The sequence below is a fragment of the Miscanthus floridulus genome, chromosome 1 (assembly GCF_019320115.1).
Source record: "Miscanthus floridulus cultivar M001 chromosome 1, ASM1932011v1, whole genome shotgun sequence".
Classification (NCBI taxonomy): Eukaryota; Viridiplantae; Streptophyta; class Magnoliopsida; order Poales; family Poaceae; genus Miscanthus; species Miscanthus floridulus.
In genome coordinates this window covers 43,162,706-43,232,838 of record NC_089580.1, presented here as the reverse complement: position 1 = coordinate 43,232,838, position 70,133 = coordinate 43,162,706, and the positions used below count along the sequence as shown (strand labels likewise).

Sequence of the window (70,133 nt, the reverse complement as noted above, 5' to 3'; positions counted from 1 at the left end):
CCCCGGACGACACCACTACTCCACTGCCACCGGGTTATCGCCAAGCATTGCGATGGCGAGCCCATCTTCCTTCAAGGCAGCCGATGATTTGCACCCTTCACCCCTCTCTTTCTCTCGTTCTATCTACTGTTATTGCACTAGTAGATGTTCTAGGACTCACGGTTTTATTCAATAGCAAGTAGACATGCTAGTTCTATGCCTAGAGATCATGTTTTAAGTTTTACAATTCTGGCTAAGCGGGCGAACCGGTGAAGTAATTGGGTCGTAATCGAATTAGCGAGTATGTCTTTTGTTATCCATGGCTGTAGTCGGTTGGGATGGCTGGGAATCGGGGGATATAAGCCCTTGTAACCGTTCGTTGTAAATCATCGAACAACAGAACTTTGTATTCCAAACTCTGAAACTTTGTTCTCTGAACCCTGTCTCCTGCTGTTCGTCTGAATCCTTTCCATTTCTTGCTGAATCCCTGCCTAAATTCCAATTCCACTCTAGTTATCCGTTGTGTTCTGATCTGGAACATAACACGATGCTGGGCGCGAGAGATGTCCTGGTGTCCACAACAATCCTCATGCTTTGTGTGGGTGTTGTGCAGCATGGCCACAGACAGTAGGCCTAGGCGGCCGGGCTTGGAACCAGTAGGAGGTGTGACAAGGCTGGCTGGTAGCGCGAGCTCGAGGGTCTAGTGGGGAATAAGGATGGAGTAGGGGATGACAAGGACTCACATGTCAGCGAGTGGAGGGAGACAGAGCAATAGGAGTATTCTGGTCCATACGAAAATACGGCGATTTGCGGGTGGGTCCAAATAGCCCGCGGGCATAAAAAAGTGGTATATATTCAAGTTCTTGATGAATTGTAATGGCACCTTCATTATTTAGGCGAGAAGTAGTGGTGTTTCTCAGGATCATCATATATAATAGCATGGTTCTAATTAGATAGATGGTAATCGGTCCAAAAGTCAAAATAGTCGCGGGAACCTAATCGAGGACTCCTAAGTCAAATTAAACAAATGAAAATTTTAATGAACATAAGCAAGTAATTATGCTATATTTATGTAATTCTTTAGATTTAGGGGCTCAATTGGACAAACAAAAGCTCAAAACAATTTTTTCAACATTTTTCCTATGGAAGACATATATATAGATTTTTTATCACAAGCCCAAACCCCAAATTCTTGCACTAAAAGTAAAATTCAGAGGAAGAAACAGACACACCATTAGTCAAAATAAAAAAAATTAACAATTTTGTATGAAAGGCATAACTAAAGAATCTGGGAAACTACTCCAAATCAAGATTCAACTGAAAATAGCTGAGTTTCGTAATCGAAGTATTTGAAATTTTTCAATGGAAAGCAAATATTCAAAATTTAGAGAACCGGTCCATGGAAGACATCCGCAAATTTGCCTTTGGACTTGTTACCCTAAGGAAAAACCATATCCTCAAAAATAAATAAATGCATAATAACAATGTATAAATCATAATCAAACAAAAAAAATTCCATGGAAAAACAAAGTAAATCCAGAATAAAAAAAATCAGCATTTATGCGTGGCTATATACATATCATCCGTGCCTACTTTAATTTCTCTCTTTTATTTTGAAGTCATTCACATCTGGCAAGCTAAGAGTCTGTTTGGCATAGCATTATTTGGCTCTGGCTTCTTTCTACAGCAAAGCAGAGCCGAACAAAGCCGGCCACCACCGTAGCACCAACGGAGTAAATTTAGCCGGTCAAAGTTTGAAACCGTTTGGGTTGACCATTTGCCGTGGACATCGTCCGTACGCTCGGCCTTGCATGCATGCAGCAGCTGCTGCAAACCTCCCTGGCCTCATGCTACAAGAGAACACCTCCAATGGAATTAATGGTCCAGCCCTCCATGAGACAAGGATTTCGCGTTTCCTGTATGCCATTGCCATCGCTCGCGCGGATCGTCAACATGGCTGCCACCCTTCGCGTCCTCATCGTCGTCCTCGCCGTCGTCTCGGTCTCCCTCCGGCGCGCCGCCGCCGCCACGGTCACCGTGGATGAGGCGTGCAAGCAGCACACCAAGTACCCGGAGCTGTGCGTGAAGTCCCTGTCGTCTGCGAAGCCGGAGGCGAAGGCGGCGGCCGAGCAGGGCGGCCTGGCAGGGCTGGCGGAGCTGTCGCTGTCGCAGGCGGCGCAGGTGGGCGCGGAGACGGTGGCGTTCGTCAAGGGCCTGGAGAACACGCCGGGGGGCATGCCGCCGGTGTGCCTGAACGAGTGCGTGGCCAAGTTCCAGGGGGCGCTGGCCGATCTGCAGCGGTCCAAGGTGGCGGTGGAGGAGGCTAAGGACGTGGGCGCCGTGAACACGTGGCTCTCGGCGGCGAAGATCGACGGCGACACGTGCATGAACGACTGCCAGAAGGTGGAGGGCGGTGGCGAGATGCAGATCGTCGACAAGATCGGTGACCTCGGCAAGATGTGCTCCATCGCCATGTCCCTCACCGATGCTTCTCGTAATCGCCCCGCGGCAGCCTGAGAAGACGTATATATGCGTGCAGCGTGCTGCATCGGATCGGCGCACGTTTAACCTGTTATTATACCGTTGTTGCATTTCTTGTACAACATAGTACTCTTTCCCCTATATCATTGAAACAAATGTCATTGTAACGGATTGGAGTGGCTAGCATCGAATGTATGCATTAATATGTATAGCAAGGTTACACTCCCTCAGTCTAGAGTGACAATATGTTGTTAAGGAATAAGGATGGAGGGGGATTTTTCTATTTTGTCAGAGCAAAATTCCACTGTGGCTATACAAATATAATGTTCACATATAAAGGACAACTTTGTTTGGTAGAGCTCCTAGAGCAACTTCCAGGTTAAATCTAGGAGGAAGTGATTCTATATTGATTCTGTCAAGTGATTCCCATAAATAAACTAAATTGTGAGAGCTGAAAAAAGTAGTTTCTCTTTATTTACTTCACGGACAGAGTCATTATATGTATAGAGTTTAGCCTATTAAACCACTTCTCTCGTAGAATCAGTTTCCACAAATAATTAATTTGGAGTAGGGGAGCTCTACCAAAAAGGCATGTATGGTTGCTTGCATGAGGGCCCACCACCATATGGGTGCTCCCAAGTCGAGGTTCTTCATCCGGTTCGTTTGGCTTATAAGCCATACTTTTTCAGTCAACGAACAATATTTTTGTCTCACAACAAATCAGCTAACAGTACTTTCAGCCATGACTTATCAGCCAAGCGAACAGTGCATTTGTTGAAATGAAACTTAGACTGACAGAATCTTAACTTAGCCTAAATATGATCACTAACTCAAATTTATGCGAAATGTATCTTAGTGACTAACCAGAGCATGTGGACGCCATCTGTATCGTTGGAGATGCGATGGAGGTCGTAGATGTAGCAGATGATTTGAGTTCACCGCCTGAGGACTTGAACGCCCTCTGTCGGTGAAGAACGTGAGGAGCCGGGTAGCGGCTGCCTTCTGGACCGAGATGGACCTGAACGGGATAGATGTGGGTGACGGCCTTCCTAAACCCTCTAGCGCCTATATGAAGTTGGCTGTCGTTCGTCGGGTATATGTTATCAGGCCTTTTGTCGAGTCTTTGCCTGTGCGGTCATCCATGCTGTAAAGCGTTGTACAGGCACCTTGTTCGCTTGATCGTTTCTGTGGCTTATAAGCCGGCTGATGTTGTTTTGTTGTAAGAGAAAAACACTGTATCATGGCTGATAAGCATGGCTGATACAATCAAGCGAACATGGTGTTGGTTTTGAGATCTGAAACTATTCACAGCGTGGGTCCAATTTAAATGAAAATCGGTTTCTGGATATTTATGTAATGCAGAGTGCTTGTAACATGTTGAAAAACCCAGATATTATCAAATATAATTCTTGTTTTCCTCCAAGAAAAAGAGTACTAGCAAAATTACACTGTCGGTCTCACACACGCCGCCCGCCCGTGCATGGAGGCAAGGCAACCGATGGAGCCGGCCGATGCCGATGCATTTTCAGATGCAGTTAGCTCGCAAAACGCTCCCGGCCGCAGGTGCGTAGGAGACGGTGGCGCGGCCTCCTCGGCGACTCCATCCATGGAACCACCGCGCATATATACGTGTGCCCGCATGCCAGCCGTGCATTCTAGCTACTAGCTATTTCTTCTCGCCGCCCACCGGCCCGGTCGCCCCGAGAAGCAAGCGTCTCCGATCCGATCCATCGAGCGAGCATATACACGGCGATGGAGGCGAGGTCGGCCATGAGCTGGTACTGCGGCTCCCTCCTGGCCGTGGTCATCGCGCTGTTCCTCTCCGTGTCCCTCGGCGTGCGCGCCGCCGGCGTCGGCGTCAGTGGCGGCGTGGACCTCAAGGCGTCGTGCGCGGCGACGCCGCACCCGGACGTGTGCCTGCGCGCGCTCCAGGCCGACCACAGCATCAAGGCCTCGGCGGCCAGCCCACTGGACCTGGCGGCGGCGGCGCTCCGCGCGGCGTCGACCGCTGGCGGCGCGGTGGGCGACTACGCGCGGCACGAGTTGGACGTGGTCAAGGACAACCTCATGTGGCAGTGCCTGAACGAGTGCGCCGAGGACATCGAGGAGGCGCTGGACCACCTGGACGACACCGAGGGCGGCCTCGACGACGGCAAGATCCGCGACGTGAAGCAGTTCCTGGACACGGCGGAGGAGGACACGTGGTCCTGCGACGAGTCCTGCAAGCACGCCCCAAACACGCCCATCAAGGCCGCCCTGGTAGCCAAGAACAGGGACTTCGAGGCGGTCATGCGCGTCGCGAATGCGCTCATCAAGCGCGCCACCGGCGGCGGCGACGCGCCGGCGCCCGCGCCGCCCGCGCTAAGATTCATCAATTGATTTTTATTATAGTGATTATTAATCCCGTTGATTAATCCGCGCGCGCCATACACATCGATACCGTATTTGTAGTAGTATGTATATCCTTGCTGGTACCTTTCTTTATACTTAGCGTGCCCGTGCTAACGCCACGACAACATTCGGGGTGCAATTTAAAACCACCAAAAGATATCACAAACTGGTACTCTCTAGTTACGTTCCAATGTTTTCCTGTCTAAATAATTACATTGCAACTCCAATAATTACCATACAACCACATATATAATTGAAAATATATATACTAACCTCTAAAATTATTTTTGACTAAATTGATCTGTAGTTTCTTGAAAGACTAAAATGGCAACCACCATATACCCCTATAGCCGTCATCACCTCATGGAGCCTCCATTTTGCATGTGCTGAGGTGAACTGCAACGTGCAGTCGACCACTCAGGGTCAATGCTCATTTGAAACCGGCTAAACCATACTCACAACCTGATCAACATTTGTAACTGTACAATGTTTTATACAAAATACTCACAACCACTCTGGATCACTTATGTATGTACACAGCTAAGATGTTTGTCATGTACATGTACAACCCATAACTCATGTCTTGCTTGCACAACGATAAAGTTCTTTTGAATAATGTTTTATATATAGGAAGTCATGGAACGAAACAACCACCATGCCCGGTGACCTTAAAAAAAAACAACCATCACGAGCACTTTGATCTTCTTGTTGCGCTTTGATCTTTGATCTTCCTTCTCCTCTTATCTAGTAACTTCCGTGCTTGTTGGACTGAAAAGACATAGAAATAAAGCTACTTACATTAGTGCAAACCCTAGAAAATAGAAAAATAGTCCAGCCATACACAAGCACAGTTAAAAAGAAATCACTCCATAATTTAGGATAAAAAAGCACATCAATCCATGATGGCAACAAATGACATGGATGACAACATGTCAGTTAGAAAGAGAGATATGGCTCATTCAAAGCTGCTGTGCTACACCTACAATTTCAAGCCATGATGGCAATGCAATATACATGTTTCCTCTAGGCTATTCTTGCCCAAAGCTCTTGTTATATATCGAACTTTTCCATTTTTATTGCTCTATTATCTTTTTTTTTTCTCAAGCGAATTGAGAAGCTCAATTTCATGGACTCAAAAACTAATTGAGAATTTTTTTTCACTCAGAGCATCCACTCATAATATAGGCTATACCTACAGATATAATAAACTGTGTCAAAAGTACCAACAGTACCGCTTGAATCATGGACAGTTGGGGTCAAAGAAGGCCGTGCCAATTAAAAGAAGCAATTTTCAGCCACAATTAATATAGTTATGGTAAACACAATCACTTAGAAGGGCAGGCTTGGTGCAGTGGTGAGAGCCGTCTCACTAAGTCACCACATTGTGGGTTCGAAGCAGCTTCTCCGCAGATTTTATGGGGGAAGGCTTGCCTCGATTTTTTCTTTCCCTAGACTCCACTCATGTGGGGCCGCACTCTTGTAGGAGCCTCCGACACTGGGTTTGCCCTTTTTTTATGTTAAAACACAATAACTAATAATCATTTTAACAAGACAAAAAACCACCACTGCAAATATTTCTGACTCAAATTGATGTTATGTTTCTAGGTCTATGTAACACTAAGTTCCTAGTTAAGAACCAGCTAGACAATTACTAAAGTTTTGACAACTGCATATACATTTTTTTTGTCTAATCCCTTGCTTGAATGCAAGTATGTACAAGGAACTGCACAGCAAAAAGGCCTTTCACCACAGCAACGCATTTGCATTTGTTACCGGTAATCTTCTCCCAGCACAACCACTTGAGTGAGGAAATACAATGTACTATAAATCCTCCATACTCATCTTGAATTGTCAATACATTTCTTGACGAACAGTACAAATAATCTCATTTTACTACAAGATTAGAAGGTACCAGCACGAAGAACCTCCCATCTGAACCCCACTATCATCTGGACTATTACAAAACAAGATAGAATTTATAAAAAAAATAAAATGAACAATCAGATTCATTAAGATTCACGTCTTATTTGGTATATATCAATCAATGCAAAAGACAGTCTTAAACGTACTTACGGAGCAAAACACTTGCTCGCCGTCCCGGAAAAGGTAACCCAAGTCATCTTTGTTTACCCAATCTGTACCCCTCTATAACACGCCAACATTTTCTTGAACGCCATGATCTTGCAGTCCATGAGCAGGTTGTGCGGTCCATGACCATCTCTACCCCTCTATAATACAGGCACATGATAATCTATTTGATAAAAAAATGTTCAATCTATTGGGAGTTTTTCCTTGCCATAGCAAGAGATACATGCATCAGTTTACATTACCTGATGATCATCCTTGCACAAGAAGGTTCCAGGTTCCAGCAGTGAACCAAGGTGGAGTGAATATACCAAGACTATTTGCTCGGGGCTTCACATGAAACAAAGAAAGAAAACCATTTTATTGACACGATTTATTGTGAATTTCTGGACTGAAAATTAGAAATACCACCAGTGAGAATAGTGGGTTTTAAAATTTGATAGGAATCAAAGAAAATTTCAGTAGTACCACCTAATTAACTGGCGGTGTATTAGTATAACTCAAATTGCATTGTGTCCACTAATTAGATGCAAGTCAATGGTTCAATGAGCTCGAGCAGGAAGCTGTGGTATGCTCACATCTTGTCCTTTACGAGGGTCACAACTCACAAATATATCTTTTTCTTAGAGAGGTTCTCAGAAGACTCGTCAAAACTAAAAAAAAATATGAGAAACTGGTGCCCGAATTAGTTGCCATCATCTCGCTGGCATTATTGATTGGGGAAAAGGACTATAATAAGCGTGTGTGTTTGGTTATATATGAATAATAATAAAATAGAGAAAATATATGCAGAGTAGAGCCATTGACTACTGACCCGGACCAATGGAAGAGACAAGTAGAGCCTACTGTTGCTCAAGACTCAGCCCCGTTTAGATCCAAAATTTTTTGGATTTTGACTACTGTAGCACTTCGTTTGTATTTGGCAATTAGTATCTAATTATGGACTAATTAGGTTCAAAAGTTTCGTCTCGCGATTTCTCACCCAATTGTGCAATTAGTTTTTTTTCGTCTACATTTAGTACTCCATGCATGTGCCACAAGATTCGATGTGACGGGTACTGCGCAAAATTTTTTGGAATCTAAACAGGCCCTCAAGTGGTGGGAGGAGGCCAAACGTTGGTTGGCCGGGCTCCACACCAGTTACCAATGCAATGCAATGCAACCGCCGGCGAGCACATGCATGCCCTTGCGCTGCAGAATGCAGAAGAGTCTCCCAACGCGTCCAACGACCTCGAACTGTCGTCGCCGCTGCCAAGTCGGTCAACGAACCAGCCGGGCCGGCGGGGCCAGGTCGTCGCGTGTCGCGAACGCCTTAGGATTGGACCGAGTCATGATCCACCATGCCAGTTGCTCCTATGTAAAGAGCACCCACTGGCCTCTCGGCTCGCTCATTCACGGCAAATTAAGCGAACGCCGAGGCAGACGCAACCGGCAGCAGCTTGCATTGGCACGGACGACCGATCGAGAGCCGAGGCGCACTGCTGTGCAACAAGTGAAGAAGGGAAGAAGCAAGCAAGAATGTATCCGGCCAAGCCCACCGCCGCCGCCGCTAGCGAGCCGGCGGCTGGGATGGCGCCGCCGGTGACCGGCATCCCCATCAGCAGCCCCATCCACGGCGCCGGCGCCGGCACGGTCGCGGCCAGCCAGTGGTCCTCCGGCCTCTGCGCCTGCTGCGACGACTGCGGCCTCTGTAAGCATCCCGTCCCATCCACCACGGCCCTAGCTAGCAAGCACCTAGCAGCTAGCTTCTCTCTCCTCTTCTCTTCTCTTCCTGCTTACCTAGCTAACCGTTGTCTGCATGCACGCAACGCAAACGAACAGGCTGCCTGACGTGCTGGTGCCCGTGCATCACGTTCGGGCGGATCGCGGAGATCGTGGACCGCGGCGCGACGTCGTGCGGCGCCGCGGGGGCCATCTACACGGTGCTGGCCTGCTTCACGGGCTGCCAGTGGATCTACTCCTGCACGTACCGCTCCAAGATGCGCGCGCAGCTCGGCCTCCCCGACGTCGGCTGCTGCGACTGCTGCGTCCACTTCTGGTGCGAGCCATGCGCGCTCTGCCAGCAGTACAGGGAGCTCAAGGCCCGCGGCTTCGACCCTGAGCTCGGCTGGGACATCAACGCACAGAAGGCGGCGGCCAACACCGCCGCCGGCATGTACCCGCCGGCGGCGCAGGGGATGGGCCGCTAAGCTAGCTAGCTAGCCAGCTGCCTCATCGCGCGACGATCCGCCCGGCCTGCCAGCCGCCGGCCGGCCCAGCTCCATCGGTAAACTCTGTCGTCAGTCAGATCAGATCATCGGTAGTAATGCCAGGACTGGTACACCAAGATTGTCTATGTGTTCCAAGAGTACGGACTGTACGTTTGAATCTTTCTTGTCCACTTAATATATCCGGGCGGAAATCTTTTTCCTTGAATCTGTTTTTTTTTTTTTGCTTTTCTTTTCTTTTCCTTTCTTCTTAGCACAAACGACCATGCATGGAAGTTAATAAACTAAATGTATGTATTGTTTACTAGCAAACATGCTCGTTGTCAACTTGCAACGTAACGTACGACTTGCTGTGTGACTTATGGCTCGAAAATTTATGCAATGACCGTGTCATCTTTGTTAGTTCTAATACGTCTTAAAATCAGACCGCGTACCATGGATAGGCTTGCGTTGTTTGAAACATGGTCTCGTGTTGGAATTGGTTTATACTGGCATTTGAATTGGAAACGTGTGGACCGCAAGAGCGTGAGACCGCAAGAGCGTGAGATGCGGATAGTGCATTGGGATGGGCTGACAGACGAAAATGAAGAGGAAGAGTATTCTCTCCTTTTAATATTACTAGCAAAAGTGCTCGTGTGTCGCAATGGAGTCGTTATCGTTTCTAACTTAATTTTGACCGGCTCACTGTCTGCACTCGTAGATGGTGGCCTTGAGCTCGTAGTGTAGTTGGCTTTCGAGGAGCCGGAGGCGCATCGAAGATGCAACCGAGGTAAATGGGACGCGGATCCCATTTGGTGGCTGCAAGTCCCCCCTCACTTATCAAGGCTAGGGCCAGGGGACTTGTCTGCTGCCATTCTTCGATCAAATAGTGCTAGAAGGAGATAGCTAAGGTGCCAATTTTTCGGAGATCAGACACAAAGACCGTGGGAGAGGAGGCCAATGGGTGCACATAGTCGTTAGGAATAGACCCGCAAAGCCCTCAATTAACGGTTTGTTTAGTCCACCAGATCGAACCGCTGGTATAGTATGGTTAATAGAGTCAAAATTTCATAGTTGACACAAAGGTGTGGTGGAAAAAGATTTCTTAACCCACATGTTGTGAGTTTGATTCCTCTCTGTACGCTTTTTTTCTTATGTTCTATTTCATCCAATTTATCTTTCATGTGCACCACCTCACTATTTTATTTCCACCAATTTATTCTTCGTGTGCACAATCTCCTCACTGTTCTATTTCCACCAATTTATTCTTCGTGTGCACAATCTCCTCACTATTCTATTTCCTCTAATTTATCCTTCATGTGCACAACCTCCTCACCATTCTATTTCCTCCAATTTATCGTTCATGTGCACAACCTACACGGGCCAGACTTGAATTATGAGCAGGGGCGTGTGAATCGCGGTCGTAGCGAGGTGTGCCGCCGGGAGTCCATGTGCGTGGGCAGCGCGAGCTGTGTGGGTGATGCCCTGCCCCGAAGTGTGGGCGGCATGAGTCGCGTTGGTGAAGCCCCGCCCAGACCTCCTGCTTCGTGCGTGCGCCCCAGTGTAGTCACGCTCACCGCCAGGAAGAAGTCGCGCACGGGCAGGGGGAAATGGCGGTGCAAGCGGGGAGAAGGCGAGCCCGTGGGGAAGAAACGAACGTAAATCATCCTTTTGGGGGCTTGGCCTAGAGCACCAGGAATGGGTGTCGGAGGGAGAATTTGGGTGCTCGAGTAGGGACCCTGCTGGAGCTGTGTTTTTAGCATGGAGACCCATATATAGCTATGCGGCTCAAGTAGGGACCCTGCTGGAGTTTCTTTGAGGGAGATGTAGAAGGATGGGCTAGACTCTCGAACTCTGCTGAGTGGGTGCGGAAGCGAGCCTGTAGCGAGTGACGACCAGGAGGTAAGCTAGTGGTTGGGCCGTTCTGACGAGGGGTGTGGACAATTCTGACAAGGGGGTGCAGAAGCGAGCATGTAGCGTGAGCCTCTAGCGAGTGACAACCAAGAACTGAGCAAGTGGTTGTGCCGTTGGGAACAAGGGTTGGACTGCGCTGGATAAAAATTATTAGGTGGAGAAAAATTTGATCTTTTTAATATTACAACAAATATGTCAGTGCGTTTGCTACGGATTTATGAAAAACAATGACGATAATAGTACATATCTATTTATGTTTTATTATTTTTATATAAAATTTAAAAGCTATATTTATCTATGATCACCGTGATATCCATAATATAAGCTAATGTTAGCAATATTATATATCGAATTAAAATACAACCTTAGTATATTTTTTTCTTCTGTTGTAAAGACAAAAATATTTACTCAGCATAGATATATATATCATAACTTCAATTTTTAATACTATCCAATTGTTTGATTAGTTAGAGCATTGATTGATCTATTTTTAATAAAAATAAGTTTTATTTTTAATCGTAACTACATCAACAAATTACCAATGGAAAGAGTAGGTTGCAGTTATTATTTGTTTCATATATTTATGAGAAATATAGAAGAAAAAATACAATCGCAAAAACAAAAACAAAAGATAGGACATGACAAAATGGAAAAAGGAAAAAAAGGGCACGTTATGAAACTGGACTCCGTGACAATCGCATAGAAAAAAAAAGAAATCTACAGAAAAAAAGAAGCCGGGCATGCTGTGCTAAAGGGAAAAAGTAACAATCGCATAGGAAAAAAGGAAATAGTCTTGGACTCCGTGACGGTGATGGACTCCAATTTTCAGACACGGACGAAAAAAAATCGAAAAAAAGGAACAGCGTAGGGGGGAAATATCGGAAGAAAAGGAATAGCATATAGGGAAAATAATAGGGATAAAAAAGTAATTGTCGGTGCAGAAAGTGACCAACTAGTGAATATTTGTAGTTTTGCTGTACGTTGTGATCGGAGGTGGCCTAGCACTCAATGACACAGGATTTATACTAGTTCGGGCAACGTGCCCTACGTCCAGTCGGGGTCGGTCGGTGACTTTATTCCTGAGCCCAGGTGCTCGAAGTCTGTAGTGGGGTTACAAACGAGAAGAAGAAAGAAGTGGTGTTCAAGAGGCCCGGTCGGGTCCGACCGGAAGGGCCGAGGGCGACCGGAACACCACAATGAGCTAGGAGTCCAAGCGTGTGCTTGAGGGGTTGTGAGTTATCGATCTAGTGAGTCTGAACTTGAAGAAGTCGACCTCTCTAGTTGGAGGGAGCGCATCCCCTTTTATAGATAAAGTGGATGGCTTTACAGGCGAGAGGGAGAGAGTACGGACATTTCTAAGCCTTGTTGCCCACGCTGATGAAGATTGGATCATGGTTGGCGCCCCTCAACACTGTCGATGTCGCTGTAGAATGTCAGATGCGCACGGGAGGTCGAGCTATCTTCTTAAGGAAGGATGGACGCCGGTACCTGCAAATACTTTTTGATGCCTAGTGGCATGTGAGGAGCCGTGCTATGTTCACCCGGTATGGCAAATCCTGGAGCCCATACTGCGATCGATGTCCAGAGACACGCGGGGGGCTTACCGTATGGGAGTTTTAGCGGCTCCTATAATACTTTGTGTCAGGGTGGCTGCAGAGCACTGTTTCGTGCAGGGTATGGTCCCTGGTACAGTGGTTTTGACTTGTGAGCCATGCCTTGCCTTTCTCCGCACGTCCTATGGTTCCTTTCGAACGGGGTGCCCCCGGTCGGATGGCTCCAGTCGGCTCCGAGTGCGTCGGTCAGAGAAGAGTGGTGAGCAGGGTTTCCACGAGCCCCGGTCGTGGGGTCGGAGTTGCGGGGTCGGAGTCACGGGGTCGGGGTAGAAAGCAGTGTTTTGGGCCAGGCCTTCCGATTAGAGAGACCGCTCGGAGACGGCTGGTGCCTAAAGCGAGTGCTCCAGTCGGAGGGGTGGGCCAAAGAAGTTGACGAGCGGGTGCTTGTTCTTTTCGGGTAAACCTTCCGGTCGGCGATCGGACTGCCCTCCCGGCCCGTTGTGTTTTAGGTTCTTGGGCTGGCCCATGAACTACATGTTGTTTTCCTGGGATGAGCCCGGGCGTGGAAGTCGGTCCCCGAGGGACCTCAGGTTTATGAACCCAACAAGAGCCCTCGAGCCCCCGGGCGATTTGAGCCGAATCGTCCGGATGATTTTTTGTCTTGCCGGCGGGTGCGCGTAAGCGCACCCGCGGGTGTAGCCCCCGAGCCCCTGGGTGGTTCGGGCAGAACCATCTGGGGGTGTTGTCTTAGCGGGCGTGCGTGTTTTTAGTTTTTGGAACAGAATTTTGTTCAACCACGGCGTCGTTGTGCAGCCGAGGCGTTTTTAGGAGCGGGGATTGGATCGAGATAGAATTTACTGATCACGGCGTCGGTGTGCGCCGGGGATCAGGAGAGGATGCTTAGTTCTTCAGTTAGTTTTTATGTGAGTTCGGAGTTGTGTTCCCTGGCCAGGGTTTCTTGGAGTGCAGTCTGTAGTGAAGCCGTTATGCGAGTTCAGAGTCGTGGTCCCAGGCCGTTGCCGGATGTCGTAGATCCTGTCGATGCGAGTTTGGAGTCGTGGTCCCAGGGTTTTTGTCAGAAGTGAAGCTGTTATGCGAGTTCGGAATCGCGGTCCCAGGGCATAGCCGGATGCGAGTTCAGGGTCGCGGTCCCAGGGTTTTTGTCGGATGTGAAGCTGCTACGCGAGTTCGGAGTCGCGGTCCTAGGCCGTAGCCGGATGTCATAGATCCTGTCGACGCGAGTTCAGAGTCGCGGTCCCAAGGTTTTTGGCATTTGAGCCCCCGAGCCTTGCCGGGCCTTCGTGGGGGTTGATGTGAGTTGTTTTGCGCTACCCCATCCGGTTCCTCACAACCGAAGGGGATGAGTTTTGTCACTTGTCCCGATCGCTCGGGCTCGAAGACTAGCTCGGTGAGCTCGCTAACGGGTGTGATCGAGCGGAATCCGGGTCCATCGTTCATGATGGGGTAGGCATAGCCCTCTTGTGGCATTACACTACTCCTTTACCTGCAACCCAGCAGATGCCTAGGTCGTTCCGGAGACCGACCCAGGTGGCCTAATGGCATCCCCTCGATGGAGATTCTGTGGGCTTGGCGAGAGGTTCAGGATCGAACGGGATGGTTGAGATGACCCAGTTTGCCAGACCGAGCGAAGGCCGCACGGTGCCCATCTATGGTTTTCTCCCCTGACTCTATTGTTTGCTCATGTCGAATGAGGCAACCGCCGCTTCGTGGCACAACACGGAGCGTTCTGGTGCATTTCGTTGCACGTGCGATGCTTAGTTCCTGAGCCCTCGGGTGGTTCATGCCCTAACTGTCCGGGGGGTTTAGGCGTATGAGATGAATGCACGTATGGATGTATGAATGATTGTAATGAAATAGAGGGGGGTTGATAGTACTTACCTTGACGATTGGAGTGACGGGGTTCGGAGAGCCTCAGTCGGAAAAAATCCGACTGGGACCTTGACGACCGGAGTGACGGGGTTCGGAGAGCTTCAGTCGAAAATGTCCGACCAGGACCCACGCTCGTCGTCCGCGACAGAGTCGGCGTGGCCTACATGAGGCGCCCCTTCGCTTCCTTACCTATCATCCAGTGTCTGCCCTTACCTGTCATTCAGGTTCCTTTAGGTCTGGCCTAGGGAAGTGGGGAGCCACCCGCGTGCGGTGGTGCTTCGGTTCCTGTGCCTGTCATGTGGTAGTGGTTGATCATGCGGTAGTGGTGGGCCACGACCAGGCCACGTCCCGTCCGATCAGGAGCCGTTCCATCGAGCGGGGCACGTCTCATCGGTTCAGGGCACGTCTTATCTGCATTAAATAGAAGAAAGAGAAAATCTCGCCCCATCGTTCTGGCTTCCCGATCGACGCATCCCTCCGTAACCGCTGCTCCCTTTTCCTTAAGTAGGAGAGGGGAGAGGGTTTTTGTTCCACTCTTTTGCCTGTTCTTCGTCTGCCGCCGCCTTCTCTCCTCCTCTTTGCCGTGAGCGTTCCTGAGAGTCGCGGAGGTTTCTAGGAAAGAAGGGGAGAGAGCGAGGGAGAAGAGAGGAACTCATTGACATGTCGGACTGGAGGTCATCCATCGTGAGGGCGTCGGTGCTGGAGGCGTTCATCGCAAAGGGATTACTGCCGCCGCAGGAGGTGGCGCACTGGAGGGTCCCCAGGAAGGAGGAGGAGTTCCCGCAACCTTGTCCTGATGAGGTGGTTTCTTTCCTTACCTTCCATGAGCATGGATTAGGATACCCCGCACACTGGTTCCTGCGCGGGCTCCTCAACGAGTGGTGTCTAGAACTGCAGCACCTCAATCCGACGGGGGTGCTACACATTGCTGGTTTTGTGACTGTCTGCGAGGCTTTCCTAGGGACGGAGCCGCACGTGGATCTCTTCCGGCTCTTCTTCTCTAGGAGAGCTATGGCGGACTCGAGTTTGGCCGAGATCGCACCGGTCGGAGGCTTCGCCCTGCAGAGGAAGCCACATGTGGGAGGCTCGTATCCCACGTGTTCCTCGTGTGACTCCAACCGGGGATGGCATGGGAAGTGGTTCTACATCAGGAATCCAGCGGGGGCGCCGTTTCCAACATTTACCGGCGGGAGGCCGGTGAAGCAGAAGAGTTGGTCATGGGGCTGTGCCCACACGGAGAAGCACAAGGTGGAGGCCATTGAGGAGGAGCTCCGGAAGCTCATAAGGGGTGGCCTCGACGGGGTGCGGGTGTTCCACACCCTTTACCGCCACCGAGTCGCGCCGTTGGCGGAGAGGACGCACCCGATGTGGATGCACGGTGTCCGGTCGGACCTAGACCACGCGTCGTCGGAGGAGCTGTCGGACGATGAGATCTAGAGTCGTGTCGGCCGAGTGCTGCAGCTGAGGCCCAGAGAGACGGTGGTGGGAAAACCCATACCGTTTAATGCCTCGATCGTGCCCACGCTGGTATGCTCCCTTATTTTGTTCGTGCTTTTTTCTCTGCCCCCTTCTTTTTTGATTTCAGTTCATTTGTTCCATAGGGGCTTAGGAGGTACAAGTCCCGGTCGCACCTTCCCAAGGGACCGGCAGGCCGAGCCTGGCAGGTCGCCCAGAAGGAGGCGGCAGACGCCCGGAAGAAGAAGAAAACCAGGGACGTTCGACGAAAGAAAGAGAAGAAGATGGAGGTCGCCCAGCGCGTGAGGGCCGGGGAACGTAGGAGCGATGTCGAGTCGAAACTCACGTCGAATGATCCTACGAAATTTGGACGACATGGTCTTCTCCGACGAGGAGGAGAGTTGGGAGGTCATTGCGACCTCGGCGGTATGTCGCGACCCTACGGCGACGTCCACTGGTGTGGAGCAGGAGGCCACGCGACGTGCGGAGGTTCCTACATTGAGGAAGCGTGCTGCGAGTGCGGATGTCGTCGGCGAACGGGCGGCGAAGCGGACGTGGTCACCGCGCCCCTTGGCGGCGTTGCTAGCTCTGTCGTCGCCTGTGGCGGACGTGGCTAGACGAGCCGGGCGGTCCGAGGAGCGGACCGGCGCCTGTGCGGCGACGGGGCCAGTGCCAACGCCGGACTTGTGGCCGGAGGAGGCCCCACCTGCCGTGGGTGCGGTCGAGCAGTTTGGGCGCTCTAAGAGGTAGACTGGTGCCTGGTCAACGCGCGACTCGTAGTCGGGGGACGCCCCGCCCGCTGCTCCGGTCGGGGAGCCCCAAGCCGGAGGTCGTAGCGACCCGCAGGCTGGGCAGGAGCCGGTTGGGATGACTCTGACCCCGTCTGAAGTGAGGGGGTGCGGGTCGCAGTTCAGGAGCGGTCCTCGTCCTATGGGCCCATCGTCATCAGAGCCTGCCTTTAGAGTAGTGCCGCTCGCCACCCGGTATGTTTCCTTTTGTTGCCTCTTTGACTTTTGGTGGTTGAGTCTTTTTGGAGTGTGGCTTACCCGTGATTTTTGTCAGCGGCCGGGGGATGCCGGGGTTGAGCATCGCCCCGACCCCCATGCGGGAGCTTTGGAGACCCACTCTATAGCGTGTTGCGGTGAGCGAAGGGGGCAGTAGGGTGGCGGCAGTGAAGCCTTCCCTCCTGGGGGTGGTGCCCCCTGGGGCGGCTGCTGTTAACGTGACAGCGGCGGCGACATTGTTGGTGGCGATCCCAGTGCCGATGGCGGAGGTGGCATCGGTGGTAACTCTTGTGGCCCCTCCTCCGCCGGTCATGGTGGAGGAGACCAGGGGGGGTGAGCTTCCCACCTTGTCGGGTGGAGGGCTGCACGACCCATCCTTGCCGTCGGAGCCGAAGGCACCGGAGGAAAGCGTGGCTGGGATGGAGTTGGGACGCCCGGCGGCGTCTCATGCGAACGTGGTGGTGAAGATTGTGGTAGAACCACCTAATTTAATGTCTCACAGGAGTGCTTGTCTTCCATTAGACACTAAGCACTCGAGGGAGAACACTAAATTACTCGGTTCCGTCGGGCACACCCCAGGGGAGAACCCGAAAATCCACATTTTTGCCATCAGGATCACAAATGAGAGAATAAAACTTACATCATCATTAACCATTTCTTACATCACTTTTAATACAACATCAGAGTATAATATTATTTATTATAACAACGGAATGTAATCATATTATCAGAGTTATGAGCAATTTAATTGAACAACGGAATATAAACATGTGATCAGAATTACAGCGAAAATAAATATCTAATCATGACATGATGAAGTATTGTTATATAAACTACGACAACAGATTATGAAACTTTCCTTATAAAAACATTTGGTGAGAGCTATAAATAACAACTACGATCGCAGCGTAAAGGAATCATCGCTGAGCTCACCAGGAGGAATCCACACACAAGAGTCAGTTTTAGCATCCACCTGTCACCTACAACAGGGGGAAATAAAACCCTGAGTACTCAATTGTACTCAGCAAGACTTACCCGATAGGAGAAAAGAAAAGACTCCAAGGATATGCAAGGCTATCTGGCTTGTGGGTTTATTGCATTAGCAGGAAGCATTACTAAGCGTGCGTCCTTATATTCAATTTTTATTAATAGCCGCATTGGTTCATTAACTAACCATTCTATGTAAGCACCTGTGCTACTTTCAAGCAGGTGGTAAGCAAACATATTTCCTTTTTCCATCTTGCATCTTTCAGTTCTTACTACGATGCTAAATCGTAGACAAGCCATACCGGATTTCCCAGCAATTCGCGAATCAATGCCCCCAGCTGGGTACCCCGAAAACACACGCCCCGCTTGTACCCCAGGCACAAGCAAGACTAACCCATCACTCTCCTGTCCCGGGTGTCCAGGTCCTCGTCCAAACTGGGACTCCAAGCCCCCGCCCCTGAGTCCCGGACTCAGTGCGGTGCAAGGACCTCCTCCACCAAAATAAAACCCTAACAGTCGGTCCGAAAAGAGCTAGATCCGCGACAAGAGAGCAATAAGTCTTCCAAGCGTCCATACACAAGTATGTGCTCGGGATAATAAGTATGTGACCTGCCTAGAGCCTTATGCAACGATCGGTCCTTAACCGACCAGACAGGGAAAGCAGTGTAACCAAGCCATGCTCCGCATCCGCGGCGATACAACCTCTTACACCCACCAATACCCAAACCATATCCCTACCCGGTCACTATTTTTCCTTTCCACCATTTATATTTTTCAAGTGATAATAATATAGTAACATATTTACTATATCTCGCGAGTGACAGGCAATCACTCGACTTCTACCGGTGTCCTGTAGCATAGCAATCTACACGATCATGTCATGCTAGTAAGACTCATTGGATAAAGATATATATGCAAGTGGGTTTCATTCAACTCCTTAAAACTTAATGCATAAATATAATTTAAACTATAGAAAAGTAGGGGTTATGCACCGGGGCTTGCCTTGGTAAAATATAACCAAAAGTTAGCATTCCATCTTCGTGATATGATCACCATAGCATCATCTTTCAGCTACTCCAGTTGATCCCACGATCCACCGTCGTTCCTATTATGATATGTATTGATGCAAATGCATAGATGTAAATAATGAACGACAGCCGAAATTCTTAGAAATCCAATCACGCTTCCAAAAGTACCATTTCTCCAGCAACTCCTGATGACTCCGCGATCCATCGACGTCCCTCCGTCGGCGTCGAACTCGCGGTACTCGGCAAACAGACACAGATAAATATTCACATAAATTCAACTGCGTTCCAAAAATTATGAAACTTTATGGATAGGTGGGGTTCGATTTTAGATGAATTTAGGAAGAAGAAGTGATGGAATCGGAGTTAGCATAGTGGAGATATTAATTGTGCAAGGTGGCCGCTAATTAATCACGAGGAGAGAAAATGAAACGTGATTAGTGGCCATGAGCTGCCGCTGGTTATTAGAAAGGGAAAAGGAATAAAGAAATGGGTGGAGTGGATTAATGGCTCATGACTCTTGACTTTACGTGTATAGGAGCTGAGTTGGTTCTCGGCTTTGCTACTAGCACATGGCATAGGACAAGCTGCTGTTGTGGACTTAAACAAAGAGCAGAGCGGGTATACGGCTAGGATTCTTCGAGAGAGACATAGAGAGCACCGGGCGTTTGTGCTTCTCAGCTCGTCCACCATGGACAGCTGTTGGACTTTCGCCTGATGGCGATTCTGGCCACGACTTCCAAATCTAAGGGCATGGGGAGGTAGAAGGGAGGTAGGGGATGTATGGGGACTATCTACCTTGGTCTATTGCAGCTCGAGGAAGGAGATCAACAGAGCGCAGCCTTCCTAGGCAAGAACAGAGAAACTCGATTTAGAGAGTAAGATGGTGAGCGGCGGAGTGGGATGGCTCGGTAGGCTTGGCGTGTCCTTTATAGGCAGGAGATGCGGGGCTGGAGGTGGAGCTGGCATTTGGCTAGCTGGTCATGTGAATTGGATTTCACGTGATGAACTTGAAGTGGGTCTTGGTCATGAGTGAATTCATTCAAATGATGGACTTTGAGTGGTCTTTGGACTTAACGAGCACATCAGGATTAGAGTGTGCTTTGGGCTAAACGTGCTTGGTGGTGGGGTGCTGATTCATTCATGCAGGTCAAGGAATTAATGGGGGAGGAGATCACAGGTCAAGGAAACATTAGAGAATGAGAAGATCAATTGCAGATTAGCTACCTCAGCTGATTATTGCAGCTCGGGAGAAATCGATAGACGCAACTTTCACGGGCAAGAACAGAGAAACTTGATTTGAGAGAAGCAAGTGAGCAGCGGAGCGAAACGGCTCGGCGTATCCTTTTAAAGGCAGGAGACGCGGGGATGGAATTAAGCAAGAGAAGGATAAGGAGGACGACGAGAAGGTTAGGCATGGCTACTGTGAATGAACTGGAGAAGCGTAGGCGTGACAGCGACGCGTCGTAAGGTTAGTGGCTAATTAGCTTGCTTAAAGGTAATAAAGTGCTGCCGTGCACGACGTGATGCTCGGGTGAACAGTGTTTTCTGCGATAAACAGTGTTTTCCACGGTGCTACAGTACTCTCTGTGGTGCTACAGCGATTCTGCACTGCTGCAGTACTCCGTGTGGAAAGGGTGCCTGAGAAGTGGAGTGCCCGAAGGGCAAGTCTTGACTACAGAGGTGACCATGACCAAAGTCTGAGCCATCATTATATTATGACCGGCCGGGTATATCTTTTGAACACAACAGTGTGGTCGTGGTTGGCAGGCCAGCTTAGTCTAATCACTGTCATCAGCTTCTAGTCCTTTGTATGCTTCGAAAGTTAGATTTTTCTATTGGCTGCACCTGGTTCTGGTTGTGGTGACTCAGTGGTTGTACAGCCGGAATCAATTCCAGGAAGATGTTGACTGCTTGTAGTCAGAGTACATGGGAATGATCCAGATTGTTATTAGTCGTGCATTACTTACGAGCATCCTGACTGTTAGTGGTAGACTTGTGAATCGTGATATTTACAGTCGGCGCGAGGCAAACAGAGGGATGGCGAGCTAGGGAGGGAGAGCAAAGCTGTGGCGTTGGTGCACACATGGTAGTTCGGCTCAGCAAATGTAGACAGAAGTAATCAAGTCAGAGACAGAAGCAAAGCAAAAGCTGGGGAGCATGGATGCGGATGGATGAGGAGACTTTGCAATGCAGAGAATTGCAGGGCCACGATGAGAACGAGACAGTAATCAAAAGTAATGCCAGGCGAGTACGTTGCACGTCGGAAAAATAAACGAAGCTGCTGCGCTCTCTTTCTCGTCAGTTCGTGCTTAACAAAATAAACCCGTGAGTTTATATATATGTATCGTTCTATTTATTAATGGATTTTATTTTATTTATAAAAGTTGATTTTCATGCTTAATCTAACAGGACAAACCGTCCGCTAGCATCGTCGTTCGACATTCCCAGTTATTTCTACGCACTGCGTAATTTAACTTGAGCGTTTATTTGAGTCCACGAAACTAAGTCACACAGGATTCGCTTATGGCCTCAAGTACGTTTAAATTAAAAACCCGACAAAACTCGATTCGGAAATTTTTCTTAGGCCTAAATCGTGGTGCTAAACAAGTTGGTAACACCAAGGGTGTTACAAAGATCCCGTCTGACGACGAGGCGGATATCATGGCGGAACCGTCGGTGTCGCCGCGGGAGCTGGCGGTGTCGCCGTGGAAGCTGGCGGTGGTCCGGTTGGAGGCTGGGCCCTCCGGCAGTTCATCGGAGGGTGACCTGGAGTGGCCCTTCCCCGAGGACCCATCGAAGGCGTGGTTTGTCCTCCGGGATTCCTGGGAGCGTCAGCTCTGGGACATTTTTGGGGGGCAAGGGCATGCCGCGGTGTCCGAGCTCACCAAGCTATCCGCAAAGCTTGAGAACGCCCGGAAGTAAGCTCAGTTTGCTTGGCAGCTGGTCGAGGTCGACCTGTAGCTCGCCACGGAGGTGAGTTTCTGGTACTTACCCTTGCCCTTTGAATCTTTCGTTGGTTGTTTTAGCATGCCTGTTTTCCATAGGAAATAAGGAAGGTGTCTCCCACAAGTCTCACTTCCTTCGGGCAGAACACGCCCGGATGGCCGAGCTTGAGCGCCAGATGGAGTCTGCCTGCCGCGAGTCCTAGGTCTAGGCGGCCGCGGCGCGGGCGGAGAGGCAGCGTGCGGCGGAGCGGGCAACTGCTGCCGAGCAAGGGCTCAAGGCGGCAAAGGTCTGTCAGGAGGAGACTGAGGCGGGGCTGCGGACATCCCTGGCGAACACCGAGGCAGTGCTTCAAGAGGCCTTGGCAGCCCTTGAGCCAGAGCGGGCCGCCCTGGAGTCAACGCAGAAGGCCCTGGAGGCGGAGCAGAGGGCCCGGTCGGAAGCGGATCGGGAGGTGCTCGCGCTCTGGGACCAGGTGATGGGGATGGAGGACACGAGTGCCCGGCTGCGTGAGCAGGTGGCTCGGTATGCAGAGGATCTCTCCACCCTTGATGCCTCTCGCATCAGTGCATACCTTTTTGTTTTCTCGTGGTGTTGATTTTTTCCCCCAGCCTATTTCTGAGCTTGTCGCCCTTCTTGCAGAGCTGGGTGAAAAGGTGAAGGCACTGGAGCGAGACCTGAGGACGACCAAGGCGAACTTTAGTCAGAATGTCGGGGAGCTGGCCAAGTCCCATGAAGAGCGACGTGCTCTCGAAGGGGAGCTCGGCTAGATCCGCAACGCTGCCTAGCTCATCGTCTCGGAAGTCTTTGGGTCGACGCCAAGTACCAGCGCGCCCGCGGTTCAGCTAGCGGAGGTCCCGGACGCGGTCAAGGACCTTGTCAGGAGCGGGCTATTTTATGGAGCGTCGGGGGTGCTGACCTCGGTGGCGATGTACCACCCGAATCTAGACTTCGCCACTATCTGCGGCGGGTATGCTGAAGGCCTAAGCATGGAGGACATCCAGTCAATCAGGGTGAGCCTGCTGCCGCACGCGCGGTCGGTGTCAGAGCAAGTCTCCGCCGAGTGGGTGATGGATGTTCGCCGTCAAGACATGGCCCGAAGCATGCGTGGAGAGGATGCCTCCGAGCTTGCAGATAGCACGGAGCCTGGTTCGGGGGGAAACGTTGCCTCGGCCCTGATCGAGCCAAACGTCGTGCTGCCGGGGAGCGAACAGCCTGCGCCTTCATCGGTCGCGCCGTCAACAGATGTCGCCGGGTCGGTTTAATACCTTGATAAATATAAGTAGTTAGTAAATATAAGAAGTTTAAGTTCGTGGGGGGGACCCCTATGTAAAACATTCGTGTGTGTTTTAATGACTGCAATCGATTTTTGTTTTTGTGATGGAGTTGCTCCGTTCGGGGAAGCTTGTTCCCTTTCGTTCCTTAGTTCTCCCTTAGCATAATTTTGTTTTAAATTTCTTTCTCTCTCGTACCTGCCCGTTTGTTCTGTAGGCTGCAACTTTGTGAGCCCGGGGCATGGCCCGCGAGGCTCGGCCGGTCGTAGCCATAGGAAAAGGCAGGGTGCGATCAGTTGGAATGTTCTAAAGCAAAGTTACATAAGGTAAATCAAAGAAACGAACTGCCCTTTTGTTCGGGTAGGAAGGAGTTTCTCCATACAAAAGTAAAAGAGTACTTAAGGTAAAAACAAAAACAGAGGGGTAGTAGAGCCCCCTGTGGAGCCCCCGAGCGCCCTGAGCCGAAAAGTGTTTGGGTCGAGGTGCTCTTATAGGAGCGTTCGCTAAGTAAAGACTGAAACTTAGGAAAATAAGAAAAGACATAGTTGTTCCAAGGTCCTCGGAGAGAGCGTCATCATCGTTGTCCTTTAGTCGGTAGGCTTCCGGTCGGATCACTTCAGTCGTCTGGATCCCTGCCCGCTGCGCCCCCTTCTTCGGTTGCAGCCTCTTCGCCTTTTTCTTTCCATGGCATGCCAGCCTACCTCAGCAGGCGCTTGAGGAGCTGACAGTCCTTGTAGAGATGGTTGATGGGATAGTTGTGGTTGGTGCACGGGCTCTCTATGAGCTCGTGAAAGTGGCCCGGAGGGTCTTGCTGGGGCTGAGTGCCCGCGTAATCTGCCGTGGCGACCAACGCGGAGTTGGCCTATCGACGGCGATTCTTTCTGTTCTTTTATTCCCTCTGCATGGAGGGGCCCTCGTCTTGATCTTGGTGTTTGGCCTTACCTTTGTCGCGGCCTCCGTTGAAGCGCGGTGGGACCGGCGCTTGCTGGAGGTGTTGGACAAAGGTCCATGGTCCCAGGCGGTCAGGGCTGGGACTCCGGTCGACGCTGCGCGTGTCTCGATTTGGCCCGAGCCATGCGTAGACAGGCGGTCGGCACAGGGCGGTCGTCAAGTCAAGGTGAGGTGCCATTGCGGCTTCCTAGGCCGCACTCTGTGGTTGTTGCGGTGATAAGGTGTAGTGCCCCATCTGTTGCGTCCCTGTTCCTCGAACGAGGAGCGAGGTCATGGGTCGGCGTCGCGATACGGAGCACTCCGCTTGTTGATTGGCGGCGGTTTCTAGCAGTGCCCGGAGGTTCTGGTGGATCGCCTGTTCACGAGGGTCGTTTGGCTCGGACAAGCTGTGCAGGAGCATTGCCGCGGTGGCAATGTTCTGACTGGCCCGAGCGAACTATGGGGGGTCGGTCCCCCTAACCGGGGTGTTGCACTAGACCTGACGGGTGCGACCTTGAGCGTCGTTCCTCGGTCCACGCGCACGGGGCGTAGTGTAGCACGCCGAGCGCGATGGCGCAGTAGGTGGCTGATGCAGCCACTGTCGTCGTAGATCCTCCCCGTGCTCTCATGTGAGCTCGGGGGCCTCCGTATGAGGGCCCGGAGGGGCGTGAGTCCGTGAGGACTCCGTTGCCCCTGGCGGCTGTTCCGGAGCGCCCGTCATGGCGTACTCCCAGGACGGACGATGGCTGGGTGCCATGTCACCGATGTTGGAGTCGTCACTCCCGACGCCGTCATCCATAATGTCGAGGAAACAGGTGGGAGCATAGCTCGCCATTCCCATGAACTCAGACATGAGAGGGGGTGGTGCCATAATCTTTTGGAGCCCCCGGGCGTACGCATCCGTGGAAGACACGAGGCCATAGGGGAACCGCCATATGGCTGCTGCGACGGGGACAACGGTAACCCACTGGGTATTTGGCGGAAGATAGAGTGTAGTAAGTAAATAACAGCATGTATATTACTCACAGCGGGGTTTGAGCAGAGAGTTTGCTCGGAATGAAGCGCAGATGCCGCGTCGTCGAAGTTGCGCGTCCCGGAGTCGATGGAGGACGTCCCTCCGACGGGTGCCGGGTCATGAGCCTCCTCGCGGAGGTGGAGTACGCCGAGCTGGTCAGCGACAAAGCCTAGGCTTCCGAAGAGGAAGGCCTAGGATGGCTCGAAGACGGGTGGAACCCACGCTCCGGCGGGCGAGAGCGTGGGAAACTCCAACGAGCCAAAGTGAATCGTATCGCCTGAGCCCGTCACAGCGAGGTTAGCGGAAAGGTGGGCCATCCGATAACCAAAAAGTGTTGAACGTACAGCGTCTTCCCCACGGACAGCGCCAACTGTCGGTGCAAAAAGTGACCAACTAGTTAATATTTGTAGTTTTGCTGTATGTTGTGATCGGAGGTGGCCTAGCACTCAATGACACATGATTTATACTGGTTCGGGCAACATGCCCTACGTCCAGTCGGGGTCGGTCGGTGACTTTATTCCTGAGCCAATGTGCTCGAAGTCTGTAGTGGGGTTACAAACGAGAAGGAGAAAGGAGGGGTGTTCAAGAGGCCCGGTCGGGTCTGACCGGAAGGGCCGAGGGCAACCGGAACACCACTATGAGCTAGAAGTCCAAGCATGTGCTTGAGGGGTTGTGAGCTATCGATCTAGTGAGTCTGAGCTTGAAGAAGTCGACCTCTCTGGTTGGAGGGAGCGCATCCCCTTTTATAGATAAAGGGGATGGCTTTACAGGCGAGAGGGAGAGAGTACGGACGTTTCTAAGCCTTGTTGCCCATGCTGATGAAGATTGGATCATGGTTGGCGCCCCCCAACACTGTCGATGTCGCTGTAGAATGTCAGATGCGCACGGGGGGTCGAGCTATCTTCTTCAGGAAGGATGGACACCGGTACTTGCAAATACTTTTTGATGCCTAGTGGCATGTGAGGAGCCACGCTATGTTCACCCGGTACGGCAAATCCTGGAGCCCATACTGCGATCGATGTCCAGAGACATGCGGGGGGCTTACCGTATGGGAGTTTTAGCGGCCCCTACAATACTTTGTGTCAGGGTAGCTGCAGAGCACTGTTTCCTGCAGGGTATGGTCCCTGGTACAGTGGTTTTGACTTGTGAGCCATGCCTTGCCTTTCTCCGCACGTCCTCTGGTTCCTTCCGAACGGGGTGCCCCCGGTCGGATGGCTCCAGTCGGCTCTGAGTGCGCCAGTCGGAGAAGAGCGGTGAGCAGGGTTCCCACGAGCCCCGGTCGTGGGGTCGGAGTTGCGGGGTCGGAGTAGGAAGCAGTTTTTTTGGGCCAGGCCTTCCGATTGGAGAGACCGCTCGGAGACGGCTGGTGCCTAAAGCGAGTGCTCCGGTCGGAGGGGTGGGCTGAAGAAGTTGACGAGCGGGTGCTTGTTCTTTTTGGGTAAACCTTCCGGTCGGCGACCGGACTGCCCTCCCGGCCCGTTGTGTTTTAGGTTCTTGGGCTGGCCCATGAACTACATGTTGTTTTCCTAGGTTGAGCCCGAGCGTGGAAGCCGGTCCCCGAAGGACCCGGGTTTATGAACCCGACAGTAATAGTGATGGACTCCACCACAGACTCCTTTGATTTGGGACTGACAAAACATGCAGAAGAAAAAGAAAGAAAAAAGATACAAACGGAAAAGAAAACATAAACAAAAAACTAAAAGATACAGTAACACGGACAATCGAAATTAAAACTAAAACGCAAAGGAAACATTTAAAATAGCACAGAGAAAAACCTACAAATGCAGATTTAAACTTTTATTATCTTTTTCTATTTGGCTTAAGACTCCTATTCAAGTTATTTAGGATGAGAGAAAAATTATTTGGCTGCTTATGAGTTCAGTTCACATACACGACCCAATACGTTTTGAAATCGGACTCTCTCTTTCTCTCTCTCTCTATTCGGATGGAAGAAACTATTCGTTGCCCGGTAGTTAGAGGAAGATGGACAAAAAAAATAGACGGACAAAAAAATGGCTGAAATTTTGCTTTTTTATTATTATATAGGTATAGAGTGTAGATATAGATATAAAATATCGTTTTTCTTGGGTCCATGGTTTCGAATAAAAAGAATGTCTGTTCTTAAGTGGATCTCAAGTCAAACGAAGTGCTGCTGAAGGGCTAATCTCCCTGCTGTGAGCGGAAAGAAAATAAAGAATAAAAGATTATTGTGCGCGCACAAGGACAACTGCACTCCTGTCATATGATTATACTTAGGCCATATTTGGCTCTCATGGTATGAAGTCCAGTTATTAAATTTTAACTTTTGAGACTCTAAACAGGTGATTTAAAGTGTTATCTAAAGTTTAGCTAACCTCACAAAAAACCATTAGTTTATTAGATCACACAAGTTTGCTAAAGTGGTCTAAAGTTTAGTAGATCATTGGATCCAATAAAACCTTAATATTAGATAGTTAGCTTACACCCTAATTGGACCATGCAAATAGCCTTACTGCAGCATCTACGCTACGCCCTAAGTTGGGCAGCCGCCATGGATATAGCTGCAAAATATAGACCGTTTTAGTTTTATTCCAAGTCAAAATCCTCTAATTTTGAACGAGCTTGTATATACAAATATATTAACATTTACAACACTCATAAATGTATTCTCAAAATATATTTCATGGTGAATTTAATAAAATTAACGTGGTGTTGTATATGTTGATGCATTTTTTTCTACAAACTTGGTATATTACGGAAGTTTGACTAACAAAACTAAAACAACCTAGTATATATATTTGAGCTGATAACAATTATGGACCGATCTTCTGGTGCTCGGCTAGAGCCTCCAAACTCCATGAACTTGTTCTCATGTTGTCGCCTGCTGGAGCTTAAAGCTCGGTGGCATTTGGTCATTTCAGCAATTTTTGTGGCGAGTCTGTAACTTAGTTTCTGAGGGATGGTGTGTGTGAGTTGGATCTCTTTGATCCGTGTAATTTAATATTTTTTCTACCTCAATAAAATGACGCGTAGTTCTCGTGCGCTGTTCGAGAAAAAAACAATTATGGACCGGTCCTGATCAGCAGAGAATCCATTTCTTAATTAAAGCCCCCCAAAGTACAGATACTTAACTGAAACAACCACCTAGCTTGCGATTAGTATACAACTCAAATTGCATTGTGTCAACTGATAAGAAGCAAGTCTATTGTTCCATGCATGAATTTGAGCAGGTAGCTACCGTAGCGTTGAATGTTCACGTCTTCAGCCTGTTCGTTGGTCGGTTTCTGGACTGATAAATCCGATTGGTACTGATTTGTTGTGAGAAGAAAACACTGTATTATGATTGATAAGCCTGGCTGAAACCAATAAGCGAACCGGCTGCTTCTCCTTTCTAATAAGCTGGAAGTCTATGGTTGGAGAAGAATATGAGCAACTTATGCCTCAATTATTGCCGCCATCGCTTGCATTGCAAAAGGCAGACAGCAATATAATACGTGTGTGTCTTTGGTCCCGAAAATAAAGAAAACGGCTTTATAAAGTACTCCATAAATAAAAAGAAGAAAAAAGATTTTTAGAGCCATTGACTGATATATTGACTTGGGCAAAATATAATGGAAGAGATATAATACTCGTAGCTGGCAAAACAAATGGAAGAAATATATATAGCTGAACAAACCCGGCCCACACACGCAAGTTGGCGCACAACTGCAGGGAAGGGAAAGGGATGGACCCACACCCACCAGCTGATGGAGGCGACGCGAGAGGTGACAGCGGGCCGCATACGTTAAACTCTGAACAAGTCCTTGCATAACAACCTGATGATATTATAGGCGTTGAGGTAATTAAGGTTCCATTTGTGCCCAAAACAATGCCCTGATGAATCATTCAAACCACCGTTGCATGACGACTGCACCTTTCTTTTTTCTCTGATGAGAGTGCACAAGCACATATCCTTCTCTCCAACGCTTGGGAAAGTTACTAGCATGTTTGGTTTACAGCTTGAGTGCGTCGGGGTCGACTCCACTCCGCATGGGGTGGTCCGCTGCTTTTTTCTGCCGGACCACTCGGCTCCTGAGCTTGGCCTGCGAAATCAGATACGGAGCATCGGTCCGTGACGAACGGAACCATTCCACACCGCAGTCCAAACGAACTCGCAGGCTCGGTTTTAGGTTCGGATGGTTCCAGGACCATCCCGCGACGCTATCAAACACAACCGCAGCGAGCCACACAGAGCTATAACAGTTAACAGCTAGTAGAGGAGCCAAGAAACCGAGGAGTCGATAGATCGATAGCACTGTCGATCGTGTCGTGCGAGCGCAGCGATCGGAGAAGCCAGCTCGACGACATGTATCCGTCCAAGCCTAGCGAGCTGGCCGGGGCGGCGCCGGTGACCGGCATCCCCGTCGGCGGCCCCGCCGCCGCCTCCCAGTGGTCCTCCGGCCTCTTCGACTGCTTCGATGGCTGCGGCCTCCGTAAGCATCATCATCATCAACCGCATATGCATGCACGCACCATCACGTTTAGCCGCGCGCCATGGCACAGGCCGACAGGCGCACAGCAGCTAGCTAGCTAGCTAACCGTTGTTCGTTCGTTGTCGTTGACGTGCATGACACTTGACAGGCTGCCTGACGTGCTGGTGCCCGTGCATCACGCAGTGGCCGTAGTAAATTTTCACCACCGTAGACCCAGTAAAAAAAAACTGCGACCCCGGCAGCCTGCTAGTCCAGCGTGGTAGCTCCGTCTGGCCCATCGACCGAGTCTACACGCACATGCAAACACGCACATGCAACAATTATGCAAGGAGCTTGCAAGTGCAGGCTAGTAAGCCCACCCTGAAGGCCTATTTTCCACTTCCACTAGTAGAGAAACGACATTTAATCCCGTTTTGAAATTTGGCTTTAGTCCCGGTATTTTTCGCGCCCGGGACTAGAGAGACCTTTAGTCCCGGTTTGTAGCTCCAATCGGGACTAAAGGTCCCTGTCCAACGGCTACTGCGGCAGGCTTTTGCTACCAACCGGGATTAAAGGTTAACTTTTACTCCCGGTTGGTCCCTCCGACCGGGAGTAAAAGTCTACTCCTGGCTGGAGGCTCCGTCCGGAACTAAAAAGGGACCTTTAGTCCCGGTTTCTGTCTCCGACCGGGACTAAAGGTCCCTCAACTCGGTTAAATAGTGGACGGGCCACTCACATCCATCTCGGCCTGACAAAAACAGCGCAGCGCATCCCTCAATCCCCCCATCTCCTCTCCCTCAATCGCGCAGCGCATCTCTCATCTTCCTCCCTCCCTCCCTCACTCCTCTCCCTCCAGAGCGAGCAGCGGCCCCCCCTCCCTCTCCTCCGGCGCGGCGGCGGTGGTGGCACGCCAGGTGCGGGGCGACCCCCAGCCCCCTCCTCCCTCTCCAGCGGATCTGGGCGCCGTGCGGCCCTAGGCCCCCTCCTCCCTTTCTACCGATGCGGCGGCAGAGGCACGCCGGGCGCGGGGCAAACCCCGGCCCCTTCCTCCCTCTCCACCGGATCTGGGCTACCTCACGGCGTCCCTCTCTCCCACGGCTCCTCAACAGCGCGTGGCTCCACCTAGGAGGGCGAGATCCAGTGGAGGACGGAGCCATCGGCGCAGGAGCTACGGACCTGCGAGCTGCGGGGATGCCGGATCCGGTGGCCGTGAGGCCAAATCCGGTGGCGGGGAGGCCGGATCCGGTGGTCGTAAGGCCTGATCTGGTGGCGGGGAGACCGGACCCGGCGGCGAGCGACTGCAGCGGCGGTGCCCCGTGGATGGACTCGCTGGGAAATAGGTTTCTATATTCACTGTCTAGATTGGCACAATGTTCCCTAAATCTTATCCGAACTCTCAACGGTGAGACTTGATAGTACAATAGCTGTGTTTGGTTGGTGTGTTCTAGTTATGCTTGTCAGAAACTGCTTAGTCGTTGTATAACTCAAATATTTTGTGCCAATTTTTGAATCACTCCATCTGATTTGTCACTTTCGGTTCTTTCCACAATTGTCATGTGCATTCACAGCAAGGTCTGAGAATTGACCCATCTGATGGTGGTAGTGGCTTTTCACTTTGCCTGAAACAATTTGATCTATCTGAAGATTGCAGATACAAAGGAGTGAAATCAGATAGGTTGATGCCATATCATGCAGCATCGTTGAGAGTTCGCAAGTTTCACGGCGTATTCGAAAACCAAAACGAATTGATATCAATTAAAATAGAAACAAAAAAAAAAGAAAAAAAAACTTTAGTCCCGGTTGGTAATACCAACCGGGACTAAAGATTAGTCCCGGTTGGTATTACCAACCGGGACTAAAGGTTGGGACTAAAGGAGGGGTCCTTTAGTCCCGGATTCGTGCTCCCGGTTCCAAAACCGGAACTAAAGGGGTTTCCCAACCGGGAGCAAAAAGCCTTGCTGCACCAGTGTTCATGAACCCTATTCCGAGTTTACGGCATCAACCCAAAAGTCAAAACGTCGCCTCTGAGTCTCCGATGGTAACTCACACTTTCCCATCTCAAATCCACCTGCATTTGGTGGCCGCGACGATCGACAGGTCGCGACTCGCTAGGGTCGGCGCCCGGTTGATGCCGGTGATACCGCGATATGCTCTCTGATCCTTACTCTCAAGCACCTAGAGGAGGTACATCAAATAACTTGATTCTACAATTGATAACTATAATGATCTATTCTCTTGATTTATCACATTGATGTCTCTTGTCTGCACTTTATTGATTTATCAGGTCTAAATTGTAAGGTCTTTGGGTAATTGGGTTTTCTTTTATCTTTCAGTTATATAATCTAAAGTTCTAAAATATTAATTCAGAGATATAGGATTCTATTGTTTGTGTTGTAGCAAAGAAACGTGTTTTTTCATTCTACATTCTATCAAGATGCACATTTGGAACGATTCTTGAAAAGAAAATTACCCCCACCCAATAATAACTAAAAAATGATGGAGATATTTCAAGAGCAAGAAGAGATGGCACCGCATCAAATACAAATCGTACTTTCTAGCCACAATTCCAATCGATGATTGAGATTATTTTGCTATAATGCTATTTTACATTTGTTGATATTATGTATGGTATTGTATTATCGCAACCTTAATGTTAGCACTATGGGTTTGTGCTGACCCCGGCGATGATTAATCCTGGCTTAACTGATTTCCAAACTAACTAACTTTGCTCCAGTTATATTGGCCTAGCTGCAAAGTCATATACTCTGCTGCTATAAACAAGGCGGCCGGATTCAACATTCAACTCTGCTGGTGGCAACATGGATAATTGTCAACGGGAGCTGATTGCTATATACAACAGCACATGGTGTGGTGATATATAGTGATAGTACTAGTCTTGAAGAATCGTCAATAATCTAGTACCATGCTCTGTACGGCAAAAAAGCATAATGTATTTATGGATTATTAAACACACAATCTTTGATGATATAACCACTAATTTGACACGCACGACTTCCGAAGAGATAATTCATTTCCTGAATCCTGACCTCAGATAATTTAAGTCACAAGTATAAATGGTCGCATGTAAAGTGCATTTGCAGAGAGCAAATATGTAATGTTTCATTTCAACTATCATTTTTAAATGTCATTTTCTGCACTTACTAGTCTCACTACTTTTGTATTTGCATTTAATTAATCAGCAAATAAGGTGATGTAGAAATCAATTAAAACATGCTATAGATCATGACTAGTGAAAATGGTAACAATAACATATACATACTCTATCCTGTTTGGCACGGCTCCAACAGCAACTTGTGTGGAGGAGCTGAAAGAACTCTACCAAACACTTTACGAAAAGCCATTTTCTGATAAACAATAGAGAAGCTATAACCGTTTTTTGATCAAGAACCAGATCCCTAAAAAGTGGGTCCTCCTCAAGAAGCACTTGAGGAAAAAACCTGCCAAATGGCTCTCATGATCCGGTGCCTCACACACAACATGAACAGAACCAAATAACGTTCTGCTGCAGCTGATATTTACATTTGATATAAAGTATTTTTTTTTGGCTAAGAGCTGGTGCCAACAATGATGATTTTCAACGGGAGCCAGTGCACTAACTATGATACACAGCTACCGATACTAGTAATAATCCTCTACTTGACAAGTCAAAACACTAATATATGAAATGCACACACAATCTTTCATGATGTCGATCACTGCTCATTGGACAGACATACCCGAAGTGGAAAGCCACTGGGTTCCTAATCTCGCCTAAGCATTGAATTAGTACGTTTTAAAGGGAAGGTAGAAGTGACGTTTGATGCCAGCTATCAACTTTGACGATAGCATTTTTCACTATTCATACACGACCTTTGTATTGCATCCTTCTTCCTAATTCTCATATAATCCTCTTTTTTGTCATCACACGTTGCTGCTCCACCTCTTCCAACAAAACTTTTATCTAATGCCAAGCGTCAGCACAAAACTCTAACCCAACTTGAGGCTGCGGTCATAATAAGCTATGATTTATTTTGGGTTTGTTTGCAGTGTCGGACCTAGGATTTTACCACAGAGTATGCCGCAAAAAATCTTATGTAATTCGGTAAACCATTTACAATTCGGTAAAACCATATTCTAATTCGGTAAAACCAGATACATGAAATAACATGATAAGCCTTAAATTCAAAGATTAAGCTAAAAATGATGACAAATCTCAATATAAATTGTTCAATTGAAATACAAATAGTTCGAAATATAGCCATAGAAGAGACTTACGATATTACATGTGTATACGCCGATACATGATCTGCAATTTCTTCCTCTCGATTCTTCTCTTCCACAATAGTTTCAACTGGAGGTGGGGTAGGGTTCAAAGCAACAGCAGCCGCCTTCTTTGCAGCATATTCCTGAAAAATAGATACAATGTCTCCGCTTCTCTTCATAATTCAACGATTCTGAAAAAACACATTAACAATTAGCAAAACTCACATGCCATGATAGAATCATGTTTTGAACTTTCGGTTAGCTAGTGATGGACTAATGACCGGATGCCAATTATTGGTCTGTTGCGCGCTGTTGAATGAACTCACGAACTAGAATAAAAAAAATCACTCATACATAAATAATTAAAACTATTTAAGTACACAAGCAAGAAGGAGAATAGAAGATTAATCTAAAACCTGTCGAAGCTGCTGTGCAGACGTGCAGTATCTCGCCGAGACGACAAGTTGTAGGCCCTCGGGCTTCGCCGCGCCTCCGAGTCGACTCTCCGCTCCTGGCTTCTGGCGACCGGCGTCGGCGTGGGCGCGTGGCGGCGTTCCGTGACCCGCGCAGATGCGACTGCGACTTGCCGCTTGCGAGTTGTGAACTTGCGATGACCAGTCAATATGTGGGACTAGTGGGGTATGGCGGACAGGTGGAGTTACTGCGCCGTCTGCTCGTGTTCGCGTGCGCAAAAAAGCCGAACGGCTGGGCTGGGCGGCGTCGGGCGTGTGTACCAGGAAAGTTTTTTCTTTTTTTCAAAAAAAATTATACTATGGTTCACTTACACCGGGACCTCAGCCGCCCCTGTTTGTTTGGTTTTTAGCCCAAGCCAACCATCTAATTTTACCTAGGGTTCAGATGGCTGCCTGGTTGGAAGTTGCCTGGCAGGCTTCCAACAATAATACAAAAAGCATTTGTAGAGGCGGTTTGGCCAGCCGCCCTTACCGAACCGTCTCTACAAATCATGCATTTGTAGGGGCGGTTCCCAGGCCGCCTCTACAAACGATTTGTAGGGGCGGCTCGTATTACCAGCTGCCCCTACAAATTGATTTGTAGGGGCGGCTGTAGTACCAGCCGAAATACCTGTTTGTAGGGGCGGTTTAATCTAGAACCGCTCCTACAGTACGTTTTTTCGCAAAAAAAAATTCAAATTTACAATTCAAAATGGCGTAACGCCCCGCGACCAATGTTCCGAACCGTGTTCGCGTTGCAGAACACCCCGCGACCAACGTTCCGAACTGCGTTCGCGTTGCCGAACGCCCCGCGACAAATAGGTATTTGTAGGGGCGACTACAAGCACAAGAGTATTATATAAACTACAATTATAAGTCTAATTCACAAGAATATATACAATCCATCATTAAATATACAAATTCCATACACATTGTTATCAACGTCCTAGAGCTAGCCTTTCAGTCTCACGAAGGTGTTGGTACTGAGGATTTATACCTAACTCAGACTCTCGGTCATGGTAGGCGCCTTTGACGTGTACAATCTGGTCCAATATGAAGTTGCAAAGGTCACCGACGAGCTCTAAGAGTTGGTCATCCTTGTATGGGTCTCTTTTCATTCCTTTCTCTTCTCTCCACTACAAGAGAACAAGTTTCGATTTAGTATTTCATACCATGTACGAAGTTTTTATACTACGGGTGAAGAGGTTCAAACTTACCCTTAAGGGGTGTTTCCTGTAGGCACCGGTATTACTCATCATAAAACATATATAGTATCCACAATGTACACTCCCAGGCTTCTGCTTGGGGCACTGTTTGTTTTGCATATGAAAATATTAAGTAATGCTTTTGATAGCCATGTAACGGAGTACTGAAGAAGTAAGTTACACTTACCGCACATAGTGTTTTTATAGCCAGCTTTTCCTTCCTTGCTGGATCATGCCTTCCGTAATGACTAGTGACATAGAACCTAAATGCCCTGAATTATTTTAGCAAATATAACTTGTTAGTATTTAAAAGTGAACGTTACAAGTACGTATACAAACATATAAGCTAATGAGGATTGTCGATATGTATACGTCTTGAGAATTGATATGAAGTCTTTGTATGTCACCGGGTCCCTATCTATTGAATCAAAGACCCATGCCATGCTCCTCCCGACATCGACGGCTATACAAATCTAGTGGTTGCTGCATGGATCTAATCATAGAACTAGATAAGCTCTTTTGCATCGAATAAAATATATCGAACAAAGCTTTAAGTAAAGAGTTGAACTTACTCGAAGTTGTATGGTAGCCATGTAGTAGAGTGTTGTTGGAGAGTTTTGAAAGCCAGGGCAATGTATGCCGCAACCTTAAGGGACTCTTCCCTTAGTTTCGTCGTATGGATGCGCTCTTTCTCCTGAAGAGTCTTTGCAGCAGCTAGCTCTTTGGCATCCAATGTCCACTGTTTAGGGTAATTAAAATTTGTTTGGGCTATAGCTTGAGGGTCTAGATACCCGGCTTTCACACTTGGCATTTGTTTGACAATGTGCACTTGCATTCTACAAATCACGGTGTGGGTTAGTTACAACAAAATTCAAAGATTACATTCATATCATATCGGGAGGACAAGGACTTACAGGTACCACGTGTGAATTAGATTCGTCTCCATTTCTCCCAGGTGAAAGCATATGTGCATGTCATTGAAGTCAAAGACAATTTTTCCGGCTGGGCTTCCAAATGTGCCGGTGGGGAAGCATGCTTGTATGAAATCTATGCTCGTTGGGAGAACACGCAAGTACCAATCATGGAACCTTCTCATTCCAAGTGGTAGACGCTAGATGTCCCGGTTTGGTAGGAAGGGCTTGCCTCTTTCATATGTTTTCGGGCAATCCTTTGACCATTTGATGGCATCAATATTTGGATACTGCTTTGCAATTTGGTGGAGTTTGCTAGTAACGGCCTCCTCAGAACCCCGTGATAGGACTTTTTTAACTTGGTTCTCAGGCTTGAACTGGTCATGGGAATACCACTTGGACACCGACGAGACATCTTTCATCGGAACATAAACTGGCCTTATGTTAATTGGAATCTTCTTTCGAAGTTCCCATTCAGGCACGTCATCATCTTCTTGTGCATCACCTTCTTCAAGAGGTATGATCTTGTTTCCCTCCCTAATTTACCCTAGTACATTTAAAACTTGGGTCTAATTTGCTTCATAAGTAGCTCAAGCATCATAGAAGAGAGAGAAAAATAAAACTCTAATTACTCACTAACCAACCATTAAAACTTCAAAAAAAAGTGTGGAATATCATTTTCTTACCTTTTGCAACCTCTCCACCAAAGGATTTGAGACCAAAACCTTCTCCCCTTTAGTAGAGCAATTTTTGGGAGGTGCCCAAGGCCTGCTCACCTTTCTTTCACGGGTTGGAGTGAGTGACCCGAGAAGAAAGAATATGCTGCAGCTGTTTTACATGTGAGTCATTTGTAGGGGCGGCTGGTGATTGAGCCGCCCCTACAAATTGGAGCTATTTATACGGGGGCATTTGTAGGGGCGGCTCAATCACCCGCCGCCGCTACAAATAGCAACGCCGGGGGCGGCTGGTGAGTGAGCCGCCCCTACAAGATTTGTAGGGGCGGCTCGTATCACCAGCCGTCCCTGCTGTTCTATTTGTAGGGACGGCTGATGTCTGGGTATCCAAGCACGCCATTGTAGGGGCGGCTCCATCACCAGCCGCCCCTACAAAAAATTCAAACCGTTACTAAAAATCGTTTTTACGTAGTGCAACCAAACAACCTATTTGGTTCCCTCCTAAGCGGAGCTGTCTGGCCCAGGTAACGCTCCTAGACGTCTGATTTCGGTCGCCTATGGCAGGATCACGTGCCTGACAGCTGCTTGGGAGGCCGCGAACCAGGCCCCAAATCTTCCTTTCCCGGTCGCATATTAAAATTTCACTAGTTATCGCCACTATATAACCCATTTTATGTGGCTAGCGTAACTGAGCCACTAGTATAGTGGTATGTATAAATGCATTTACATTGACAGTTGATATAAGGATACCGCAGGTGAAGATGTGTTTGTACCGGCGTTTCTTAAAAACAACACAAGTAAAAACTCACCACATACTGTTAGTCTTTCACGCTAGCAGTTTAAACTATTGCCAATCTACTGCTACTAGAAACTGTTTCTGGTGCCAACCTGAAGCTGCGGCGATAAGCAATGATTGTTTTGTGCTTTATATAGGAAGTGTTCCTTCGTCGGTCACAAAGATGGTAGCAAGAGATAGAGAGAGAAAGAGAGATGTTATTTTGCCCTGGGAAGAGGAACACACGTGCAGAGCAGAAAACGGAGAGAATGCGTCGTTGTAATGTCCTCGTCGGGGTCCAGCTCTCCTGCCGATGGAAAAAATAGAAACACGAGGGGATGTCGCGCGCGCGATCATCGCCGGGAAAACCTCGCGACCACACGCCGGCCGGCCGCGGCGACGAACACCAGCAACCACTCGATCGATCCTTGGACCATCCCGAGACGTATATTTTACGTGCAGGTCGACGAGAGTCTCCGGTTGCCTCCGTTCACCCTGCGCTGCTGCTGCCGTGCCAAGTTGCCGGCCAGCGAAACCGGCCGCTCCTCTAGCTTTGGCTGGGGATCGGCGCGCGCGCGGGCCGCCATTGGATCGGATTAGGCCGATCGACCCGCCGCCACAGCTTGCCTGCGGCCGGCCCAGGCTCGCCCATTCCCGGCGAGGCTAGCTAACGCAATCGCAACCAGGCCAGCTGGTTATTGGAGATGTATCCGGATGCTGCGCCCGACGAGGCGGCGCCCGGGGTGGTGGTGGCGCCGGTGGCCGGCTTATTCCCCGGCGCCGGAGCGTCCAGGGAGTGGTCATCGGGCCTCTTCGACTGCTTCCACGACTTCGACACCTGTAAGCACCGACGCCCGGCCGGCCTCCTCCTCGATCTCCTCTCCGATGCTCCTCAGCTCGATCTTGTTCTTGTGCTCGGTAGCTAGAGCTATAGCTAAATTTGACCTACATGGACACCCAAACCCAAAATAGGTAGTAAGAGACTCAAAATCGGCCTCCAGAGTACCTATACGGGTGACCTCCATTTTGGGTTGCCTGAGACGCACAACCCAAATATGAGCATACTCTCTCCTGAAAACCCATTTGCAGAAATAATTCTCTTTCGGGTCCTATTGTTGGAGAAGATACCGAATAGATATTGAACCCTTTGCCTGTAGCGCCACCCAAGCGTCGAATAGCTCTTGTATTTTGGGTGTTGTTAGAGCATCTCCAAGAGTTTGTCAAATTTTACTTGGCAAATCTTGTGATTTGTCAACTCCCAAAATTATATGCCAAGTAAAAAAACAATCCATCACCAAGAGTTTGACATTTTTGACTTGGTAAAATAAAAAAACCCGTTAACAAAACGAAGAGCCCCGCTAAGCGAACGAAGAGCCCCGCTAAGAAACGAAGAGCCCCGGATGCCAAGCCGTATACGCGCGCTTATATTTGCGCGCGCGGAGGGAAGATTTGCCAAGTTGCTATTGATGCCAAGTTGTTTTGCCAAACTGTTGGAGGCTATTTTTTCTTGTTTTGCCAAAATTATATGGATGCCAAGTTAAGATAGCAAACTCTTGGAGATGCTCTAGTCAAGCTCACCGTCATGTCATGCTCTGCTCATGCATACATGCAGGCTGCATGACGTTTTGGTGCCCGTGCATCACGTTCGGGCGGACGGCGGAGATCGTGGACCACGGCACGACGTCGTGCGGGACGAGCGGGGCGCTGTTCGCGCTCATCGAGTACCTGTCGGCGTCGTGGTGCACGTGGGCCTACTCCTGCACGTACCGCGGCAGGATGCGCGCGCAGCACGGCCTCCCCGAGGCGCCCTGCGCCGACTTCCTCGTCCACCTCTGCTGCCTGCCCTGCGCGCTCTGCCAGGAGTACAGGGAGCTCAAGGCGCGCGGCTACGAACCCATCCTTGGCTGGGAATTCAATGCCCAGAGGGCCGCCGCCGGCGTCGCCATGTCCGCGCCGGCCGCGCAGGGGATGGGACGCTGATCGATCGATCGATCCATCCATCGTGGGTCGGCTTCGGGTCCATTTGGTTTGTCGATTGATGACAGAAGAGACAGCAGAGTACATACAAGATATATATATTCAGTTGTTTAGCGTCAGGTCGGAGGTGCTACTTACTGTTGATCGTCCGACAACACAACACCATTATTGTAGCCGGGTCTCTTTAATTAGCACTTCTCGTTTCTGTCGTGTCGCCCTGACCCTGTAAATCAGAAGATACATCGTTCTAGTTATGCTGCATACATCATTTGTACGTATTCTCTCTTGACGTGTCTAAATATCTCTATATATTCACTTGATCACTATTTGTGAACTGAGCAGCTCATTTAGGTTGCTTTACTTCCAGTGAAACTTGTCTACCTAAAGTCCTTGACTTTACATGGATTCTCGCATTTTCCTCTTTTTTGTACCGTGATTCGAAAAAATGTTCATTACTTTTTTTCTTATTTGGAGACAGTTATAATATTTTTTTCTGATAAGCATGATATTATGAAAGTACACTGCACCATGGAAACAGAGCACCACCTCCTGGTGGCTTGCAGGTACTCAAGACGCATTTGGTTGATGGTTGCGGAATGGAGTACTTGGCCGCAAGTACGCCCAAACGCTAGCTTGGTCTCCCTTCGACACCGTGCTTGAACGGTGGATATCGCTGACAGAAACCTCTGGGATCCCTAAGAAAGGAATTCGTTCTCGAATCCTGCTTGTTGTGTCGGAATTGTGGAATGAGAGGAATGCAAGAGTATTTAGGCACATGAAAGCTTCCACCATGAAAAAAAACACACAGCTCCTCCAATCACTCACACAGTTCATAATCCGGTGCCTCATAAATACAGTAATATGAAGAGAACCAGATAACATTCTGCAGCTAATTTTTCAGATTTAATATAAAAAATATTATTTCTGCTAAGTCAGAGCTGGTGCCAACATGGATGATTTTCAACGGAGCCAGTGCATTAATTATGACAACACAGCTACTGATAAGTGATACTAGTATTAAGCCTCTGGATTACTTGACAAGTCAAAACACTCGTAATATATCAAATGAACACATAATCTATCATGATGTCACTGCTTATTGGACAGACATACCCGACGTTCAAAGCCATTTGGTTCCTAATCTCTTCTAAGCAATGAATAAGTACATTTTAATAGGTAGAAGTAACGTCTGATCCAGCTATCAACTTTGACGATACCATTTTTCACTATTCATACACGACCTTTGTATTGTTCTTTATCAAGGCCCATATAACAAACCCTAACACCTTCACTTCCACAGCCCCAGCTGCCACTTCACTCTTCTCTATTCCTCTTCCTTCTCCATAGATGCCGCGCACCTCTCCCCACCGATGCTATCAGCTGCCCACCTCTCTCCCCACGGTGAGCGGATATGGGCGCACTCCTAGTCGCGTTAGCAACCGCTGACTGCCCACCTCTTTCTCTCCCCACGCGGCGGGCAGATCCAGCTGGGTCCCTGCTCCTCCTCACGGATCTAGCCGAGCCCTTGCTCATGGTCCATGGAAGCAAAAGTACGCTCCCTCAATCTCTCTCCTCTCCTCTTCGATCTCTCTCTCCTAATCATCCTCTATTTGTCAGGTGAAGGGTCCGGTGCCATGTCGTTTGGCAGGTGAAGGTTTGGACGTGAGTCTAGTGCGAGATGTGACGGTGGCCTTCTCGAGGAAGGAGGACAATGCGGGCATGTGAGGAAGGACGTGCCGTTGTCGGTGGAGAAAGAGGTGGATGGGGTGGTGAAAGGATCAAGATGCCCAAGAGGGGATGAATTGGGCTTAACTAAAAATTCTTGCAATAATTAAGTCCTACACTTAACCCATTTCACCCCTAATGCCTAAATGTGTTCCCTATTGTTCTACTGCACAAAAGTTTTGCACCCTAGGTTCTAATCCTCCTCTAGCATGGCAATTCTAAGAATGTAAAGACATGAATTGAAATGCTCAAAAGTAAATGCTCAAAGTAAAGAGAGAGAAATGAATGCAGCGATGTTTTTCCGAGGTATAGGAGAGTCGCCACTCCCCACTAGTCTTTGTTGGAGCACCCACGCAAGGGTGTAGTTCCCCACTTGATCCGTGCAAGGATCAAGTGCTCTCTACGGGCTGATTCTTCAACACTCTATCGCGGTAAATCACCCACAACCACTCACAAGACGACTTGGGTCATCCACAATCACCACCGGATGATCACCAAGCTTCCAATCACCACCGAGCCGTCTAGGTGATGGCGATCACCAAGAGTAACAAGCACAAACTCTCACTTGATCATGACATGCCTAATGAGAAAGGTAGATGCACACTTACTGCTCCCTATGGACTAATGAGGTCCTTAATCTTGATTATCAAATCTCAATCACCCCACTAGGCTCTTGCACTCTCTTGAACTTCAAAGGTGTTTCTCAGCTGAATAAATGAGCAAGAGGGACACCCTCCTTCCAAACATACTCGTTGGGGTCCAACTCAGCACATTTCGAAGTGACCGGACTCACCTATCAAGGTGCTCGGACATGTCCGGTCAGTAGCCAACGGCTACATGATGCCAGCACTAATAGGTGACCATTACATTGACCGGACCCTGATCAGAGTCTGGTCCACCCTGACCAGACGCTGTCCGGTCAATAAAAGAGCTCTCTGAACCTCTCTGTTCCCTGATCGGACTCTGCCATGAGCGCATCCGGTCCTCCTGATCACCGAGCCCTGCCTGGTACAGTGATACTGTTGCGTCCGGTCACACTACAGCGGCAACGTTCGGTCGCTTCAAACCCCGTTGCGCAGTCTTCTAACACTGATCGGAACTCTGCTTCACAAGCGTCCATTCCTTGCAATGCCAGCGTGCAGTCCTCCTGTCACATCTCAAATCACTTCCAATTCGAAGTCCTTTGTGATGAGATTGACTTCAAATGATCTTTGGGCTAAACATAAACTACCTAGTGCTAAGTTTGACAAGTCTGCACCACACCTAAACCATTAGACTCACCTAGGTCAAGCTACTAGTTCATACCCTCCTTAATAGTACGGCTAAATGAAAAACAAAGTCCTAAACTACTCTGAGTCAACGTCAAATGACACTTAGAACTAGTCCATCCTGAACATGTCGTCCATCCTTTAAAAACCGAAACGATTTCCTATCGATAGGGGCATGAAAACCATTGATTACCCAAACAATCGTCATTATCGTGACCTAACTCAAATTGTTTCTGCAAAACACACGTTAGTCACAATAATCTTATGTCATCATTAATCATCGAAACCCACTAGGGGCCTAGATGCTTGAGGCAGCACCATCGTTCTCACTAGCAATGGCGGACGGTCCATGGCGTGGCCCGCCCAAAGCTGCTTTTTTATTTTTATTTTTTTATGATTTCCAGAGGCATCTATTGCTTTTCATTGATATTAACGTGAAAATCCAATTTGACCGTCTCTGTTAACATGTAGTGGTATAAATGGGAGTTGCTACATCTCAGGTGTCTGATTTTTTAGGAATTTTTATGCAACAAGTTACAACAGAAAACTAGCACAATTAAAAGGACAAGAGACAATGAACCACTTTTTCTATAGCTAAACAATGACAAAATTGCATGTTGGTCGAACTAACAAAAAAATCAGGCACATACTAAGATATATGAGGAGTGATAAAAAAAATTCAGACATATGAGATATAGGAGAAGTGATAAAAAAAATAGCACGAGGGAATGTCGCGCGCGCGGCCACCGCCGAGAAAACCTCATGACCACATGCCCGCCGGCCGCGGCGACGAACACCAGCAACCGCTCGATCCTTGGACGACGATCCCGTGACGTATATTTACGTGCATGCAGACGAGAGTCTCCGGTTGCCTCCGATCACCTGCGCTGCTGCTGCCGTGCGTGCCAAGTCGCCGGCCGGTCAGCGAAACCAGCCGCTCCTTGGCTGGGATCTCGGCGCGCGCGGGGGGCCATTGGATTGGATTAGGTCGATCGACCCGCCGCCGCAGCTTGCCGGTGGCCGGCGCAGCAGGCTCGCTCATTCCGTACGTCACTATTCGTTCCCGGCGAGGCTAAAACGCGAGCGCAACCAGAACCGTACCAGCTGGTTATAGGAGATGTATCCGGCTAAGCCCTACGAGGCGGCCGGGGTGGCGTCGGCGCCAGTGGTCGGCTTCCCCGTCGCCGGAGCGGCCAGGCAGCGGTGGTCGTCGGGCCTCTTCGACTGCTTGGACGACTGCCACATCTGTAAGCCTAGCTAGCACCCTACCCTCGATGCTCATCAGCTCGATCTTGTGCTAGGTACGTAGCTAAGCTCAGCAGCACGCACGCAGGCTGCCTGACGTACTGGTGCCCGTGCATCACGTTCGGGCGGATCGCGGAGATGGTGGACCGCGGCGCGACGTCGTGCGGGACGAGCGGGGCGCTGTACGCGGTCATCGCCTGCCTCACGGCGTCGCAGTGCACGTGGGTCTACTCGTGCACGTACCGCGCCATGATGCGCGCGCAGTTCGGCCTCCCCGAGGCGCCCTGCGCCGACTGCCTCGTCCACCTCTGCTGCGAGCCCTGCGCGCTCTGCCAGCAGTACAGGGAGCTCATGGCGCGCGGCCTCGACCCCGTCCACGGCTGGGACTTGAACGCCGCCATGTACCCGCCGCCCACGCAGGGGATGCGACGACGCTGATCGCTCCATTGGTTCCATTCCATTTCACTTCATTTGTTTGCTGATGACAGATCGAGACAGAGTACAAGGTATAGTATCATCAGTTAGCATCGTCGGAGATAGATGGTACTGTTGATCGTCTACACAGTGCACCGCCATTGTCGCCGGGTCTCCTTATTAGCACATCTCGTTTCTGTAAATCAGAAGCTAACCAAATGTAATCTGTCATTTGGTCTACATATAAATATATACAAGAGGCTAGGCTAGCCTTGTGTTTTTGCCCACCTCAATCCTGGTATTTTTCTCATCAAGTTGTGACGTTCTGTGCTGTATTGCTCTTGCTGTAGTGGCCAGCTTTGATCCGGGCTTCCCTCTCCACAACCTCCGTGTTGTTTTTTCTTTAACTATTTTCGCTGTTCTTCTATTAATATAATCACAACAAAGCTCTTGCCATCATGTTTTCGAGAAAACAAGCCATCTGTATATACCACATTTTGCGAGTACATGCATTCTGCTGGTCACAACATGGATATATAGGAGCCACTGCATTATGACAACACATGCTACCAAAGGCTAGTGTTAGTCCTCTGCTTGACAAGTCAAATATATTCGTAATATACTCGTATCAAATACACATACAATCTTTGATGGCATCAGTACTTATCAGACAGACATACAATACACGACTTTAGAGTCATCGGATTCCTAATGCTCCCTAAGTAACTTATAAGTACCTTTAAAAAATGAGCTTTGTTACGGTGCTCGGGAGTTCAAAATTTATTTACCGCAGCTATTAATTTAGAAAATTAATTAATTATGCTTAAGGGTAGTTTAGTACATTTTCTCTCCTGTACACAATCTCTAACTCCCTAACCCAATTCCACAACGGAAATCGCTGCTGACTGCATCGCGGGATCGCCGCGCCGAACGGCCAGGGCTCGCCGCACCGACCGCGCTACTCGCTGTGTGTCTGTGTCCATGAGGCTGTTGTCTGTGTCCCAATGCACCGGTGCCTGAGGACCAAGGATCGAGCTGATGAGATTCTTCGTCGCAGCACGAGCCCAGCTGTTGATTCGTCTATCGTCTCGACCGGCAGCATGAGCTTGGTGGCCATTCGCGACTCCGGCTCTGGGTCGCCGTCGTCGTCCTGGGTAGCAGCATGCCTGGTTTCTTGCGTCCCCGGCGTCGTGGAGGAAGAGAGCAGTGTCGTTGGTTGGCAATATCAACGGCAATAACTTGGTGGCCTCCTTGCCGGTGCAGTCCACCTCCTACTCCTCCAGGGCCTTCGATGGCGCGGCCTTTCTCCCTTCTCGGCCTGCGCGACGTCGGAGAGTTCCGCACGCCGAGCTTCCGTGGTTCTATTCAGCCGCTTGCCTCCACACATCGTTTGTTTTTCTCTTTGAATCACTAAATGCCATTAGATTCGATTTCAACGTCTGATAATTCACGAAAGTCACTGTGTGAAGTTACCGAATCTGCGTTCGAGTGAGATGAGAAGTAGCTACGGAGACGTCAAAATTTTGTTATACCCTCTAAATAAATTTTATAAGAAATCAGTTCTGGGTCCACGTATTTTTTTTCCGACCCACAACTTAGTTCCTTCTATTTGGTTTCTCCTATTTTTAAATCATCAAATCTAGCTAAACGGAGGGCTCCCATTATTTTCAAGCGCTGTAAAATCTCACTTAAAAAATAAGGAAGTTTGATCTTTGATGATTATCATTTTTCATTCACTAGTCCTCATCCATACAAACTCTGTCTAACGTCAAGCTTCACCCCAATGGCCCAATCCCAAATATATATATATATATATATATATATATATATATATATATATATATATATATATATATATATATCTTGTAAAGTCAATCCTCACTACAAATTCTATCTTGACATGCAAGCCATCAACATTATCTCCTACTAACTATCCACATCATCCTTCACTGATAGCCATGTCACCCCACTAAATTCCAACTACTTAATGGAAGCTATCAACCTCATCTCCACTAAGCGCAATTACTACTTTCAATATATAACAAATATAGAAGGCATCCATATATTGCAATTTGTTTTGTCGTTCCATCATCTTATAATTTTATCTTATTTTATTAGTTTTTATTGAATTCTTTCATTGCCTTACCTAATTTTGTAAGAACATGTAGTACATACAACATTTTTCTTTAAAAAAATTCTCCAACAATGCACGATATCCTTCCGGTTCATTTTCATAGAAAGGCGCAAGGAACCGGTTGAACCCCGTTTGGAATGCCCTCTCCCTTCTATTTTCTATATTTTTCTATAAAAGTGAACTAATTTCTATAAAATTTATATATAATCCCTGCATCGAAAGGGGCTAAGCGCAATATTTTCCTTGTGCCTTTTTCTATACTCCCTCCGTCCCAAATTAACTGTCGTTTTAAGTTTTTGTGCCGTAAGTTCAACTACATTTATAGAAAATACGTACAACATTTGTATCTCCAAAAAAATATTATGAAAATAGATTCAACGATCTATCTAATGATATTAATTGTGCACTATAAATATTAATATTTTTATATAAAATTAGTTAAAGTCATTTCTCTAGAAGCGAGAACGACAGTTATTTTTGGACGGGAGAGTAGTCAACGGGAAGAGAAGCCGACGGCCGATTGGACTTCATTAGGCTTTTGGCAAGCTAAACGGGCAGGAGTATAGAAGGCTAGACGTGTTTATTACATGTATACGTACATTTCAGCAAGGTATGGAAAATAGAATAGCTTCAGTCAGAGGCGGAACTTTTTTCTTGAGCAAAAGTCTTACCCCCCTCTGTCTAGAAAAAAAACGTAATTCTAGTTTTGAACCTAGACACGCGTCGTATATATGTTCAAAGCTAGAATTATGGTTTTTTTGGACGGAAGGAGTAGGCAGAACTGGGGGTGGGGCCGTGGGGGCACCTCAAAAGACCCCATTTTTTTTTTGAACCCCTGCTCAGCGTCAGCGGCCCAGCCCAGCACAGAAGAGAAGAGGAACGGTCGCGGATCGCATCGTGGAGAGGAAATGTCGTAGACTCCCTCGCCGCCCCGCGTGAGCGTGACTCGCGTCGCATCTGCGGCCTTAGGCTTCTCCAGTTCTCTGTGCCGGAGGGCAGAGGCGATGGCCAGTCGAGAGCTTGAGGCGTCGCGCCGTCCCGTCAGGCTGTCACCGTGTCGTGGCTCACGTGCCGAACTGCCGAACTTGCTGGTCACTGTAATGCTGTAGGACGATCAACAATAGGAGCAAGCCTGCAGGTGTAAACGATTCCTAATTTTTTAACTGCTAACTTTCTATGATCGTCATGCAAAATTTTAATTCGGTTTGTATGTTAATTCAGGTAGGAAATAACGGTTTCTATATTGAGAAGGAAGTTGCAGTACGATTCACAGCAGATGTCATTATCGATTATTTTTGTGCTATGAAGTGCGCAAAGTGAGTGTCAAATGAAAAAAAGAGAGTAGTTTCTCTTGTCCTCTTTTCTAAAAGAGTTACTTTTGTGTTGTCACAGCAAAAAAAAAAGATATGATTACATGAATATTTATATCATACTAGGATCATCTCGTGCGTTGCAACAGGCAAATAATAATTCTACGGTATTTCAAGTAGGAACTTTGAAAAAAAAATCCACAATAATTCAAGTTTAAACGTGTGTTGGAAGTAAAATTTTAAGCGTCAAACATCAGCAAGACAAAATAATCACGAGAACATGGGAAAACATTACAGTGCTTTTGTGCAAACATTGCTTGTCAGATAAATACTGCTTCCTCCATTTCAAATTATAAAACATTTTTGCTTTTCTAGATACCTAGCTTTTGTTATGCCCTTAGATATACATTATGTCTAGACATATATAGTAAAATTGATGTATCTAGAAGAGCCAAAACGTCTTATAATTTGGCATGAAGGGAGTATATCGCAATCGTCATCTTGGTTTATTTCACCATGAAAGAAGACAACATTTGCTCTCTTCACTTTAACGAATCAAGTGATCGAACAAGTATCTAGTGTTAGCATCAGACTATCAACCACATCAATTATCTATTATGATATGGTACTATAGACTAACAAAATTAAGCCATGAGCAATCAAAAATGGAAGGAGACTTGGTAGCAGTTCGTTGGTTGGTTTCTGGGTTGGTTTGGGCTGGCTGATGCTGGTTTATTGTGAGAGAAAAACACTGTTGGCTGGCTGGTTTGGGCTGACTGAAACCAACAAGCGAACAGGGTGACTGAGGTAGTCAACGTCAGCCAAGGAGTCCTCCTGTAGCATGTGCCACGTGCGCTCGTCTGCAGTGCCCTGGAAGTGTAGTTAATTTCCATTGCAGTTGCAGAGAGTAAAGCAGTGCCCGCGCGTCTGGAACTTCTGGAGCCACTTGGTGATGCAAACCTGAAGTCCTGAAACCTCCATGTTATGCATCTTGAGATAGCAAGATAGTATACGACATCAGAGAGGATGGGATGCAAAAGTCAGGTCGACAATCGAGATCCAGGTTGCAGAAACGCCAGCCGAGAACAAAAAAAAGTAACGGGAATGTGGGACATTTCAGCATGCAAAGGACTTGCCGCAAGAATTGTCGCCCCGTGAGCCAGATAGACGCACTCTTTTATGAATCTCTTATATTTTACGGTTATATGTATATATGTATGTACGTACGTGCATAATAAATGTTGTGTTACAAAATGCCTTCCACTTGCTCAAAACGATATGTGTTATGGTGGGAAAGGTATACCACCGTCGAAACAAGACGAGTGGCTAAGGTAGTGGGTGGGGGCTTGCACCAGAAGTGCGGCAACCAGGGCCAGGCGTGGGAGCCGGGCTGGGCTCCAGCCGGTTCAGTAGGAGATTAGTTATTAGGAGAGCTATTTTAGTTGGAGTTTGTTAAGTCAAAGTTTGTTAGCCCTTAGATTTAGGAGAGGTTTGTTATTGAGTTGATATAAGTGTCAAACAATCAAAAGAATAAAGAGGAGCCTGAGATAGAGTTTATCTCACCTTGGGCCCTCGGGTGTTACTGTTCATGGTCTCCTGTTGTCACAGAGCTTCCAGCCAGCGCACCGAGCACGGCGCCGCCAGTTCATCGCCAGGGTTTCAAGCCCAGGCCTCTCATCTCCCACTCCTACGCCCTCAGGTCCATAAGCTCCAACAACCTGGTATTAGCCATGTCTGGTCCCGAGTCGTCCGCCGCCGCCATCGCTCCAACCACCGCCGCTGCCACTGCCGCCGCCACCACCTCCGCATTCCCTGTGCTCACCACCTCTGCGCCAATTGTTGCCACCACCGCGTCGCTGCTCAGTCCAGCCATCCGCGACCCCAGCATCTCCCACCGAGGCATTCAACGCCTTGACGACGGCCATCTACGCGATGCAACGCCAGATGGGGGACATCTCCTTGCGTCTCGCTGCGGTGGAGCGCCAGCCCTCGTCTTCGGGGCAACCGTTCTTCCAGTACGGGCTGCCGGGTTACGGCGGCATTCCGGCGTTGCCTGCGTCGGGCCCGGCCATCTTGGAGTTCCCGTTCTCCGCACCATCTTTCCAGGCCGCACCACCAGTGCCGACCACGGGAGTCACCATCACCGGTGCCCTGTCTCTGCCGCCGCAGCCGCCATCCACGGGTGTTCCCATCACCCAGATTGCCTTTTCCACACTCGCCGTCGCCCGTGCCTTCCCTGTCGTCCATCATGCAAGGGGCAGGGGTCGCTGCGCCGCCACCTTCGGCCGCGATGCACACGCCGCCGCCACTGCCTCATCTACCGCCGGAGCCGGAGGGCCCTGCTGTTCCCCGTTACCATAAGCTGTCCTTTCCCCACCTATGAAGGCAAGGAGGATCCGCTCGGCTGGCTGCTCAAGTGTGAGCAGTTTTTCCATGGCCAGCAGACTCGTCACGCGGATTGGGTCTGGCTCGCGTCCTACCACCTCACCGGCACAGCCCAGATGTGGTACACAATTCTGGAACGCGACGCCGGCCGGCCCGAATGGGAAGAGTTCAAGCGACTGTGCCATCAACGCTTCGGACCCCCGCTCAGTACCAATCACTTGGCAGACCTGGCACGCCTACCATTCACATCATCGGTTGATGCGTACCTGGATGCAGTTTCAGACGCGTATGGCGCACGCCGGTCGCCTCTCGCCGTACCAGCAAGCTCAGCTGTTCACCGGGGGCCTTCGGACCACATCCGCGTCGACGTCGAGCTACACGACCCGCAAGATCTCCAGCGGGCCATGCGGCTGGCACGCGCGTACGAGCGGCGGAATACGCCTGCACCTGCTCGCCCTGCCAGCGCCGTCGGGCCGCCCGCCTCGCCGCAATGCGGGGACTGCACCAGCACTCACCGAGCCGGCGGGTTCCCAGGGGAGTTCAGCGTCAGCTTCAGCTACGCCGGCAGTCACTACAAGGCCATTCAAGCGGCTGTCACCTGAGGAGATGGCTGAACGCCGCAAACAGGGGCTCTGCTACAACTGCGATGAGCAGTACGTTCGCGGCCACAAGTGCGCTCGGCTCTTTTATCTGGAGGCATTCAGACTACATTGTCGAGGAACCAGATGACGCCGATGAGGAGCCAGCGGCACCTGCAGCAGCGAACCAGCCGCCCTTCAACCCCGATGCCCCCATGATCTCGCTCAACGCCATTACTGGCATTCAGACTGAGGACACCATGCAGCTCTACATACAGATTGGCAATGAGTCAGTTTGTGGCGCTCTTGGATTTGGGGTCCACGCATAATTTTGTGCGCGGCGACGTCGCCCGACGCGTTGGCCTTCAGTTCCATCCCTACCCAGGCGTCGGGGTCATCGTCGCCAACGGTGACCGCGTGACCTGCCGTGGCCTCGCGAAGGACGTCACCATTCGCATTGCCGACGAACAGTTCTCCATCGACTGCTACTCGATCCCGATTGACGGCTACGACATGGTCCTCGGCGTCACTTTTCTAAGGACGTTGGGGCCCATCCTCTGGGACTTCGACTGATTCGTGTATGGCGTTCTCACGTGAAGGCCGCCGCGTGTTCTGGCGCGGCATCGGCTCGACACGGCGTGGTGTACAATCAACTCAGCGCCTCCATGCACTTCGCCAAGATGGCCCGGCTCTGATGGAGCGCTTACTGTAGTCTTTCGAGGACCTCTTCGCTGAGCCCCAGGGCTTGCCACCGGTCCGTTCATGTGATCACCGAATACACCTACAGCCCAACACGGTGCCGGTAGCAGTCCACCCCTACTGATATCCACAGCTCCAGAAAGAAGAGCTCGAGTCCCAGTGTGCTGCTATGCTGTCCCAGGGCATAATCCGCCAAGTACGTCGACATTTTCAGCGCCGGTGCTGCTGGTCAAGAAGCCGGACTCCTCCTGGCGCTTTTGTGTGGATTATCGCGCCCTCAACGACCGCACAGTCAAGGACAAGTTCCCCATTCCAGTGGTTGAGGAGCTCCTGGATGAACTCAAAGGCGCCAAATTTTTCACCAAATTGGATCTCCGTTCGGGCTACCATCAAGTCCAGGATGCACGCTGATGACATTGAGAAGACGGCCTTCCGCACACATCATGGGCACTTCGAGTTTTTGGTCATGCCGTTCGGCCTGACCAACGCGCCGGCGACATTCCAGAGCCTCATGAACACGGTCCTTCGGCCGTACCTACGTAAGTTCGTATTGGTTTTCTTCGATGACATTCTAATCTACAGCACTTCGTGGACGTCGCACCTCCAGCATGTCAAGGCTCGTCCTCACTAGTGTTGCGGGAACAGCAGTTGCGCATCAAGCACAGCAAGTGTTCGTTCGCCGCGTCCTCCGTCGCGTACCTAGGCCACATCATTTCGCTGATGGTGTGGCCATGGACCAATCCAAGGTGGAGGCAGTGACGTCGTGGCCTCAGCCGCGCTCAGCGCAGGGGTCTCCGTGGTTTCCTCGGCTTGGCGGGCTACTACCGCCGCTTCATCAAGGATTTTGGCGCCATCGCTGCGCCTCTCACGCAAGCTCCTGCGCAAGGACGCTTTTCTGTGGTCTGAGGCGGCAGCAGCGGCATTCACGGCGTTGAAACAAGCGCTGGCTTGCGGCTCCGGTTCTCCAATTGCCGGACTTCGAGTTACCCTTCACGATGGACTGCGATGCGTCTGGGTCGGGTTTTGGCGCTGTGCTGCACCAGGGCACGGGCGCTATCGCATTCTTCAGCAGGCCGTTCTCGCCAAGGCACATGAAGCTCGCTGCGTATGAGCGGGAACTCATTGGATTGGTACAAGCTGTTCGGCACTGGAGGCCATATCTTTGGGGGCGTCGCTTCGTCGTGCGCACAGATCACTATGCGCTCAAGTTCCTCCTCGACCAGCGCCTCTCCACACTGCCTCAACACCAGTGGGTCTCCAAGCTGTTCGGCTACGACTTCGCCGTCGAATTTCGGCCGGGGCGCCTGAACGTGGTGGCCGACGCGCTGTCCCGACGTGACGAGGCTGCTGATCATCTTCACGCCCTGTCAGGACCATCCTTCGACCTCTTCGACAACCTCCGCCGCGAGCTCGAGGAGGACACAGCCCTGCGCGCGCTGCGGGACTCGATAGCCGCTGACCGCGGCGCCCCTTGGCGCGTCGTTGACTGGCCTCATCCTCCACGGCACCCGCGTCTTCGTGCCGGTGCAGTCGGCGCTGCTGCCCACAGTGCTGGAGCTTGCCCACTCGGTTGGGCATGAGGGCGTTCAGAAGACCCTCCACCGTCTGCGTGCCCAGTTCTACGTTGAGGGCGATCGTGCACAGGTGCGCGACTTTGTGCACGCCTGCGCCGTCTGCCAGAAGAATAAGGTGGACTCCCTTCGGCCGGCGGGGCTGCTGCAGCCCCTGGAGGTGCCATCACAGGTGTGGTCCGACATCTCGCTCGACTTCATCGAAGGACTGCCGCGTGTTAATGGCAAGAGCGTCATCTTAACGGTGGTCGATCGCTTCTCCAAGCATGCGCACTTCATCGCGCTCAGTCATCCGTATACCGCGGCGTCGGTTGCCAAGGCATTCTTCGAGGCCATCGTTCGCCTGCACGGGTTCCCCAACTCCATTGTCAGCGACAGGGACCCCGTGTTCACTGGCAATGTGTGGCGGGATCTATTCAAGTTGGCGGGGTCAAGCTCCGCCTCAGTACGGCGTTCCACCCGCAAACTGATGGCCAGTCCGAAGCAGTCAACAAGACCATTGCCATGTATTTGCGCTGCATCACCGGTGACCGTCCCCGTGCTTGGTTGGAGTGGCTACCCTGGGCAGAGTACTGCTACTAACACGTCCTACCACATGGCCTTGCAGACTTCGCCATTTCAGGTTGTTTACAGGCCGGCCTCCGCCTGCCTTAATTCCCTATACTGCAGGCATAGCACGCACCGACACCGTCGACGCGCTTCTCCAGGATCGAGACGCCTTCCTGGCTGAGGTGCACGAACGCCTTCTCCAAGCCCAAGAGTATGCCAAGCGCTACTACGACGGCCACCATCGCCCCTTGGAGTTTGCGGTGGGCGATTGGGTGTGGCTCCGCATCCTTCATCGACCGGTGCAGTCGCTGCTGCCGGGGCCACGGGGCAAGCTCAGCCCGCGGTTCGCCGGCCCGTTCCAGGTGACCGAGCGCATTGGCGACGTCGCATACCGGCTGTGGCTGCCAGAAGGAGCGCGCATCCACAACGTCTTTCATGTTGGCGTCCTCAAGCCGTTCCGGGGGACTCCTCCAACAACGCCCTCGGCCCTTCCTCCACTGCGCCACGGCCGTCGCCTCCAGCAGCCAACACGTGCTCTGCGTGCCCAGCTTCGGCGGGGCGCTTGGCATGTTTTGATCCAATGGGCGGCATCGCCTGAAGATGAAGCCACCTGGGAGCCGCTGGACGAGTTCCGTGCTGAGTTCCCCGCTTTCCAGCTCGAGGACGAGCTGTTCGTCGAGGGGGGGAGTGATGTTATGGTGGGAAAGGTATACCACCGTCGAAACAAGACGAGTGGCTAAGGTAGTGGGTGGGGGCTTGCACCAGAAGTGCGGCAACCAGGGCCAGGCAGTGGGAGCCGGGCTGGGCTCCAGCCGGTTCAGGTAGGAGATTAGTTATTAGGAGAGCTATTTTAGTTGGAGTTTGTTAAGTCAAGTTTGTTAGCCCTTAGATTTAGGAGAGGTTTGTTATTGAGTTGGTATAAGTGTCAAACAATCAAAAGGAATAAAGAGGAGCCTGAGATTGAGTTTATCTCACCTTAGGCCCTCGGGCGTTACTGTTCATGGTCTCCTGTTGTCACCGAGCTTCCAGCCAGGCGCCGAGCACGGCGCCGCCAGTTCGTCGCCGGGGTTTCAAGCCCAGGCCTCTCATCTCCCACTCCTACGCCCTCAGGTCCATAAGCTCCAACAATATGCAGATGGAATAAAACAAAAGGTTGATGGACAAAGACGACAAACACCTTCCTTCCTTCCCTCCCTCCCTTCCTCGCTCTTTTCTCCAAAATGTATCATCTTCAGTTCTTCATGCCATGCATAACAGATAGATCCGTAGCACTATTTTACAAGAGTTCCCAAACCATTTGAGTTCTGCACAGGAGTCATCAGTCTTCACATCTTTGAAACTCTTAGTGGCGGCAGAACACCGGCTTCGAACTTCTTGATGTAGTCATGGATGTGCTCACTGATTTCCTGCGCCCTTTCCTGCTGGATGAAGTGCCCAGCGCCCTTGATGACCACCACCTCCTCAAGCAACGGCACGTCCCTCTTGAGCCCGCCCTTGTGGATGTAGCTCTTCACTCCCGGGTGATGGTATGCCAGGTCACCGTCCCCAACAATGAACTTAGTCGGCACTTGCACCTTTGCTCTTGTCCATGGCGCCATCAGTTCCCAGTTCCTGTGCACACATGTCAGCCAGATGTAACTAATTTATGATGCATGCGTGATGCAGCGAGAAGATGATGATGCATGATGCAATCACCCATTCTTCTTGGTTAATGAGTGATGTCAAAGGAGTTGAAATTTAACCTAGCACCAAAATTATATGTTGTTCAAAAGGCTCGCCCTGTTCGCTTGGGCTTGTTTGGCTGATAAGCCATGGCTGAAAGTACTGTTGGCTGATTTGGTGTGAGAGAAAAATATTGTTCGTTGGTTGAAAAAGTACGGCTTATAAGCCAAACAAGCCCAAGCGAACATGGCGCAAACTATTCAAATCAGAGTTTCATGTTTCTCTCCATGAAATTCAAAAATCTAATTTTGGAAGAAAAATGAAAGAAACATTTCCAACATCTTTGCAAACATTGATGTAGATTTCCAGCAACCTCCTCATATTTCATATTCAATTGTGGTTTATGACTTCATGTTGTCTGTGAGATTCTGCTTTCTATGCTAAAAACAAGTCATACCACTATCTTTGAAACATTCGGATGTGATAATTCCTATGTTCACAATGACTGCACTAACATATCAGTGGAATGATATCGGAGAATGATTGATACAAAACAATAAATGATACAAAGAAAGTCAGTCCAACACATCCAACTCACAAGGCAAATTGAAATGAAAATGAAACAAAAAAACATAAATGTCTCTGTTTCAGATTTCTATTCTATTGAGCACATAAAACCTAAAGGAATGTTCTCTGCGCCCAGCGCCCTTTTTTTATTCTAATAAAATCACTCAGCAAATCTCTTGCTGAGTTTTTTCGGAAAAAAAAACAAAGAGTTACCATTAAAAGCAATATGTTGCAATCTGAAGCTCTACACTGCATCTTAATTCTACTGAGGCCTGTGTGTTACATGAAAAACTATATTCCATGTGGAAACAGGTGATGCTGATGGGGTTTAGATGTTTGGTGTGTGCAGAAAGGTTTTTGGAAAACACGACATAAACGAATTCAGGAGATCATGACTTGATTACACGCTTATGAAATTTAATGGATTTTCAGGCCATCATGATTTGATTTCACGCTTATGAATATAAATTGGTTGCGAACTTACAGGTCCAAGCAGCGGTAGTAATTTACTCCACCAGCAAATCCAGTTTTTGAGTACACACTTGCAAGGTAACTGACATCTTCCTCAGAGAGCCAAGAAGGGAGCACAATTTGCTTACTGTATGTTTGCATTTTTCGAAGGTCCATAGCTGAAGAACCTGTGTGCTGAAGAGTCAATGCCAATTTGAAGAAACTCTTCAAGTCAAAAGCAGCGAATTCTGCTTCAAGTCCAGGTTCCTGCCAATCAATGTGACACTTTAAATGTATTTATTCAAAAATAGTATCACTAGTATGATTCTTCATTAGGTTCAAAACATGGAGGTCATAGACATATATGATCCCAACTTTTGCAACTAGTCCGCGCAGGTGTCATAAATTGCTGATAAATAACTCACATACCACAGAACAAGAGATTGATTAGTAACTCAGAAAAGAGTAATATTATTACCCAACTAAGAAGAGATCTCAAAGAAAGAGAACTAGTTACAACAGAAGTATACTGTATACCACCAAAGAAGCAGATTTGTAGATACATTTTAGGCTACACTTCTAGAAGACCAATTGATGGGAAACTCCAATGCGTGAACATAGAATTGTGCATCAAACTGAAGGACACATGTGAGCACCACTTTGGGCTTCGGTTTGGACTGTTTTGAGCATCATCATATCTGTATGATTCAGTGAATCAACACAATGTGACCGATTGAAATCCACAAGCCCATGTGTGTTTGTGTGAGAACTGAGTAACCCATATGCATTTGGATCACAGCTGAGTAATCTTTTTTTTTTAAGTTCGCTGGGGGTAGAGGATCCCCACCTGAATGTATGTATTGATTCTGAGTAATCTTATCACCTCTATCCTCTTTACATTAGCAAAGCATATAGACATAGCCCCTTCATAAGAAATGACAATCCGCGAACAGAGTAATCTTATCACTTTACATCCTCTTCTTTACATAAGCAACCCATATAGACATAGCCCCTTCGTATTAGAATTGCAATAAGAAATGACACTCTAACCCAATGCCATCTCACATCTCATCCCACGCTGGGAAGCCCAACACAAGGAGCATACCGAAAAATGTGCAAACGATAACTATGCAGCAAAATGCAGTCCAATTGAAACAAATTGTCAACCAATCTGTGGATGCCTCAAATTAGCAGAAGCGACCTTTCTTCAGTCCATCGATTACTGATGATTAGGTGGCAGTGGGCAGTGGCACATCCAAAGGACGATAGGAGGAGCAATTACTCACCTGGAATCGGCAGACGTAGTAGTCATCCCCGTATGCGGCGCGGAAGTACTCGACAGGCTTCACGCCGGGGCGCCGGGGCATGAAGGCAACGCTGAGGTTGACGAGCGCGCGCACCCGATCCGGCCGCAGCAGGCAGAGGTTCCACGACACGATGGCGCCCCAGTCGTGGCCCACAACGAACACCTGCACCCCAGAGATCCCAACACATGTGGGGAACTTTCAACAAGCTTTGGTGGGGAATTCGATTCGACGGGGAACGGAGCCGCGCGCGGGTACCTGCGGTAGGTGGAGGGCGTCGAGGAGCGCGACGAGGTCGCCGACGATGTGGAAGACGGTGTAGGAGGTCGGATACGGCGGCGCGGTGGTGCCGCCGTAGCCCCGGAGGTCGGGCGCGACGCAGCGGTAGCCGCGCGCGGCGAGGTAGCCCATCTGGTGGCGCCACGAGTACCAGAGCTCCGGGAAGCCGTGCACGAATAGCACCGCCGGCGCGGAGGCGTCCACGGGGCCGGCCTCCGCCACGTGCATCGAGATGCCGTTGGCCTCCAGCTGCCGGTGCCTCACCGCAGCCATGGCGTGTCGGCGTCGTGCTCCGCGGGTCCGGGCCGCTGCTGTTGACTGGGAGGGGAGAGCGGGGGACCGGTGCGAGTGATCGAGACGCGTTCGCCGGAACCATATGGGTTGGTCCAAACGCAAACTGGGCCAGGCCCAATTGAGCGGATTGCACAGCCTGTTTGTGTTTGCTGGCAGACGCGTGGGGTACTCTGTTTGCTTGATTTTTGTCTGCTGCCTAAACTTGTCACATGGTTGCCGCACAAAATGCAAATACGCCATATAATACAATCACGATAATATATACTAGCAGCATGCAGCTTGATTACTCAGCAGGTTAGTTCGCTTTTTGCTCGGAACAGAAGCTTTCTTGCTTGCTTGCAATTGATAATGAGATCGATTAGGTCTGTGTGCATTTCAATCAATTCCGAAACACATGCATGGTTTATTCATTTCACATCGATCATACCGTGTACACTGAAACTTGGAATAAGTCACTCCATATCGTAGTCACAAATACTTAAACCAAATACTGTGCATACACGTACTTATTGTTAATTTAAATTCAAAATACAAAACAAGTTGGCAACATGAGGTTGATTTCAGTCGTCGATCCATCAGAACTTGGAGATGAAGTCGTAGATATGCTGGCTGACCTCGTCGGCCTTCTCCTGCTGGACGAAGTGTCCGGCGCCCGGGATGACGACGACGCTGTCGAGCCCCGGGACGTCGGCCTGGAACCCGCCCTTGTGGATGTAGTCCTGGATGCCCGGGTAGTGGTAGGTGAGGTCGCCGTCGCCGACGATGAACCTGGTGGGCACCTGCACCTTGGCGTCCGCCCACGGCGCCGCCAGCTCCCAGTTCCGGTCCATGTTGCGGTAGTAGTAGATGGGCCCCGTGAAGCCCGTCCCCTCGAACTCGGAGGCGAAGTGCCCCACGTCCTCATCCGTCAGCCACGGCGGCAGCGGCTCGTCGGCTGCCGGCTTCTCGCCGCCGGCCGCCCAGGAGGTGAAGCGGTTGCACAGGATCTGCTTCATCAGGTACCGGGCGTTCGCCGGCGAGAACTCCTCTGCGACACCAGGTTCCTGCATGTGCACCGTATGTACGTGCAACATAAGTTGTTGAATTCTGCGACACCAGATTCCTGCATGTGTTGCCGCCGTCTTGCCGACACAAGCAAATAAAAGGAAGGAAGTGAGCCAAAACTTGGAAGCCACAATGGAAGGAAAGACATGGAAGGATCCTCCATCCATATGCAAGCATGCATGCAAATCGACGTCGTCGCCGCGTGATGTGATTTCGTTCCTCGATCGATCCCTCCCTCTATAAATGGCATTCCCACGCACAGTCTCCGGCCTCATCGTCACCGACAACGACGACGACATCACACCACCGCAGACGACAGTAGAAGCAATGGCGCCGGTCATCCTCCGCATGGACGTGCACTGCTACGGCTGCGCCGGCAAGATCCGCAGGGTCGTCAAGAACCTCCTCGGTACACCGATGAGTAGCTCGCATCGACATCGCATTCGCCTCATTCAATTCCATTGATCGATTTTCTTAGCATAATACCTTGGTCGTCGCCGATCACTGGGCGGACACCATGCGTGCGTGCGTGCAGGGGTGGAGGAGGTGTGGGTGTCGGTGGACACGGGGCTGGTGGTGGTGGGCGGGACGTCGCTGGACGCCTCGCTGCTGCGGTGGCGGATCCAGACCAGGACGCGGAGGCCCGTCACCGTCGTCAGCGACGGCGCGGAGCCGGAGCCGGAGCCGCCGCAGCCGCAGTACCAGTACGCCGCGCCGCCGCCGGGGTACCCGCAACACTACCACTACAGCGGGATGCAGTACATGGGCCCGCCGCCTTCGGCGGCGCCGCCGTCGCCGCAGCACCTGCTCCAGTACGTGCCGACGACGACTTGGGACGGCTACTTCCCCTCGCGCCAGTACGTGCCCAGCCAGCCCCCCGTGTGCTTCAACGACGACAACCCCAACGGCTGCTGCACCGTGCAGTGACCGATCGATCGAGCTATACTAGTCGGTCGGCGCCGGCGCCGGCGTCCGATCGATCCGACCGGCGGCCGGCCGGACGACAGCGGCATATGTTTGGAGCGAGCGAGTTTTTGTCATGCATGCTCATCACACATACCGGATCTGCTGTAGTTTAATTATTCGTCCAGTTATTTTTCGCAACTTTCATCATGGTGGTCGTCGTCGATCGTGTCCCGTGTAGCTGGGGCCTATCAGTCAGTCAGTCGCACGTGTCTTTTTTCTATCGTGTGTGCGTGGAGTCAGCAATGAGCGAAGAGCCTGTGCAAGCCAAATAAGTCTACTGCAGGGTTCATTTTGACTGCCCTGCTGGTTTAATCAGTTGTTATTATATATATTCCCGGTATGAATAAGAATGATTTGTTTACGTATAAACAGTATATATAAAAAAATAAAGTTTGTTTGCTTATGATTGTTCATCCAATTAATTCTTAATTTGGCGTGTCTGAGCTGTCCAAGTTTCTTTGCTCCAATAATGCAATGCAATGCAATGCAATGCAAGCTAGCTGCGTAACGGAGCACTTTCTAGCAAGGCACCTCCGGAGTCCGGACTGCGACGTTGTGGATGGATCTCCCTAGTCCCTAGCGCAGCACCTTATGTGCGATGATGACATGTGCACACACACCGTCCAAATCCATGCCGTCCTCACACGACTAGCTCGTATTCACTTCAATTTATGTGTATTGAAGTGAATTGTGGTGAAACCTAATTTAATTTTCATAACAATATGAATTGATAATGTTATCAAACAAACCTTAACACTAGTACAGAAACAAGCTGTACTCCCGGTTGGAAAACCCCTTCAGTCCCGGTTTCTCAATCGGGAGCACGAATCCGGGACTAAAGGACCCCTCCTTTAGTCCCGGTTTCTCGTCCGGGACCACCTTTAGTCCCGGTTGGTAATACCAACCGGGGCTAAAGAGGCCTCCCGGCCTGGCCACGTGGGCCGGCCCTTTAGTTTCGGTTGGTATTACCAACCGGGACTAAATGTTTTCCTTTTTCGTTTCTATTTTCAATTGATGATTCGTTTTGGTTTTTGAATAGGTTTTCGAATACGCATTCTACGCTGCTAATAATATACGTATTCTACACGCTTATAATGTTCGAACATTTTGTACAAACTAAAGACAAATTTCGAAGTGGATCAAAAGTCGTTTCTCTACTAGTGTGATTAATGGAGGCGGTTGCTTTGCCCTCCTCCGTAAATCGATTAAAATAAACAAAAAAAGAAAAAACCCACATGGGCCTAGATCTGGGCTGCACGGATCTGGGCCTCGCGCAGCCGCCGTCGATCCGCCGCCCTAGCTCCAGCCGCCTCCCCAGCGCCGTCGGGAAAGAGGAGAGGGACGGATCTGCCGCCGCCAAGGAGGAGGGGGCCGGATCCGCCGCCACCGAGGAGAAGGCCGGAGCCGCCGCCACCGAGGAGGAGAAGGCCGGAACCGCCGCCACCGAGGAGGACAAGGCCGGATCCGCCGCCACCAAGGAGGAGAAGGCAGGATCCACCGCCATCGAGGAGGAGAAGGCGGGATTCGCCGCTACCGAGGAGTAGAGGGGCAGATCCGCCGCCGCCAAGGATGTGGGGGCCGCCAGCCGCCACCGAGGAGGGGCGCCACCGCCATGTGCTGCCAGGAGGAGTGGGAGAGAGATAGAGAGAAGGGGTGCGCCGCCAGGGGAGGGGAGGGGTGCACCGCCAGGGGAGGGAGCTAGCATGGGGGAGAAGAGAGTGGATAGCGTGGGGAGGAAGAGAGAGAGAGCTGAGGGCGCTGCTGGAGTGGGGAGATGAGGGCGCTGTTGGCGGCTGAGAAGAGAGGAAGAGATGAAGGATGAAGGCGCTGGTGGCCTTCCAACCGGGACTAAAGGTGGATTTCTAGTCCCGGACGGAGCCTCAAGCCGGGAGTAGACTTTTACTCCCGGTTGGAGGGACCAACCGGGAGTAAAAGTTAACATTTAATCCTGGTTGGTAGCTTCAACCGGGACTAAAGGTCCCCTGCAGCAAAAGCCTGCCGTAGCAGCCGTTGGGCAGGGGACCTTTAGTCCCGGTTGGAGCTACCAACCGGGACTAAAGATTTCTCTAGTCCTTGACATGAAAAATACCGGGACTAAAGTCAAATTTCGAAGTGGATCAAAAGTCGTTTCTCCACTGGTGTAACTTCCTAAATATGTGGCCTATACGCATGCAAATTGTTCGTGCAGAAGATACTTGGTTTAAGTTTTACGTAATCAGAGGCTAGCTATAAACCATAACAGAAATGGAAATTTCCAAAACTAATTTGACAATAAACGCCATTTTTAAAAAAATGGAACAAGGAAATTTGGGACGTGCATAGTGTTATGTATGGTAATGTATGGAAGTTGAAAGGTGAGACTAGCTAGTCGGGTATCACGTGGTGATTGTTGTTCTGGACTGTAAAAATTCAAGATCTTGATCGCTTTTATTCATTCCCGATCGAATGCGAAATACAAAATGTAGAGATACGCATGCATGCATGCAGAGCACGGTAATTTATTATAGTTGAAGAGCGGTAACGTAGACAAGTAGTGCTCGCTCCATTCTAATAAATTATAAGTTATTTCAAGAATCTGGCAGTCAAAGCGTCTCAGATTTTGATTAGTACTCCGTGGTACACACGTACACACCTGGAAGCGGCAGATGTATAGTAGGTGGGCCCGTAGTTGCGGCTGAAGTAGTCGGTGGGCTTGCCGGCGCCGGCGCGGACGAAGACGTGGCGCATGAAGGCGACGCTGGTGTTGACGAGCGCCGTCACCCGGTCCGGCCGGAACAGGCGCAGGTACCACGCGGTGATGGCGCCCCAGTCGTGACCCACCACGAACACCTGCTTCGATTCATCACCATGCATGCATGATGCATCTATCCGTGCACGTACGTCATCACGTTCGTTCATTCGTCCTCATGCATGCAACGCGAGATGCAACCACCAGGCTACACATCCCGTGCAGAAACAAAATCAAATGCCAGGGCTGAGATGAGTGATGACTGCCTTGAGATCAAGCGATGCAGTAGTGTTCAGCGAATAAACAGTGTTTTTCTCTTATCAATAAATCAGCATAAGCTAAATTTCAGCGAAACGAAAAGGGCTCTCGCTCCAGAGTCCAGACGCATACTATATTATGAAAAAAAAGACTCCAATCTATGTGCAGCAATGTACGGTACACTTGACCAAACAGCACACAGCATAGAATAGGTACATATACATATGTCCATGCGTTTAATTTAAAGCTGAGTAACGGTCTAATCGATGCCGGTAGCTGTGTCTGTTGTACTGTGTCATGCATGTCAGTTTAGTTGATTACATATACGCACACGTTAGCTGATGCCTACAACGACTACGACTCTATATATATCATCACGACATGTGTATTTTTTTATTCCGGGGGAAATGTATCATGTGTATATGTTTATAGGGGAAGAGAGCAGAGCAGGTGGTTAGCAACACATCATATAATATCATTATCATACGTTGATGACTCGCTTCAAAATTAGCCTATCCAGACTGCACAGGGCATTATATCGTCTCTAAAAATCAAAACTCTCTGATTTTAAACTAAAAATTTAAGATTATCTCCGGTCGTTAACCTCAGTATAAAGTTGGATCGTCTGTAAAAACACATGAAACTATATAATTAATAAGAACATATCAATTTTAAAGAAAACTACCGCGGGCTTATATGGAGTAAAAAGAAAGTTGTAGTGGTGGCTCGTTGCCCGCCTCTGAATTTCCACGGCGGTGTTAGAATCGTCAACGTGAGGTCCGGATTTTTCTGCCGGCACGTCACCGGGTTCCAGATCAGAAACTCGTGGAAATGGAAGGAAGGCACGGCCAGTAGTAGTACACACAAGAACAAGTCAGCTTTGAGACGACGGATCGTTCGGCCGTACAGTACGTACCTTTTGGATGCCGAGCGCGTCGAGCAGGGCGACGACGTGGAAGGCGGAGTAGGAGGCGACGTCGGGCGGCGCGGCGGTGCCGCCGTAGCCGCGGATCGAGGTCGGGCGCCACGCAGCGGTAGCCCCGCGCGGCCAGGTGCGCCATCTGGTGGCGCCACGAGTACCAGAGCTCCGGGAAGCCGTGCAGGAACACTACCGCGGGGTCCCCTTCGGCGCCCGACTCCGCGGCTCCGCCACGTGCATCGAGATGCCGTTCGCCTCCACCGTCCCGGTGCCGGATCGCCGCCGCCACCGCCATGCTCACCGGCCTCGTCGTCGCCCGCAGCAGCCGGCTGGTTATCTAGCTAGCTTGTCTCTCGGCTCACATACTGCGCACGTCGTCGCTCTCGCTGCCCCTGCTAGCTCGAATTTTTTTTTAATTTTAACACTTTTTCGAAACTAATTTTAAATCTAACATTCTCAGTTTTTTTTTTTAAAAAAAAACTAACACTTTTGGCCGCGCCTATTACCCTGGCGCGACCAAATGCCTGTGCCGCGCCATGCATGGTGGCGCGGCAGAGGGCTGACGTGGCGGCGACCAGAAGCGCTGACCGCTGACGTGGCAGGGCTCTGCCGCGCCACCGATCTTGACGCGGCAGTGTCGCGCCCTGATCCATGGCGCGGCAGAGATGGGTATAACCTCCGCCGCGGCCTGCATGCCCGAGCAGTCGCCGTTCTCCGAGCAGCGCAGCAAGGCAGCCTGGCCGCCGCGCCCGCCTTCGCCCGTGCCTGCCCGCCGCCGTGCACGCCGTCTGCCGCGGCCGCGCCCGCCCACGCCAGCCAGCCCACCCGCGCCAGCAAGCCAACCGCGTCCGCCCGCCCGCGCCAGCCAGGCAACCAGGCCGCCGGCCGTCGGGTGCGGCCGCCGCGCCCGCACGCCGGCGCGCCTCTCCCTCCGGCCAGAACCTCCGGTCACGCACGGCGGCTGCCCTGCGCCCGCGCCTTCCGACCCGGTCTTGCGCGCTGCAACGAGGTACTCCACTAATATAGTTAGCACGGTTAATAAAGTTAATAAAATTATTAAAGTATAGTTAGTATAGTTAGTAAAGTTAGTTAGTTTAGTTAGTATACGCAATATAATAAGTTAGTATAGGTAGTTTAGTTAGTACAGTTATAGTATGCCTTGTATAGATGTTAATATTTGATTAGTTAGTATAGTTATAGTTAGAAAATATATTAATGTTAGTATGGACATCACGTACGATGATTTTCGATGACCTAATGAAGTTTTTTGAAATGCTTCTGCAGATGGATTGTTGTGTTAGAGTTTTGTACGGAGAAAGTGTTAGGAGAAAGGATGGTATGTTTGAGGATATGGAAGAAGAATTGGAATGGTTTAATGAACCTCCTAGCTTCAACGACCTTTGTGTCCGTTTGAATATAAAGTTTGGCGGTGATTTCACACTAAAGGGGAGGTTTGATACTGGGAAGACTAGGGCACACTATGTCCTCATGCCCTTGCGCGACCCTGCTCACTGGTCCCGCTATACTAGGGGTCTCCAAGGTTCCAATGTACCCATGGCTGAGGTGGTGGTGGAGAATGGGTACAGGATGCATGGTGTTCAGGATGGCCCGTCCATTTATGGTTTTGGAGGCAATAAAAAATAATTAGGGATCGAAGGGGAAGCAGCTCAGGATAACATAGATTTGGACGGTCAGTTGACGCAGGAGCAGTTTTATTCAACTGCAGTAGGCTGTATAAGCAATGACTTCGATGTGAATGAGTTCGAACGGGAAGAGGAGGAGCAGGAGGAGGAGGACGGGATCGGTGATTGTGGGGTGTACGACCCCGGATACCCACGACAGACCACATGGGCTGCGCCCCTAGGGGTGACCCAGCCCACAAGAAGAAGCCTTGCGGGGCACGACTCTACTCGGCGCCTTCCGCAAGACATCGGAAAGATATCCTGAAGATACTACGAGATCTGTTAGGATATGTATGATCCCAAGATTCCTATAATCAGTTATTACTTTCCGGTTATCTCTCAGATCTAACCGACCTATAACCCTGCCTCCCGGACTATATAAGGCAGGCAGGGACCCCCTCTAAAATCACGGCATATCATACGATAGCTAATACAAACCAACAGACCACATGAGTAGGGTATTACGTCATACTAACGGCCTGAACCTGTCTAACTCGTGTGTCTCTGTTGCCTTCTTGTTCTTGATCTCACGCTCCTCTGTCGATCAATCTACCTTCGTGGGATACCCCTCGGAGGACTGTCGACGATATTCTGTCGACAGTTGGCGCGCCAGGTAGGGGTGTGCGTGCTGTTTCCTTGTCAAACAAGATGGCTTTTTCCGCAGGCTCTTCGTCCCTTTTCGCAGCCCGTCCAGATCTTCACGGTCGGATCCATCTCGTGGGTCATCAACGCTGACGGAGTCAGAGAGCTCCTCGAGCCAGGGGAGATCGGTTCTGCGCCGTCCACCCCCGCACCTGCAACTACAGATCTGATCTCGGAGCCGATTCTGAGGTCTCCTTCGGCGACGACTCACCATCCGCGCCCTCGCTGTCAGAGGAGGCCAATCAACAACGACAATCTGATCGAATCCATCGATCGAGTCGGACTGAAGCTCACCGATTGTCTCTCCGTCGTTGAATCGGGACTAGACACTCTGGTCCAGCGCCGACCACCCTTCGATCCAGATCTATCGGAGGCTGCTCGGGAAACTACAGGGGGTTACGGCCCTACCCTTCGTGTTCTCCAACGCCGCCGCCGTTCACCAACATACCCTAAGGGGCAAACTCGCTGACTAGGTCGCCATCTAGCTTCCGCCAGCCGTCAACACGCTACACTTAGGCCGGAGCCCCGGGGCGCACCTCCAGACCATCCCGGAAGAAACTCCGGGCTCCGAGTCTCAGGGCTCTACGGAGACCCTCGCCGAAACCTTCTCCGATCAATTTCTCCTTCTACCCTTCCGGGTGGTGCGATCTTCAACGTCAGCATCGATAGCCCTCCTCGGAACAACAAAACCGAGGAGGAGCGCGTTGCTCGGGAGAACCGGAACGTCAACCGCGCATAGCGGCGAGAAAACGAGGCAGCCATCGTGAGGGCCGAGGCTGCTTGGAATAATCGGCTTGACTCCCAAGGAAGACCGCTCCCGCTCCACCGCGACCTCGATGAAGAATTTCTCCGCGTCGACGACCACGACGTCTTTAAGACTCTAAGCGCCAATTTGGCAGTAACCGCCAACGAGTTCGCTCATTTCCCTCAAACGCCCGAGCTCGCCAAGATCGTCGCCATGCTTAAAGCGGCTCACTGTTAGGTCAATGAGATCCATGAGGATTAGAGACCTTCATGTTCTGCGAGCACGATTCATCGATCAGCTGCGTCGAGGTCCAATCGCCGCCCCAGTGAAAGCCATTTCACCAACCAGTCGCTACCTCTCCAGGTGGGACCTGAGGGGCATCGCGCCGAACACCATCACCAGCATGACCAGGAGTCGAACAGGATGCTAGAGTACATCTTAGCAACCTCCGGGATGCGCAGTGGCATATCGAGCAACGTCGCTTTGGTCGCCATGAAGACGAAGTGCGCCGCCGCCAGGATTACAAAAAGGAGTACGGCAACCCGGACTCAGCCCTCGAGCCTATCCCCAACCACAACGCCACAGACGATGGTGTCGACAACCCTGAGGGGCCTCTGGCTTTCACAAGGGCACTCCGAACACTTCGATGGCCCCATGGTTTTAAGATCACCGGAGTCGAGCCCTATGAAGGAAGAATGAACCCAACTCAGTGGCTGCAGGCTTACGCCACTGCCGTCTGCGCCGCGGGAGGAGACACCAACGTCATGGCAAATTATCTCCTCGTCATGCTCACGCTACCCGCCATGAGCTGGTTCACCAGCCTTGCATCGAACTCCATCGGCTCATGGGAAGAGTTGAAGAAAGTCTTCACCGACAACTATATGGCCACGTGTACTCGACCCGGCATGAAGATGATCTCAGCCGCATCAACCAGAAGCCATCCGAGCTCCTCCGTAGCTACATCCAGCATTTCTCCGAGATGAGGAACTCTATCCCTAACATCACAGAAGCTGAAGTCATCACCGCCTTTATCCGAGGACTCCACCATCGTGAGCTTCGCTCCAAATTCAACCGTAAGCCGCCGACCGGTATCAGCGAAATGATAACTACCGCCAACTAGTACGCCGATGCCGAGGAAGCCAAGGTGCACTTCAACGAGGATGCAGGCACTCAGCGACCGCCTCACCGCTATGATGAGCACCCCAACGACCAACGTCACAGCGACCACCACCCCGACGACCGTAGCTACCATCGCAATAGCGGCCGTGATCGAACAGGAGGACACAGGCCTGGCCAAAATCGCCGCCGCCGGCCAGAACACATCTTCGCTGCCGTTAGTCAACCTCACGCCAAGCGTAACTATGACGAATAGTACCAAAAGATCCTCGATGGCCCATGCCCTCTTCATAGGAACGCCAAACACAAGATGAAGGACTGCATTGGTCTGGCCAGGGAGTTTCAGGACAAGAGGCTCGATGACGACGCCAACGATGGATCCAGAGGTCACCGACCGCCTGGGAACAACAACGCCTTTTAGGACCACGATAAGGTGGTCGCCACCATCTTTGGGGGCCTCGCCTCCACTGAGAGTAGAAAGGAACGGAAGCTCGTCGCCCGACGAGTGCTCGCCGTTGCTTTAGAAGAAACTACCACTGACCCTAGCTATCGCCCATGGTCTGAGGTCCCCATCACCTTCAGCAGGGCCAACCAATGGGTAGACATATCATACATAGGGCATTTCCCCCTTGTCCTCGATGCAACCGTCTAGAAGGTGCTCTTCAGAAAAGTCCTTATTGACGGTGGCAGTGCTTTGAATCTACTCTTCACTGGGGCCCTAAGGGAGTTGGGCCTCGCGATATCAGATCTCACACCCTCGGACTCCTCCTTCTAGGGTGTGGTACCTGGAAGGGCATCTAGACCACTTGGAGAGATCACCCTACCAGTACAGTTCGGCACGGCGAGCAACTACCGTGTCGAGCATATCAACTTCTACGTCGCCGACTTCGACACCGCCAACCATGCCATACTTGTCCAGCCAGCTCTGGCCAAATTCATGGCCGTACCACACTACGTGTATCTAGTGTTGAAGATGCCTTCGCCTATAGGAGTCCTGGCTCTGCGGGCCAACCTCTCCGTTGCCTACGCCTGCGAGACAGAGAGTCTCACTCTCGCCGAAGCCACCGACCTCTCCATTCATATGGCTAGCGTGGTCGCCAAAGCCAAGACAGCACCCGCCGATGACATGGAGATTTTGGAGCTAGAGCTTCCCCACGCCTCCGCCAAGTCTAAGGAAATTAAGGAGGTCGGCCTCGGCCTCGACGACGCCTCCAAGACCGTGAAGATTGGGGCTCACCTTGACCCCAAATAGGAAAGCGCGCTCGGCTCCTTCCTATGTGCCAACGCTGATGTGTTTGCTTGGAAACCTGCAGACATGCTGGGGGTACCACGGGAGAAGATCGAGCACTCCTTGAATGTCTCACCGACCACCAAACCGATCAAGGAGAAACTCCACCGATTTGCGCTAGACAAGAAGGAGGCTATTAGAGTAGAAATAAAATGGCTCTTAGCTGCCGGGTTTATAAAAGAAGTGTATCATCCAGATTGGTTAGCAAACCCTTTTCTCATTCGAAAAAAGAATAAAGAATGGAGAATGTGCGTTGATTATACTGATCTTAACAAACACTACCCTAAAGACCCCTTCGGCTTGCCTCGGATAGACGAGGTTGTAGACTCTACCACTGGCTGCAAACTACTATCCTTCCTTGACTGTTACTTCGGCTATCATCAGTTGTCCCTCAAGGAAGAAGACCAGATAAAGACGTTGTTCATTACACCTTTCGGTGCATACTGCTACAAAACTATGTCCTTCGGACTCAAGAACGCTGGGGCCACCTATCAAAGGGCCATCCAGAT

The 70,133-nt window shown here is 50.1% G+C and overlaps 6 protein-coding genes and 1 pseudogene across 6 annotated transcripts; 5 read left to right on the top strand and 2 right to left on the bottom strand.

Annotated features, from left to right (window-relative positions):
• Positions 1-1,787: 1,787 nt before the first annotated feature.
• On the top strand, positions 1,788-2,771 carry LOC136481579 (uncharacterized). The gene has a single exon (XM_066478919.1). The coding sequence runs from the start codon at positions 1,795-1,797 to the stop codon at positions 2,494-2,496; it is 702 nt and encodes a 233-aa protein (XP_066335016.1). The 5' UTR covers positions 1,788-1,794; the 3' UTR covers positions 2,497-2,771.
• A 1,332-nt stretch (positions 2,772-4,103) lies between these two features.
• LOC136481571 (pectinesterase 1-like) lies at positions 4,104-5,028 on the top strand. The gene has a single exon (XM_066478910.1). It carries the CDS (start codon positions 4,213-4,215, stop codon positions 4,837-4,839), a length of 627 nt encoding a protein of 208 aa, XP_066335007.1. The 5' UTR covers positions 4,104-4,212; the 3' UTR covers positions 4,840-5,028.
• Positions 5,029-8,299: 3,271 nt separating this feature from the next.
• On the top strand, positions 8,300-9,351 carry LOC136481563 (cell number regulator 7-like). The gene is made up of 2 exons (XM_066478902.1): positions 8,300-8,626; positions 8,758-9,351. The coding sequence occupies exons 1-2, from the start codon at positions 8,455-8,457 to the stop codon at positions 9,123-9,125; spliced, it is 540 nt and encodes a 179-aa protein (XP_066334999.1). The 5' UTR covers positions 8,300-8,454; the 3' UTR covers positions 9,126-9,351.
• Positions 9,352-38,333: 28,982 nt separating this feature from the next.
• On the top strand, positions 38,334-40,092 carry LOC136481554 (cell number regulator 3-like). The gene is made up of 2 exons (XM_066478891.1): positions 38,334-38,665; positions 39,438-40,092. Exons 1-2 carry the CDS (start codon positions 38,530-38,532, stop codon positions 39,803-39,805), a joined length of 504 nt encoding a protein of 167 aa, XP_066334988.1. The 5' UTR covers positions 38,334-38,529; the 3' UTR covers positions 39,806-40,092.
• Positions 40,093-43,694: 3,602 nt separating this feature from the next.
• LOC136481548 (cell number regulator 10-like) lies at positions 43,695-44,529 on the top strand. Its single transcript, XM_066478882.1, has 2 exons — positions 43,695-44,042; positions 44,129-44,529. The coding sequence occupies exons 1-2, from the start codon at positions 43,913-43,915 to the stop codon at positions 44,476-44,478; spliced, it is 480 nt and encodes a 159-aa protein (XP_066334979.1). The 5' UTR covers positions 43,695-43,912; the 3' UTR covers positions 44,479-44,529.
• Positions 44,530-54,555: 10,026 nt separating this feature from the next.
• On the bottom strand, positions 54,556-58,300 carry LOC136481539 (uncharacterized). The gene is made up of 4 exons (XM_066478873.1): positions 57,922-58,300; positions 57,646-57,828; positions 56,394-56,626; positions 54,556-55,291 (listed from the first exon to the last, which is right to left on the bottom strand). Exons 1-4 carry the CDS (start codon positions 58,213-58,215, stop codon positions 55,006-55,008), a joined length of 996 nt encoding a protein of 331 aa, XP_066334970.1. The 5' UTR covers positions 58,216-58,300; the 3' UTR covers positions 54,556-55,005.
• A 511-nt stretch (positions 58,301-58,811) lies between these two features.
• LOC136481532 (uncharacterized) lies at positions 58,812-64,446 on the bottom strand (annotated as a pseudogene).
• Positions 64,447-70,133: the final 5,687 nt, after the last annotated feature.

Bases quoted from the DNA above. Each gene is read 5' to 3' on its own strand.
- LOC136481579 (XM_066478919.1), top strand. From the start codon at position 1,795: ATGCAGCAGCTGCTGCAAACCTCCCTGGCCTCATGCTACAAGAGAACA.
- LOC136481539 (XM_066478873.1), bottom strand. From the start codon at position 58,215: ATGGCTGCGGTGAGGCACCGGCAGCTGGAGGCCAACGGCATCTCGATG. The intron at 57,829-57,921 runs GTACCCGCGCGC...TCTGGGGTGCAG, and splicing joins ACGCCCTCCACCTACCGCAG to GTGTTCGTTGTGGGCCACGA. The intron at 56,627-57,645 runs GTGAGTAATTGC...ATTGATTGGCAG, and splicing joins ACTACGTCTGCCGATTCCAG to GAACCTGGACTTGAAGCAGA.
- LOC136481548 (XM_066478882.1), top strand. From the start codon at position 43,913: ATGTATCCGGCTAAGCCCTACGAGGCGGCCGGGGTGGCGTCGGCGCCA. The intron at 44,043-44,128 runs GTAAGCCTAGCT...GCACGCACGCAG, and splicing joins CTTGGACGACTGCCACATCT to GCTGCCTGACGTACTGGTGC.
- LOC136481571 (XM_066478910.1), top strand. From the start codon at position 4,213: ATGGAGGCGAGGTCGGCCATGAGCTGGTACTGCGGCTCCCTCCTGGCC.
- LOC136481563 (XM_066478902.1), top strand. From the start codon at position 8,455: ATGTATCCGGCCAAGCCCACCGCCGCCGCCGCTAGCGAGCCGGCGGCT. The intron at 8,627-8,757 runs GTAAGCATCCCG...GCAAACGAACAG, and splicing joins CTGCGACGACTGCGGCCTCT to GCTGCCTGACGTGCTGGTGC.
- LOC136481554 (XM_066478891.1), top strand. From the start codon at position 38,530: ATGTATCCGGATGCTGCGCCCGACGAGGCGGCGCCCGGGGTGGTGGTG. The intron at 38,666-39,437 runs GTAAGCACCGAC...GCATACATGCAG, and splicing joins CTTCCACGACTTCGACACCT to GCTGCATGACGTTTTGGTGC.